General features: G+C 41.8%; 1 protein-coding gene across 1 annotated transcript; it reads left to right on the top strand.

Moving 5' to 3' along the window:
- Positions 1 to 14,384: 14,384 nt before the first annotated feature.
- LOC144934241 (tumor necrosis factor receptor superfamily member 16-like) lies at positions 14,385 to 57,042 on the top strand. The gene is made up of 6 exons (XM_078859880.1): positions 14,385 to 14,692; positions 22,380 to 22,518; positions 28,263 to 28,622; positions 44,081 to 44,444; positions 47,026 to 47,171; positions 51,679 to 57,042. Exons 1-6 carry the CDS (start codon positions 14,657 to 14,659, stop codon positions 52,002 to 52,004), a joined length of 1,371 nt encoding a protein of 456 aa, XP_078716006.1. The 5' UTR covers positions 14,385 to 14,656; the 3' UTR covers positions 52,005 to 57,042.
- The last annotated feature ends 15,047 nt before the right edge of the window (positions 57,043 to 72,089 follow it).

The following is a 72,089-nucleotide window of genomic DNA, read 5'->3' as shown; positions in this document are numbered from 1 at the left end:
TTATTTAAGCATGGTCACCAATTGTTGTTAAATAATTTGATCATCACTTAGGATTTGTTTTGTCTGATTTCCAATGTGATTAACATTCTGAGCATGGCATATTCATCTGCGAGTGTGGATAAAGGCGCTATCGAGGAGGGGACTTCAGAACTAGTTATGGACAATTTTGTTTTGGTTGCTGTTTTTTGACAAAGTTAGGTCGAGTTCACTATGCCAAATATATACAAGTGTATTGTGGATTAAAAAAGAAGGCATTATCCATCATTTCATATTCAATAATCTTAACAAATTGGTCAATCACACTGCCTTAAAACAGAAATATATATTCAAATGCAATAGGTCATTAGAACTGTGATTTAAAAATGTGCATTCAAATGGATGTGCAATAACTGCAACGTGTTGTGAGAAAATGGTACAGATTCAGAAAAAAACTATGTTTTTAAAGTGTTTAACATTACTGTAGATTGGTCATATGCTATTGTATTGAACTCGCACAACTGCAAATCCCTGGCAAATCCCAACACCAAACCCCCATGGCCTCCACTATCCCTGCCTCGAGGTGGACGCTGCACCTCACTTTCGCATTCTGTACTTATCTGCAAAGTGGCACTCCCTAACCATCTTTGGTTTCATCTCTGCATTAATATGACTCACTCTCGCTTGCCTTTGATTTAATATCTTGACATGAAAAATCTTGTAACCATGAAAGTGCTTTAACGAAATATGGTGTGCACCTGCCTGTAGATGATATGCACAAAACTTGGCCACTGCTCGGTTGAATGTGAAATTCTAATTTCGTTCTCCTATGCTAGTTGCCAAAATCGGTAATGGGGGTACTGGCTTTTAAAACTGTAAGCAGCAGACATTTTAAGTGGATTTTGATTCGTGCTTCTCAATCGCAAAGAAAAAATATTTCTGTACTGTTTTTTGATGTACGCCATTCCTCTTGGAGTCACATAATGAAGCTATTTTTGTCAGAATTGGCAGGGGAATTTGGAATTGGCTGGGGAATTGGCTAGACATCCCAAGCGGCATTCTCTTAAAATAGGGTATTGTGAATTAGTTTTAATACATAATCGTGCAGAAAACAAAACACGATAAGCTATTCCATGAAAAGAGTGCTATTTTTTTTAAATCTGGAATCAATCCAAAACAAATTCCAATTATATTTTGCAGTTAACTTCATGTAAATCATCCTACGGGTGTAAGTCTGGCTCTCAAACTCTTAGGTTTTAACACTGAAGCTAAATCATTCTTAGAGGGTCTCATCTGGCAAGCCTACATTGCCTTATATTTTGTTGTGCCATAACATACTAAATTAAGCCCTTTTTGTGGCATCTTACAACATGATACCAACTTCGTAACCAAGTCTGATTTATTTTCTTTGACATCATACATTATCTGCATTTACAGCAATGCCTCATTATTTAAAACATTTATTTCCTGCATTGAATGGCTATGGATATAATTGTGTCAAAAATACCCATTTAAAAGTCAATACTCACCGATGTAAAGTGCTACAAGCATGTATTAAATGCACTCTCTGAAAATTATATATATATTTCACAGCAATAATAAAATTCCCAACATCAAAGATGAACCAATTCCATTTTAATGCACAGGATACCTTAATTTGGTTTAAACTATAGGAATTAACTTATATCACTAATAATGTGAAGGAGGTTTTTGTTGGATCTCTCTTTTTTAACGCGGTGGTTAATTTTATTTGAAATTGTGCACAACATAGAATTATAGGCATTGCCACTGGTAATACAGAAAATGTCAGACAACGGTAAACATTCTTTGCTGCTTTTGTTGGGGATGGAATCGATTTTTCTAAACTAGTGACTGGTGGTTCTAAGTTTCTGGTGATTTCCTTAGGAGTTAATATATACACTGCAGGCGTGTTTATTATATATCTTGGTTTTTACACGAAGGCCAAGAATACACACAGTCCTTCTGGGAAGTGGGATATTGCAAAATACGTGATTAGAGTCGTTTTGGAAAGTTCGTGATGTTTTGTTCCACCAGCCTTCTGGTAACTCAGTTTTAAAACGTGTGCTCATGCTTGGCCCTGTGACATGCTCAAGAGTGAAGGGTGATTTGGGTCAAGTTCGTGTTCAAAATTGATGTTAAGGGCAATGCTGAGGCAGCACTCACATCACGAGGACGTCTTGGCATGGTGTACCCTCTGCTCAACCATCACATTTGCCCTCCAAGTAGTGTTGTCATGTTTAATCAACGTGTGTTTGTTTTCTGGTGTGGGGTTAAGATGGGAGCAGAGGCAGTGGAAGGAGAAATCTTAAGGCAGACATGGCCACTGTCATGGCATTGCCGCAACTGCTTCGTGGTGACATGATATTACAGAGCTGAGATTCCTTAAAGTGATCTCTGACCAAATTTCGATTTAAAGCTTTCGTGACGCTGTCTTTCCGACAGCCCTGTTTTTCACCTGAGGACGGCTGCTTGCGTTGTGGCTGAAACGTCGTGAGAATTGTATATTATTATGTGTAATTTGTATTATTTTTTTATTTCCCTTCTACGTGATTTTACCGAAAGAACCAAGAATATGACCTCTGACCCACAAGGTAAAGGAAACCCACCTGTTAGGCATATGAGAGTAATGTTAATCAAATGACAGTGAACCCAATCATATTTCACAGAGCTGACTTAAGAAAAAACATTTTACGTGATGGATTTTTGTGTGCAGTCTTTGAAGACTGAGCTGAAACTACACCTGAAAACCTATTTTAATCACAGACTGCTACCATGATTTGAACCCAGATTCTCGGCAGTACCTGCTCAACACTCTGATAAATTGTGTAATTATAACCAATACACACATGCTTGGAAGGAAAAGCACACGCAACATTGGCTTGTATTGGGAAATATTGTGGGAAAATAACATTTATAATAGGGTTACAAACATTTTGCTAATCACAATACAAATGGCTAATGAGAGGCAATAAAGGAACGCTAATAAAATTGCTTTCCTTTGCGATCCTTTGAAAAATGCAGTGTTTCTCCATAGAACATTACACGTTCCACTGGGTGAAAATCAATGGCATTAAAGTGCCGAGTCCCTCCATCCTGTCACCTCTTGGGTCATAGTACTCAGCTACAGCTGAAATGACAGTAATACGGGTAGGAACCTCCTGATTACACCAGCCCACAGGGGATTATTGTGTCCGTCCGTCCGTCGTGAATCCAAAAATGGGAGGGGTGGGGCTGGGTGAAAAGGGGAGTGTGGGGAAGGGCTGAGTGGGGAGGGAGGGGCTGGGTGGGGAGGGTGGGGAGGGGCTAGGTGGGGAGGGTGGGGCTGGGTGGGGGGTGGGAGGGGTGGGGCTGGGTGGGGAGGGGCTGGTCACCCCGTGGTGCCCTTATCAAACTTAACGTTTAACCTACTCACGCCAGCTTGTGCCCGCCCTCCACCCGGCAGAACCTCACATTCCCTTTCCTCTAGTTGGTCGGCCTACTTTACAACTACATGCGCACAACTTCAAAGGCCACCTGCCCTAGAACACACATTTGCTTTGGTTTATACCCTGTGCGTTCTTTACAAAACGCTATAGAAAATGGCAGCCTTCACCTAGCCCACTCTGTTAAGCGAGAAAACACGACTGATTTCATCATCAACGTGGCCACTGAACATCAATCCCCTATCTGCCGGTCTCCAGAGCAACAAATCGTAAAAAAAACGTACATATACTGAAGGTACAATTTACAAATTATGCATTGTCTAAACATTTTGGACAGACATTGTCCTATTATAGTACATTTATTCCAACAATAAATTGTATTAATATACAGTGTTTTGCTTTATAAAGCTTTGGTTTCAAATACAGATAAAAACCAATGCTTTCCGTTACATCCATCGCACATTTCATTGTTTTTAATGCTTACATTGATTCACGTAATACTGACGCAGCGTATGTCAAAAAATCACATTAAACCATTAATTTCCCAAATTATTTACAACTAAATATAAAATAGACATTATGTAATGCGTTAAATTGCTTTGTCTCATACATTTTCATTGTGTTCGTGATGAACAATGCCCAACTGTTGCTGCTCTAGTGCTGAACAATTTGTGTCCAGTACTAGGCACAAAGGCTTCATACATTGTCACGAGTAATTCTGACCATGGGCATTTTCCAAAGCTTTTTGTTTGTATATTTGCAGTTGAATAGAGTTGCAGAATCTTTAATCATTGAAAACATAATGCCACTGCTTTATCGCCCTGTTGACCAATGGTCTCAATGTGGATTACTGTCGATGCTGTAATACTCATTGGCACTGAGTGGAGGTTTAATGCCATCCTTGTGTAGTGTAACACAAGTCGGAGAGGAGGTAGTTGCAGGAGGCACCTTCTTTATTGTAACACTCTTTAGTTTCACACAGGCTCGCCTCCTTCCTTCTCATTGCCGTACAGCCCAGCCTAGACACAACCCTAACCGCGTTACTCTGACGGCATCGACCGAGACAGCCAACAACTGTTTGGCCACGTAATTATCGAGTGAAGGTGGCAGTGACGAAGGCGGCGAAGACGACAGCGACGGCGAGACGAGTCCACTCCCAGAACCGGCAGCCCTGAGCTCTCGCTCTCCGCTGCTTTTATTCTACTCAGCGCGGCCTGGCCACTCCTCGCTTCTCGAATCCACTAGCGGGTTCCAGGGGCTTCCCAAAGAGGTCTTCTGTGACCCTTGCCCCAGTTTTTCCGCCCTGCCGACACACCCGTGTATATGCTCGACGGCATGTGCGCTAATTTTCCATCGCAGTTGCCGCTGCTGGACGGGAGTCGGCACTATGTTACTACACTTGTAATAAGCACCTCAATCCAGCTGTTGCTGTTGAGATTCGTTCAATTTTTTTTATCACAAATAATGTGATGTTACTGTATATGAAGAAGGGTCACATTAGGGAATTAACAAATCATCATTACCATCGTCGACATCATCATTATTATCATCAATAGAAAGAGTCTATGTAGGAAGATGTTTTTGTGTGTTATGCTCCAGACAGGACCACTTACTAATACAGTAGAACCTCGGAAATCGAACGAACCAGAACTCGAACAAATCGGTGTTCGAACAATATTTCCGAACATTTTTTGCCCCGGAAACCGAACGAAATTCGGAGGTCGAACGGGCAATTGCGACTTGAAAGAACCTGTACGGCTGAAACGCGTATGGTCAGCGTGCATGACGCAACAACAAACCTCTTTAGATAAGTTTTTAGTCAGAAAGAGCTCAAGTGATTCACAGTTAGTGGCAGAAAAGAGGCACAAAAGAGAAAGAACCCCCGTTATTATGGAAGGGGACTCCCCTTCCAAACAATATCACCACCACCTCCTCCTCACCACCTTCCACTCAATCTGTAATAAAGGACTCTCTCTCAGATGTCGATCTCCGTTGACCTTTATTGGGTTCGTAGAATCTCCGTACCACGGCGTTTCGCTCAGGCCCGCGTCCCGCTCGACGACCTCTCCACAGCCCTCGGCTGCTCCGTTGTGCAGGCTTCCTGCTGTTCCAATATGCAGTCTCACTGCTGCCCCGTCAGACGATCCTTGCAGCCACACCGCTGCCCCGCTATCTAGCGTCACTGCTGCCCCTTTCACAGCTCGCCTCTCACTGCCCCGTTAGCTCTCTTCGCCTGACACCGATGGCCGTCGGTGTCGACGTCTCCCACCGCGTGGCAACCGCGCCACACTCTCCGTCTTGCCCAGCTTGGCCTCCTCGTATTTCACTCCGTCTCAACTCCCCTTTCCCCTTCCGGTTCTCTCCCTAAATCCTCTCCCCCACGTGACCCTAACTCCACCCACTCCCCACGTGACCCAGACTCCACCCCCCCGCAATCCTTGCTCGCATTACAAATCCATTAACTCTCCTTACTACAGGTAAAGTGAAGTTCAATGCTCATTTATAGAATTTATTCCATATATTTATTAATTTATTCCATTAATTTATTTATTGTGTTTCTTGTTTTTTTGTATGATTGTATGCATGTAATTACTGTAAACTACGTGTAAAAATGCTTTATATTGAGATATTTCTTGTGTCTGGAACCAATTAATGTAATTTACATTAATTCTTATGGGGAAAATTAATTCGGTGTTCGAACAAATCGGTGTACGAATGGCCTTCTGGAACGAATTAAGTTCGATCTCGGGGGTATCACTGTATGTCAAGGTTTATATACTTCAAAGAACCAGCAATATAAATACATGTACACATTTTACAACAATAATAGCAAGTGCTGTTGTACTCTGTTTTTCTTTTGGCTGCACTTACTGCGACCACATGAATTTTTTTCTGAACATGACCTTTAGCCAATACTAAATACGTTAAAGCGCTCCATTGGAACCTCAATTGCCAGTAAAAAATATGATAATTGTTTTTTTACCCTTCTATCTGGCAACAAAACTGAAACTTTTTTTTTTTACAAGGAGTCATGTTTACATAGACCACAATACCTGCAGTCATAATGCAAACAAAAAAACATAACTCTGATGATGTGCATTGTCCTTGAAGTTGATTGGTCCACACCCGAGACAGCTTTCCTTAGAGCCTAGTCTCACATGGGTTGGACCAAATGACGCCAAAAGGCGCCGTAAAAAAGGTGTCAGTTTTGTTGCCAGATAGAAGGGTAAAAAACCAATTATCACGTTAAAGCGCTGTTAACCGTTTGTCAATTGCAGCTTAATTTGTAAACCATTATACGTATTTGACTATAATTTCTATATTTGTGCTCTTAGGTATTTTATGCAATGATAAGCCTTTACCAATCACTTCCAGACTATATTTTTAATTGCAGTACTCTCTACACATCGTCAGAAACAATTTCAGTCGGCCGAATTTTTTATTTATTACTTTTGGAAAATACATATTGTTTTGATGTGTAGTTTAATAGTATTCATGACCGAAATAAATATATATTTCAGATTCCAAGAGAGCAACATATTAATTAATAATGCACTTAGTGCATTATATGTGCATGCTGTTTTACTTAGGGAGATTCTCACCAAAACGTTGCCTTTGGCTGCTTAACTCCACTTTCTATGCAGGAAATGGAGTCCATTTGAGAGTTTTTCAAAAGGTTGAGATGAAAAATATTGTTAGGCCAGGGCTTACTCCCTACCAGTGGTGTTAAGGTAATAACTATTGCACTTGTATTATCAATTTTCTAATGTGTATTGAAAATGTGAGTACTGCAGTGAGTGCAAGTGAATATTCAATCTTGATTTGAAGCTTTCGTGACTGCAGGAATCTATACTCTTTGGTTCTTTCGGTAAAGTCACGTAGGTAACTGTGGTTGTCCCACCTGATGACGTTTGCTTGTGTTGCGATCGGAACGTTGTGATCTATTATTTTTCTACCTACAAGTTAACATTATTCAATTCTCAAAAGTTTTTTTTTTTACCTCGTGTGTGGTTTGATTTTATGAACGTGTAAATGAATAGTTATATCATACGTGTATGTTAATTTGAAGTCAGGGTAAATTAGACCATGGAAGCTCCCTGGAACTTGAGATCAAATTCGTTGAGGCGAATGATGACATATTAAACGTTTACAAAACATTATTTTCAGCATTGTTTAGTATAAAATGGTAAAACTGTTTATTCAAGACCCGAGCATTATAAGAAAAAATGCACATTCGCTTCACAAATATTTGGCTTGGTTTTGTGCTGCTAAATCCACCCCAGTTATAAACATGGAAAACACGTGAAGCAATCAAGCCCCCCTACCCCCATTCTCTGCTGAGGACATCCAAAGCGAAAGTGCCTCCAGATGTGCGGACGACCACATCGTGTGTGAGCGGGGCGCTCCTGGCGCGCTCATCGCCATGCCGCCCTCTCACTGCGCGCGGCATTCAACACCGCCGCTGTGTGCCAGCCTGACCGGCCGTGGCCCGGTGGATATTGTTAATGGGCGTAATGACACAGGTGAACGCGTGGTGGGGGGGGGGGTGATACCACCAGGGAAAAGCTTGGAGCACTTGTTGTTTCACTTGATTGGGTTAGTGGGGAGGACACACAGCATGGATGCCGTTGCTGAGAGAGGGTTTGTTCCACCACTTGCCCTGCCCATGAGGCCTCCTTCACCTCTCTTCATGCCTTTTCCACCAGAGGATCGATATGCCTCCCTTTCTCTGGTTTCTGCCGCATATGTTGAACCCAACACAGGTGTGCATGTGTGCACACACGTGCATGTGTGTGCCTATGTGCATGTGTGTGTGGTTAAAATACTAACCTCTCATTATGACCATACCACCACTCTAACGTTCCCATTCATTCATACGCATCAAGCGCACACTTTTCAAGTTGTATATCGTTTCTTGTACAGCAAAAAAAATATTGCCCAGGAAAAATGGAACATGAAACCCCTCATACGTACGTTTGTGGATCCGTGTTCCGTTGCACACTGGCACATGTTTCATGGCACGTAAGACGTCCATGTGCAGAAGCAACGTCACTTTACCGGACAGACACTTGTTTTCTGTTTGCAGGAGGGTGTAAATATTACGATTTTAAATGTAGCATATGTAATAATACATAATTATTATGTAAATAATACTCTCCGTTATTTTTTAGCTGGCTTGTGTTGGAGTCAGAACACTCAACTCACAGTTAGAAGATTTCGTGTTAAATCCCATTGGGAAGGTAACTGAGCCTGTCATCTATATGAGATGGCAAAATAAATGCAGTGCAACTTTGTGGAAAGTCAAAAGTAGTCGTCGTATAAGAGACTGGGCCCTGCTAGTTGAATGTGCGATTTTCACCAATGGCCCAGTACCCTTCAACGGAGATCAGCGGTGCCCCTTGTGCTGAATTTCCGCAACCTCCGATTAGCACGACTGGCTACATAATGGCTAAGGCCATCGACTCACGACACTTTTGAACCTCGTCTAATCACAAGATTTGAGCCCAGGACCTCACGAGTGCCAGCTCAGTGCTCTGACCTCTGAGCCAACCAGCCCCTTCACAGCTCAGTTTAAAATCACATTCAATGGCATCACCACTTTTGGATGCTTGATGTTGTAAATTAAAGCCTGTAGGCAGTCTACAGCCAAGTCAAACTCTAAATCACCATGCTATAAATATAAGCATCAGTGCATGTGTAGTGAGTCCAACTGAGTCGCAGACGTTTTTCTTTAGAGGAAACACATTTATTATAACATCAACACGTTAACACAAAGGGGTAACTGCCCCTTCACCAGATACAGCCTAGGGTGGTGACCACCCAGCTAACTACCCTATACGAAGGGTCTGACCCTCACTCGGGTCCCGGCCACGTGTTGATGCCTCGTAGGACGTAGAGCTTCCAGCTTGTAGAATGCAGCGACCCCGGTCCCTCTCAGGGACCCACCTTATATCCTCCCGGTTCGGTCCGCTCTGCCCTCGTCCCCACCCGCCTTCTCGAGCGTTCTAGCTTCCTCTCGCTCCCCCTCGAGAGCTCTCCCTGGACACGTGATCATCCCCCTAGCCCCCCCACCTAGGGCCTTCTCTGTGGACACTCCAGATCACGTGTATACGGGGTCAACCAGAGTACCATGGCCCGGGGCACCCCTGCTCCTGGGCCGACACTCTCCCGCTTCCCCTTGTGGGAGCCCGCACTACACGCTATGCGTGGTGCCCGCGCTATCCCAGCGCTCACCAAGCCCCACTAGGGCTGGTACTACACCCGCCTACGGGGTGTACGCGATGATGGTGCATCGCACGCCGTGCTGTGCTCGAGCCGGCCTCACACAGCAACCCAGTGCTGTCCACGACGTAGGAACATCGCACTACACATGTACAACACTGGAATTGAGTAAACTTTATGTATGTATATTCCCTATCCCTGTTGGAGATATAGAGCCACCAGGATTTGTGTAACTTTCAGAAAAATATTATTGGTGAAAATTCTGAAATATGACATGTTGGGGAAGTTCTGTGCTTGCCACCGAAATCTGACATGCCCTGCAGACAAAAATGCATATACATTACATCCCCACAAATGCTTATAATAATAATGTATCAACTGCCATCTTTGTGTAATTTAATATGCTTCATTCAATTAAGTGTCCCATATTTAACCTGGTGAAACCCTAACAAGATTATGCATCTATATCGCCATGGAGTGCTCCAACATAAAAACAATCGGGATGCAGTCTCATTTTAAGTAGAAAATAATAAGTCTGGTTGATGCTCATAATTTATCATCAATAATGTTTGATTTAATTATTAAGAGTTTAGAAATGTTTTATCAACTTATGCGTTTTGTTAATATTTGCTTCTCAGTGGCATTTTATTGTAAACGATGCAAGCATGGACTGTAAATTACCAGTTTGAGTATGCAAGAGCAGATCACAGTAATAATTTGGCTAATTATGCTACAATTGCTTGGGCAGTGAGCAACTACAGTAAATATGGTGCATATGCTCATGAGGTACACTTCCATGCACATGTTGTATACACAGCTGCAGCAGTGGAAAATCAAGATGATAGCCTTAACCCTTTCAGCAAGAATACAGGTGTTCAGATGTTCAAACACCAAATATATACCTATCACAAGGATTCAAATTTGTATTAACCACACATGCTTATGATAAAACATGCAAACAAGTATGCTTTGATAACACTGGTCAAAAAGAAAAAAAAAATTCTGGCCTGGACTTTTGCAGCTGGTTTAGACTAATTTCAGGGTGCTGATTCCAAATCTGATCTCAGATTTGCTCTATCACATCTCATTTTATGCTATCGGCATACCCAATTTTCATTGATTTTACCCGAAATTAACTCTGTCACTTATGATTGCAAGTTGTTGCGAGTCAGTGACTGCTTTAGTGTTAAAATATGGTGCTGTATTTTTAGGATAGTGTGTTTATAATATCATTTTATGTAGATATCCACATTTATTTAATATTGTTCTTCTGCAGTTTTTATTGAAAATGCAATATTTGATATCTCAAAAACCTGATGTGATAGACAAAAACTGATGCCAGATTTGGAATCAGCACCCCAAAATTACCTTAAAACCGTTGGAATACCTTATGCCAGAAAAAGTGTGTTGACCAGTGTAATATAATGTATGCATTGTCCTTCAAACTGAGTGGCCTACACCAGACAGAGCTCGACCTGAGCTCTTAATGCTTGATTTTTCCATTGTTTTTGTGCTCTTCACTTTTTGGTATTCTTTGTTCTAACACTTGTGAGACAAGGCCTAAAGGAGGCTCTCTCTGGTATAGGACACTCAGTTTCCAGGACAATGCATACATAATTATTCAAGCATGTTTGATTGCATGTTTTACCACAAACATGTGGTGGTTAATGCAGATTGAATGCCTTGTGATAGGTGTTTAAAGGGTCCCACTGAAAATTAAAGTTCGTGTCAAAGTGTCTATCTGCACAAGCGAGCAATTAGATGGTGTTCATCGCCGTTGATGGCCTTGAGCCAATGGTGAAAATGTCACTCATCTCAAGGTGGGTGCCAATCACCCCGAGGGAAACCCCAAATATTGCAACCTATTTCATCAAACCCAATGGAATAATGGGCTGAGTCATACCCAGTATGGCATTTTAATTCAACGTCTTCCAATTGAACTGAACATCAACCACAATGCAGGCTGAATCTGTATGTAGTCTTAGGCCTTGTGGACGTGTTGCACGTCTGCCCATTGTGTTCTGGCCTCAGTGTTAAAGTGGATGCATTATATCCGTTAAGACTATTTTGTGTGTGTGTTCACGCAATCAATCAGCCTTTAGTGATGAAGCGATAAATGTCACCCACCAGCTCCCCAATGATGGATTTCCCTGTCGATCCTGCTGAGTGGGGCTAGTCAAGACTGCGCCGTCTGTGGACGTCTTCACCTGCAGAGTGCCATGATGGATCAGTGCGATCCTTAGAGCCCCCACTGAAGCAGCCTGCTCAAGGCACCTCCTCCCAGGCCCTGTGTCAGCTCTAGAATCACGTAATGCGTGGACAATACTTGAGTAGCGCGCCCTGTGTGTAAGGCAGAGACGGGTGGGTGGGTCAAGGGGGGCTGGTGGCAGCAGATGCCACCCACCCTCGTAAAACACTGCCCGGGTCAGTACGTGGACAAATAAATCTCACGGGGGGGGAGAGGCAGAGTAGTGCGTTCCTCTCATGTGCAGCGGTGCAATGTCACACTGCATTACGTGGCTTGCCTGTGCCGATGGGTTTCGCCAAGAGATGGACCAAAATGCCGTATAATTAAGCACGACACAAACAAAATGTCTCGGATGTTTTGTTAAGATGCGACATTTTTCGGTTTTCTAAAGTGAAGATGCGTGCCTCTACAAAAGGGAATGGGTGGTGTGGTTGTGTCGTGCATTGTTGTATTGGTTAGCTCACTGCGCTATAAATCCAGCAACCTGCGTGAAATTCCCAGTGACGGCTAAATTGAGTGGTGAGTGGCGTCTGATCTCTGGTGCTGAGCTTCCCCCCTTTGCCATCCCACTCTGACCAGCGTGGTGAAGTTTGTCAAAAAGGCCCTGGTGACTGACATAGCATGCTGAGGCCTTGATCTAATTGGAGATTAACAAAGGGCCGTGAATGATTAAATTAGATGAAAGAGAAAATGTTGTGCTTTTATTTGGTGTGAAAATACTTTGAGGGTAGAAATCACAGATTAATATATTTTTCTTCTGAGAAAATGTGGTTTATGTTTTCAAAAAGTTAACAAGTAAAGCATGCATTATTTCTACCCAAATAACTAATATGCTTGGAAACTATGACTGTTGTTTGGGCAAGTTTATGTTTCATGAGCCATATGGCATCATGACTTAAAACTTTCGTGACTGCAGGAATTAATATTCTTTGGGTCTTTCGGTAAAGACCCAAAGAATATTTGGCTTTACCAAAAGACCCAAAGAATATATATGGCATCATATTTAGATAAAAGCTACAATTTTGCTGTTTTGTTGCCAGAAAAAAGGGGAAAACCTATTCTCATGGAAATATCAGTTTTGCTTAAGATGTGACACTTTTATTGCTTTTTAATCAATGGAAAATATAAGTACTATAACCATTCACTAACAATTATTTGAATGTTGTGGAAATTTTAAAACGCATTAGAAAAACACCGTGCAAAAAAGGGACTTAAAAAAGTGCACCGATTTTCACGAAGTAAGATTTGCATTACACATATCCACTTAACGTACATAAACAAGAAAATTAATATTTATTTTCAATTTAAAACAAAAAAATTTAGAGAGCCCCCAAGACAAGACTAATCTTGTCTGTGTGATGCAACCTACACAGACATAATACGCACACTAAATAAGTGCACTTCATTTCCGAGGGAAATATGAGAGAAATATGTACGGTATTGACCACTGCGTACATTGTTAAACAATTAACCCGTAAAAACAAAGTTTTTCACTATAAATCCTTTATATGCGTGGCATCGGTTTTATTTTATTATTCTTTTCTGTTTTTCTTGAGTAAGAGTTTCATTTTTATCACATTGGTTTTTTAAATTAAATATGAAAACAAAAAATTCCTAAAAAGTGGAAAATTTTGGAATTTTTTTTCACGAAAATAAATTGTCACGCACAACGAGTCTGTGTGCAAAATGTCAGCTCGATTGGATCACGGGAAGTGGGTTAAAAAACGACCGAAATATTTGCACGGTCGTAAGCGCGCAAGCAAGCAAGCAAGTGAACTTAATATAAAGGATTTAAAAATACGAGCTTGGATATTTCTATATGTGATAGGATGTATTATTAAAGCCCAGGATAATACCACGTGTGACACGGATTTATACCATGCATAAGGCGTGTGCAAAGTCCACTTCATTCAACACATGTCCACACACCCATAAAGCCAATGGACATTTATTACAATCTTACACACCTACAAATTGGTTCCATACACACATTACAGGCTGTGGCAAATAACGAATTTAATGAAATGCGCTGAGACAAGAAAAATGCGAAGCCCCCATCTAGCCAAATTTGTAAACATTAAACAACATTCTTGTGTACCGTTTCAAAGAGACTCTTTTTTATGATTTCAATAAATAGTTTTCTGGTTTGTTGAAATAAGTTGATCTCATTTGGCTCGGCTTTCTCCATGCAGAGACGGCTAAAAAACGAAATGATTTACAACTCGCAAAACCCGTGCTGTTTGATGTTGCTGAACTGGGCCGCTGTGAAACACAGGCGAGCCAATGCATGTCCCGCTCTGCACTGCGCCCTGAGTGTTCGGAGTAAAAATCCAGCATCATTGTAAGACGTCTTTTGTCTCTGTGCTCTCGTTTAAAGTAAGAAAAATCAACGCACAAGAGCATCCAATCGCTGCGGGAAACTCGGAATGAACCAATGGGCGCACCGCGAGTTTGATATCAGGGAGGAGAGACGCGGAGGGGAGGGAGCCCAAGTGGGCTTTAATGCCATTACACACATCTGCTCTCACGCATAGCCAGCCACCAGCGGCGGGGCTTGCGCCAGAGGCGGGCTTGACCAAAGTGCATCTCCTCACCACTGCACGGCAGCAGTTGTCACTGCCGCGCAGTCCGCATAGCAGCGTGCATTCCACGGCCCTTGCGCGGTGCATTTGGCCCGAGGAGCTGTCACCCTCCCGCTACCTTCTCCTCCCCGTGCGCTACAGTTTCTTCCTCGTCTCTCTCTCTCCGCCTATCCACCTCTCTCGACATGTGGCCCAGAGTCGGGCTGCTCGTCGCCTCACTGGTGAGTCTCGGGGAGAGGAGTGTGTGTGGGGGGGGTGCTGCTGAGCCGTGTTTGTGCCCTGCAGGAGGGATTGCTCGCTCGGGTTCGCGTCCTGGCCACGCACGCGCTGTGCGGCACGTTGGGTGTCTTTCATGAACGGCCGCGCTCATTTAACGCGCACTTTTGAGACGGAGCGGCAGCCCTGGTTTAGTAGGGCTGAACGATTTTGGGAAAATATCTAATTGTTATTTTTCTGACAGATATTGCGATTGCGATTTGATTTGCGATTTTTTTTTTAAGTCAAGCTTCAGTTCAATATTCGCTGTGTAATAGATTTAAAACAGGTGATAGAGCATTAACACATGATACCATCAAAATCTGAACTGCTCTATATATCTTGGTTTGATGCAAGGATGAGAACTTAAAAGATATGAATTGCTTCCAACATGTAGTTATTAAAATGTTTTAATTGAAATAGAACAATCAAACATAGAACAATTGTTAAGTTAAATAAAAAAAGTAATACTAATAATAAAAAATTAAACAATTCCAATAAGAAAGTACTGTAATCGGACTTTTCAAATCACAAAAATTCGCAGCCTTTGTGATTTGCCAATCGCATTGTTTCAAATTGCGATTTCGATTTGAAATCGATTAATCGTTCAGCCCGAGTTTAGGGTACCTTATACTCTTTATTTAACCAGTGTGAGTACAGAAGATTTGAGTTGTGATCTGCATGTACTTGTAGTATTAGTTAGTGCGTTGCTATAGCACGTGCTTCAATTTACGTATGTTGAACTTTTTTTCGCACCGTACAAAGTCAACCGTGCTAATCGGAGGTGCGGGGAAGGACAACAAACTAAACACAGAGACCAGTGCTCTATTAATGTATACCTGAACTGCAGTTGTAATAATACTAAACTCTGTATTACTTGATGGCACACTTGATGTGTATATATGCACGAACTACGGTCGTTGATATTTTAGATGCAATGTTTTAACCTGCACGTGAAATTTTAAATAAGGGTGACTGGCGGTAGGGGCTGTAGCGTGGATGCTTGTCATCCCCCAAAACATGCCAACGTTGGGTGTGATTGGAGCCAATATTGTGGCAATAATGTGAGCGCTATTTGGGCCCCACGTTCCATATTTACGAGGATTTAGTACGTGAATTGTGACATGTATATGGGCGTGCGCATATCACAATGACTTAGGCGCAAAGTATCGTCAGCAACCTCAAAAGTGAGAGCGCATCTGCGCATGCCATGGCATGTGCGCTGCTGAATTATTTCTAGGCCGAATAATAAGTGCTGTTGGGATGCTTCTAACGCGTATCTAGCATAAATAACTGCTGGTGTAATGACTTCCGACAACATTTCATTCCAGGAGTTCTTAGGAAATGTCTGATTTTAAGGTCCGCCTGGTGTATGTCACACATCTTTCTGATGGCCGATTCATTGATCTGCGATGAATATAGTTGTGCTTGCAGATGTGTTGTTCACAGCAACTCACGACTCTTCGCATGTGTTGCGCTGCCAGGTTTGATTAGGGAATATAATAATCGACGACACATGGAGCAGCCGCCGCAAGGCGGAGAGGTTTTATTGGTCGTTGAACGGTGCTCCGTAGCCTGCTCTGGGAGGCGATTTTATTAACGTTGGGTATCGTCCCGTTTTAGGCGACTCAACGTTTTAAATGCAAGTAAATGTATTGTTTAAAACTTTAAACCACACGAGCCACGACACCGATTACCCCACGCAATTTATAAGTATTATAGTTGTGTACGTGCCGCGATTGTAATGATTACGATATTCATTTTCCATGAAATTCGCGTGAAATTTATTTTACGAATGGAGACTCACATTTCACAAAAGTGGCCTTGGTGAGACGATTTTGTAGTAACGCACTAAGACGGTCACTGAATCGCGCACTTTGAGATGCGCTTCTGCGGCCGTCTGGAACGCTCTTCTTTCAGATATTAGGAAGCCGCTGGAGCACTTTTAAATCTAGATTAGAAACTCATTTCTTTAGAACTGCTTTTTTTGTTTAGTTTGTTGTCCTTCCCCGCGCCTCCGATTAGCACGGTTGGCTACGTACGGTGCAAAATAAGTTCAACATATGCGCACATCGCGTGCACGAGTGCATGACAGCACGACACTGAGCCAAGCGTCGATTTAAATTTTGACATTACAGTCGAAATATTTTTGAAACAAATTTGTATTCTATTTTCGCGAAGAAAAAACACACCTGCGTCGTTTGTGCATACTTCACATTGACTCGTAAAGGCTATACATGCGATAGATTAAGTAGTTGCACGTATCAATTTGACCAAATTCGTGAGAATGTTTACAATGGACGAAATACATTGAGTGCAAGAACAGAGACCCGACTGACACGTGTGAGCAGGAATTGCAAACAATAATACAAAAGTAACACACACACAAGATCATAAAGGCAAGAAAAAATAACCGCACTGGCACCTACTCTTTTTTTTTGCCTCGAATTCTCTTGTTTTGTTTTCGTTGCGATGTGAGCGCTGATAGGAGGTGATTACACGTGGCCACATGGGCACAATGAGGCTACGGCGTGACCAATTATGCCGGTCACGGCCTCATTGCGCTGCTGTTGTTGCTCCACCGTTGCTCGGCACGCTGTTTTGATAAGCTCTCTGTGAGCCTCTTAAACGCTCTCGAGTGAGACAGACTGAGGGATGTATAAAATGCCTTATTGTCCAGCACATAAAAGGGTGGTGAGCTTCGGAAAGGGACACAGATAAGCGTGGCTTTTCCGTGCCAATGCACCCCGCCTGGGTGCTGCCCTCCCCTAACGGTTGTGCCCAAGACGATGGGCTGCGAAGGGCATTTTGCAGCACGGATTCTGAGCTAACTACCACCTTGACTGGCGTTCCTCTGCTCGTAGCTTTGTTTAGTTCGACATTTTAATTGTCTTTCAATAATGTACTGACCTCTCATTTTCACGATGGATACTGAACTTGTTTTTTGCTTCGGTGCACCTGTTAGCTTTATTTGTTGTGCGTCGTATAAATATATGTGAATGTGTATTTTTTTATTGAAGAAAAATGTAGGCATCAATATAATTATCCATTGCTACTACTACTTAGGCCTCGAGACCACGTCTTCCAGCTCTCCTTTCGGTTGTAATTTATTGGGCTCAATTTTGATGCCATTCAAGCACGATATATAGACTCGTGTTCATCAGGTGCAGTTTCATCATAACTTCCTGAATATTTTATTTATTTTTGTCTTTAGTTTATTGTCCTTTTACCGCACCTCCGATTAGCATGGTTGGCAACGTACGGTGCGAAACAAGAACAATGATTTGATTGCATTGGCGAGTGATGACAAAGAACAGGCCTTGATGTGTACACATTGGATACGTGGTTTTCAGTTGGTCCTCTTTCTTGTCAATATTTAACTGAAAAATTTCGAGTGACCCTCTCACTTGACCCTTTCCCCACAGCAGCCCCCACCCCCAGCCGCTTTTCTAATTCCCACACAACCCCTTTCTTTCCTCTATCCCCTTTTACTAGCTTGACATTATAAGGTCGCACCCATTACACACAAAGTGCTTGCCACAAATGAACCACAATACCTTGCTGCTCTCGTCAAGGAGCATAAACTATCGTGCATACTCCAATCATCCTCTCAGCGGCTTTTGGCTAGCCATCGAACAAAGAAGGTCACTGCAACACACACTTTCTTCGACCTCCTGGAACGCGCTTACTTCCGATATTAGGAAGCCACTGGAGCTGTGCCAATTTTAAATCTAGACTGAAAACTAATTTGTTTAGAACTGATTTTGTTATGTTTAGTTTGTTGTCCTTCACCCGCAGTTCCGGTTAACTGTTGGCTACGTACGGTGCAAAAGAAGTTCAGCATACATACCTTCACACCCCCTTTCACTGGCTGTCCATCTCCTCCTCACTCGCTCGGCTCCTCACTGACTCTTCCCTAATCTCCAGCAGTCTACCTATTATCTAACCTTCCCCAATAGCTCCCCCATAGAAGGCAGGAAAAGTTATACTGGTAGAAACCACCTGGTTCCACCAGCCCACGGGATTATTGTGTCCGTCCGTCGTGCATCCAAAAATGGGAGGGGTGGGGCTGGGTGTAGAGGGGAGGGTGGGGAGGGGATGGGTGGGGAGGGTGGGGCTGCGTGGGGGGTGGGAGGGGTGGGGCTGGGTGGGGAGGGGCTGGTCACCCCGTGGTGCCCTTATAAAACTCAACGTTTAACCTAGTCACGCCGGCTTGTGCCCGCCCTCACAGTCGGCCATATTTGCGGAATACACCACGCCGCCGTTGACCCTGGCCATTGACCGAGCAACCCAACGTTCCTACCAGCTCCCTCCGCAAAAATGTGTTTGTGCAGTGCATTTTTATGCAGACATTGTCTTCCAGATTATATAAAAAAAACTTTGTGGAATGTTAATATAAAGTTTGAGGAGTCTATTATATATACATATGTGTACACAATTGTAATAAAGACTTTGTAAAAACAGCTAATAATAAGCCAAATGGCAATGGTTTTTTTGCAGATTTGTCTTGATGTAATATTTTTCAAGGTACCAGGCACGAAGGGGTCTTTTAACAAAAAAATATGCCTCTTTGGAGGGATGAGGGGAGACACACACTCATAGCACATTGCAGCAGATGAATTGTATAGCTTTGTGCAACTCTACGCGTGCCACGCAGTCCCGCAAAGAGACTTTGGCAAGAAAAAAACCCAGCAGCCCAGCTCTGTGCGTGTTTCTTTTTCACTGGTGCGGGCGAGACACGGGGCGCGGTGAACAGAGACACAGGCGAAGAAGGGGAATCGTACAACGTGGAGGCACGCTGCAGTGTTTTGTTGTAAGTGCCCTGCACGTCGCTTGGCGATGTGTGTGGGACAACAGAACGCCGGCTAATGCCCCGACACGTTGTTATTTGGGCTCGAGGCGACTGCGGTAGCATTGGCGGGTCAAGTGCAATGTGTTCATTTTCACTTGTTTAGCAAAGAAGTGTTGATTTTGTTCAACTGAAACCAACAAATGTTGTACAGTACCGTAAGGTCAACTGCATGAACAGTTGTTGTAGTTTATGCTTTTGCTCTGTAATTGAAGAAACCTTTGAGACTATTTTTTTAAAACCTTGTTTTCTGTTCAAGCAACTGCGGTGGCATTGGCGGTGGTCACACGAGGGCCTGACTCACAACTCGCTATTTGTTTCACAACCCACGTTATTGTACGAGGGCTATTTTAAAATACATTGCTATTTTATGTTAACAAGCATCTTTTTGTCAAATATTATAGGGTGTTCTAAAATATTCATATATGCATTACTAAAAGGCTGCTCTACTTGTATGAACTGCTAGTGAATGATTAAACATTTTGATGAGGTGCAGTACTAAAACGTACATTCAGCTCTTAATACTTATTCTGATGTATCACCTTGTAGTAAAAAACATCCCGATCAATTTAACACGTTGGCTTTCGCCACTAATATTATTCATTATAAAGGTGTTTTGGGTTAGATCGCTTAAATATAAATGTGTTAAATCTTGACTTAAAGTACTCTTTGGGTCTTTCGGTAAAAGTCACGTAGATAGAATAATAATAACAATCACGGCGTTTCGATCGCAACAACTGCAATCGTCATCAGGTGAAAAATACAGCGAGAGACCTGCTGAGAATATAGGAGAATATATATGAGAATATATTCTCAGCAGCTCTCCCGCTATATTTTTCACCTGATGACGATTGCTTGTGTTTTGATCGAAATGCCGTGATATTGTTATTATATTTATTATTTGTTCTATCTACTTTTTTTTCCTGAAAGACCCAAAGAATATGTCGTTAACCCACCTCCCAACACAGCCAATTAGTTACTACTGCAGCACACCAGTGTGTTGGAGAGAAAACCCACAACATTTACAATGTACATGTATTCGATCTAACCCAAAACAAACCTTGATTATGAATCAGAACCCTGATGTGAAGACCTAAAGCTGTCTGCAAGAACATGCACACCTAGCGTATGATTGTATCCCATTTGTATTGGAGAATATGGCGCCCCTAGTGGATTAAACTAAACTGGAGGTGAGCACAAAAAACAAGGAGCCGCAAACTCCCGAGGCAAAAATACCACGCAGTGCAGTGGAAGCGTGATATAGCAAACTTTAAGTAAGCACATGCCATTGAATGATTTTTGTATTATGTATTTTTGTATATAATTCTGTATCGAACTAGGACCCACATTCTAGATTTGAAGCTTTCGTGACTGCAAGGATTCATACTCTTAGGTTTTTTCGGTAAAGTCACGTAGGTAAAAATAAAAAATAAAATAATAATAATAATAAAATAATAGAAATAATAATAGAAATAAAATAATAAATCACGGCGTTTCGGAGGCAACACAAGTCTCCGTCATCAGGTGGGACCGTCACAGCTAAATTTACTGTCATTAAGCTGTGACGGTCCCACCTGATGACGGAGACTTGTGTTGCCTCCGAAACGTCGTGATTTATTATTTTAATTCTATTATTATTTCTATTTATTTAAATTTTCATTTTACCTATGTGACTTTACCGAAAAAACCTAAGAGTAGGACCCATATCTTAAAGAGAGGTTCCGCACCTATAACATCTGGCCTTTCATCAGCATTTATTCCAGCAAGCCTGACTGCCGATATGACACCGTATATTGAAACTGATAAGAGTTTGCTCGTATTGAATCAATGCTGCTGAAATTACACGCTCTCACAAGGCACAGGGGCCGATTGGTTGCGTAAAGAAACACTTACTTTCACGTGGAAAGATCAAAGTATGAAAGATACCTTCTCTGCTTACTATTTGAGTTAAATCGGCAACAGCTCAGTGATAAGCAACACTTTGGTGGGGGGAGGCAAAGGGCAACTTCTGATAGAAGCACACGCGGCCTTCCAAGGGCTAAGCTTATATCCAGCTTTTCCTGTCAAAACATTTGAGCAATTCTTGTACATTCAATCGTGTTCAAACTAGCAGCGATGTATTCATGCGCCCCTTTGTGAGCGGAATTGTCGTGCGCATTTGCCCAAAGCCAATGTGAAGTAAACAACGTTTGGTATTGACTACATTACTCACATGATTGATTGCTGTCCGCTCAAATTCTGGAGGGTATATGCCTGCAGATAATACACACAGGGCACTCTATACGCGATGTTATTGTAGCTCGCAAAGCCCAGAGGACTGTTCTCCTAATCAAATTACAGCCTGCTTTACCGTTGTTTACACGTTGCTCCAGTTTGCCTTCCATGGTCTTCGTATTTATCCACGTTGCCTGCACTTACCATAATGAAGGTCTGACCAACTTGTATGGGTATTAAACTGTGTTTCTCTAGTAAGAAAGAAGGTGCTGTTTTTTTCCCCACAGCTCATCTAGAAAGGGACTGTGAATAACATCGCTGATAATGTTTCTACTCAATAAGTCACTTTGTCCGAGCACAACATATTAGCATAACGTGATTGCTGCAGTTTAATGGTGGAGCTGTTCTGGCGAGCAGCAAGAGTTGGCATTGTGTTTACAAATATTTAATTGCTGAAAATTTGTCGTGACGCGCACTGAAGTTGAACATTGGTTGATTTGGGTACAAGTCAAATCCTTAACCCGACACACCCTAAATGTCTCAAGGAGAGACACGACTAACGGTTTTCTGCGCTGCACCATGTTTTACAGGCATGTGGGGCATTCAGTTCATGTCCCAGCAAGACCTTCACAGATGATGGCACATGCTGCTTGGAGTGTCCGCCCGGCATGGGAGTGGCGGAGCCGTGTCAGGGACACAACAACACACAGTGCCAGCCCTGCCTTGACAGTAAAGCCAAACAGCGGAAGCACACACAACACACTCTCTCCACCGATGTGGCAAGCGTGCACATTTTTTCCCCTTGGTTTTGTTTGACTGCAGGCTTTATCAGAATGCTGTGGAGTACTTATGACACACCTATTTTATTAGCACATTAACTATGGTATTCACAAGCCCAATTTCACCTATTTGTTGCTACATGCAGTATTTGAATTTGACTGCTAGAAAAAGGAACACATGGATCGCGGAACAAACACGAATCAGAAACATATTGAAAATTTAGAGAGTCCAATCGGACTGGGCAGAAAACATGACAAGACAGGATGATGGCACATGGATAAGAATGGTGATTGCGTGCCAGCCAACGAAAGGAATTCGTCACGAGGGAGTTGACCATCATAGAGATGGAGCGGATGAGATCAGTTTATGTGCAGCAGATGGAACGTGGCAGCACTGAACCTTGAGAGATGGCGACGGCATGGGTAGACCTTTATCCAGCAGTAGATAGACAATTTATAATTATGATTAGTGGATGTAATTTGTTTTTAGCATTATAACAATATAACATATAAAATAACGGGAGACAGTGGATTGTTCTCTCCAGGTGAGGAGGGAACAGCTGCCCTTAGTGGAGGAGATGAAGTACCTCGGGGTCTCTTTCACGAGTGATGGTATAAGTAGGAGTGGGAAATCGGCCGGCGGATCGGTGCAGCGTCCACAGTCTTGCGGGCGATGTACCGTTCCGTGGTAGTGAGACAGGAGCTGAGTTCTCAAACAAAGCTCTCAATTTACAGGTCGATCTACGTTCCCACCCTCACCTATGGTCATGAGCTTTGGGTAATGACCGAAAGGATGAGATGGCGGGTACAAGGGGCCGAAATGAGGTTTCTCTGCAGGGTTGCCGGGCTCGCTCTCTGTGATCGGGTGAGGAGCTCGGTAATCCGTAAGATCCTCAGAGTCGAGCCGCTGCTCCTCCGGATCGAGAGGAGACAGTTGAGGTGGTTCGGGCACCTGGTGAGGATGACCCCCCAGTAGAATCCTCCTGGAACTCTACCGGGCAGCAGCAGCACGTCCCACAGGGCGAACACACCGAGGCCAGCCCAGGACATGCTGGCGGGACTATGTCGGCCTGAGAACACCTGGGAATTCCTCAAGAAGAGCAAGAGTCTGTGTATAGTAGTGTATAGTGTATACTAATGTAAAGCTTGAGTCTGTGTATAGTAGTGTATAGTGTATAGTAGTGTATAGAATCTGTGTATAGTAGTATATAGTGTATACTAATGGGGGGCTAGAGTCTGTGTATAGTAGTGTATAGTGTATAGCAATGTAGTGCTGGAGTCCGTCGCCAGGGAAAGGGAGGTTTGGACCACCCTCTTCAACATGCTGCCGACGCGACTTTCGCCAGGGCAAGCGGACTGAGGAACGAACGAATGGGAGTTGTGTACAGTATATATAATTTAAATAAATAACATTATTTGTTAGTATGATCTTCTTGGTTCTTTCGGTAAAGTCACGTAGAAGGGAAATAATAAAATAATAAAAATAAAACATAATATAACGTTTTATTTTTATTATTTTATTATTAAAATAAAACGTAATATTACGTTTTATTTTTATTATTTTATTATTAAAATAAAACGTAACATTACGTTTAATTTTTATTATTTTATTATTTCCCTTCTACGTGACTTTAGCGAAAGAACCAAGAAGACGAATCCCTGCAGTCACGAAAGCTTTAAATGTTAGTATGATGTTTATATCTTATACCGTTGCTGTGTCTGTATGTCTGTTTGCATGCAAATCGGCTTTGGAACGTTATACCCGTAACCTTTTACTGTTCTCAAAAATGGGGTCAGCTTTCTGATATTCAATAGCTCCCTTGGTATTTGTGCTAATACATTTGGCGTTGTCTTTTTGTCACATCTGTTAGGGTGTTATTCTTTTGCATATACAACACATATGACGTAGAATTGGCAAGGGGACACGTGTATTATATGTGTCCACATGAATGCAATCTTAAGAAAACTAAAAATGTTGCTATTATTCTATGCAACTTTTATTCATCTGCAGTCTATTGCTTGGATGTTTCGCTGAATTTGTTAATTTCATGGCTTCACCCATTCCGATTAAGCCAGGGCCCTGTTGCTAAGAGAGAGCCTTAAATTGACTGTAGCCAGAATAGTGATTTGGCCCCTCTATGACCTCACCAGAACCAAATTCCCTCAAGTGGCTGGTGTGTCAGCCCAAGGAATTAATCTTTTGAATGTGTTACATTTACGTCATTTTGTAAGGATTGTGTACGTTCATCAGACATGCGTTGACATTGCATACATATTCATAAACTACTGTACATCGAATTAATTCTCACACTGGATAGTGCACATGCTCTGTCTGGGTTATTAAGCCTTTGTTTAATTACTTACACCCACAATCTGTAAATGTATGCGTGTAGTGTGGCATAAGATTAAATAAATGAGCAAGTCAGACGAATACCCATTTAGGAACAAAGACGAATTGAAGCAATAGTACACCTCACAATAAAAATGCCGCTCAGCTGAAATGATTTTTTTCCATCACAAAGAGTCTGAAGTGTGCATTTTGATAAGCGGATATGCTGTAATTATAAGTTTAGGATGAACAAAAAGTGACTGATTTGACAGATGTGCACAATTGAATTATTGGACTGGTAGTAACAAGACAAAAATAGTACAATGGGTCATGATCAAATTATCCACATGTCCTGCCATGGCCTGACACGACTGCCGAGCAAAGGCAGTAGCTCGCAAAGATGGAATGATTCACATCCCGCTCACACCCACCCCCCCCCCCCCAATTGGTTGTGACGATTCAGAGAACAGTATTGTAGCTACTCGATGATTCAATGTCTTAACGTAATATTTTTTACATCTTTTTGAGTCTCATTGTAATCGTTTTGGTTTCATTAATTAGCCTAAATATTGCATAACATGAATATATTATTTGCACATCAATTTTATAGTCAAAATAACCCATTCCCATACGAATGATTCAGTGCATGTATATCGAATGTGAGAATGTATGTTACATACACATAGTAGCCGCTTATAGAGGACTTATGAGGGAAATGGTTTGCTTTAGAAATGCACGCTCAAAGTTTACACATCACAACACTCTCCGGACGGTCAGAGTTTTACCCGCTATTTTACAATAATTGCAATCTTGCTTCATAGCGTAGCTACCATTTACTGTACGTACAAACATGATTGAATTCCCTTTGGATTACATAGAAAATGCAATACCCTCATCAGAATCTAAAGTTAAAATAATATTATAATCTATTGGAATTAACACGTATGTGTTTTCTTTAAATGGTTGCTAATCGTGCATGCTGTTATTTAAAGTGCAGATGTCCCTTCGTCTGGTCGGGCAGCATCAGGAAACTGACAGTGAAATGATTTGAAATCTCTATTTGGTCACGCTATTTTAGGAAGATTTAAATAATCTGACCAAAAAAAATCACAATGCAAAATGAAGTATGCGTACACTTACGTATACCATACATATTAAGTTATAATCACATGTGTGAGCTTAATGGTCCTGATATTATTAGACCCAATGAGAACGGAGGAAATTTTCTAAATGAGCGAGGGGCCATAGTGTTGACCTTTGCGCGTACCATATTAGAGGGTAATGGAGTATTGATTGAGTTGTAGTTTTCCTCGGAGCTGCTGTTTACAGTCAATGCCCTGATCAGTGTCATTCGAACATTCCGTAGGCATAACTCCATTTGAGTATATCAATATATAATGCCCTACAGAAAGGATTTGACATTAACACTGATTTATTGCGTGTAATGTTACGTGAGAGTGGTAAAGGGGTACTAAACCTGCGTTGTTAGGATATTCCCACATGGGTAAGAGTATCTCATTGCCATCATACTTTTCAGTAATTTCTTTAAACAGTCTCACAAGTGTCGTGAAAAAAATACTCTTATGAATGCCATTGATTGCATTTTGATGTCCAGTGCTACACTTTGCGACGCAACAATTTACCTCAGAATTTAGATTTTTCTATCAGCAAGGTAAATGGGTTTGCATCATTTCCCCTAGCAGTGGCAATTGGTAAATCATATTTTTTTCTGACTGTTTTAACTTCATTCAAAGCAATCCCGTTTGACGATGACATATTTTAGCGTTGTAAGCCGTGACACGGAGATTGTTTCACTCGGCACCCAATGGAATGCATTTCCTTTGTGATTGGAATCCTCTTAGATTTAAATATATATATCGCTGAACACAGATGGGCTGAAAGTACTTGCAAGTAATATAATGCACAATGCGGATGAGAAAAATAGACACTGAGATAAAAAAAATCCGACCATTACATAACAGCTGTGACATATTCTTGGTTCTTTCGGTAAAGTCATGTAGAAGGGAAATAATAAAATAATACAAATAAAACATAATAAAATTCTCACGACGTTTTGGCCACAACGCAAGCAGTCGTACTCAGGAGAAGAACAGAGCTGTCGGAAAGACAGCGTCCTCATGAACACTGCTAAGCTTGGCAGCGTATTTTAAGCTGGGTGGGAGGAGCAGAGCGCCTTGACAAAGGAGTTTACATATCAACAGGGGAATTGTTTTTCTGACTGTTTTAAGCTGTGACATTACCACAGCACTTCTGTCAGGTGAGGTGCACTTTGAGGCTACTTTGGCTTGCTTGCTTGCAGGGCAGAGGACAGAATCAGATATTCGGGGTGAACTCACTCGGGTGATTGACCTGCACTCCCCACTGTGCTAGCTTGTGTTTAAGCCGCCTAATGCTCTGCTCACCAACTCATCGTTGCAAGCGCATGCACTTGCAATGGTCCTTGCCAACTCCACACACACGCATCACTCACTGCCAGTTTTATGCAGCCTATTCAATCCATAAACCACGAAAGTTAAACTGTGCCTCTGCTCAAGTTTAATGAGCAACGTGCACTTAAAACACAGTGCCGCTTTGCAAAAGCGCCCGTGTAATGAGGAATCTTCATTGCAACCGCGTCTTTGTTTACAAGGGAAGGGGGGGCATGGAAAAAGCCAGAGTGAGGGGCATGACACCATCTTACACAACACTTTTAACACAATTTAAACGTGACACAGAATGAGTAACAATGCGATCTGCTTTTCTACATCATGCATTTTGCTCTCGCCTTCAACTGTGTATATGAGGAGGGGGCTACAGCTCCCATAATTTTCATTTTCCATTTCATCCAGCCCCTTCAAGCATTAAAAAAAAAAATTGTCGACTTAAATAACAATTTTGCAGGAGTGTTGAGTCCTCAAGCCCTCGACCCGTCAACACAACAGGACTGCTTAATCTTATGTATATATTTCCAAACTTCCTTCGCACCGTACGTAGCTAACTTTGCAAAATGGAGATGCAGGGGAAGGACAACAAACTAAATACAGAAATCAGTTTTAAAGAAATTAGTTTTCGATTTAGATTTAAAAGTGTATAACTGGAGTGGCTTCCCAATATCGGAAGGAAGAGCGTTCCAGACGACCGCAGAAGTGCTTCTGGAAGCGCGCGATGCTTTGACCATCTTTGTTCGATGGCTAGCCAACAGCCACTGCTGCAAAGAGAACCGTTGTTCACTTGATGGCTTTACGCTCCTTGACGAGATCAGCAAGGTATTGTGGTTCATTTGTGGCTCGCACTTTGTGTGTAATGAATGCGACCATTTCAGTGCCTCCCCCCCCGTTCTGCCATCTATTCCCACGCCCGTGCAGGTGTGACGTTCTCTGCCACAGAGAGCCACGTGGAGGAGTGCGTGCCCTGTTCGCTGTGTCCCGCACGGATGCGCGTGCATGCGCCCTGCACCAGCACGGAGGACACGGTGTGCGAGTGCAGCAGCGGGCTGTTCGCGAACCCGCAGGATGGGGCGTGCATCGAGTGCCACGTGTGCCCGCCGGGCTTCGGCGTCGTCGTGCAGTGCTCCCCCGACGAGGACTCATCGTGTGCGCCCTGCATGTCCGGCTTCTACTCGGAGGAGAGCAGCGATGTGGAGCCCTGCATGCCGTGTTCATCCTGCTCTGAGGACCAGGAGGTGCAGCAGGAGTGCACGAGCAGCGCAGACACCGTCTGCATAGGTGAGGCCAGGGTGCACTAAGCGCTAATTGAATTCCTACTCAATGCAAAAAGTTTTTGATTCAAATAATATATTTCTTTTCCATTGTAATTCCTCTACTGGCTTCGTTGTTTCATATGCACATATGTACGTTGAACTTCTTTTGCACCGTACATAGCCAACCGTGCTAATTGGAGGTGCAGAGTTGTGAGATAACGAAGCTACATAGCTTGTCCAGCACATCACGTTTGCAGTCACGTGGCACACCTAAACATGATCTCTGTCACCCCAAATGGGCTTTGTTCCCCACTGGGGGAGACCCAGGCTTGTGTGTTCTCTGTCCTCTGCACGTTAATGTCTCACTTAGAGGGAGAAGCACATGCCACACGTACAGCATACAATTTAATAAATGGAGGATAATCTATAATTTCACGCGCAATATACTTTTCATACAAAACAAGGCATTTTACATGTGTGGTTAATTTTCAATGTTGACGGGCTATGTTTTTTCTTGCTCACATGATCAACAGAGTGCTTATTTCCACTGGTCATCTTGAGCCGATGGTGACATTTCCACATTTCTGTAACAGGATCCATTCTTTCTACAGGACAATACAGTGCAGTAATCTTTTCACTATGGGTCCTTTATTTATCAATTACCAATCGCTGAGTCAAGCGACATTTGAACCTACAACCTTCCATTGGTGACTTGGGCACTCGAACCACAGCAACCACCCAGCCATAATGAAATTAAAGGAAAATGGAGTTAGCCTTAGCTGATTCAATGTTGCCTTGCTTATGTATGGTAAGACAACAAAAACATTTAAATAATGAAAAATGATTTTCATATTTTTGTTAATACTGTGTTCATCTCTATCAATGCCTCTTTTCAATAACTGTATGTGATTAACGCGTGAAAAAAGGCGTTAAAGTTAATCTAAACTAAATGGAAATGTTACATTTCAGATGTTTGCCCTCAGCACTTTCTATAGCTCATCAGAGGCATGTATTGTATATGCATGTGGTCACACATTGCATCATCGTGCCAGAAACACGGTATTTCTATCTTGACTAAACACAAGTCTGTCTATGTGCAATACTGGGGGAGAAGGAACAGCTGTATTTTTTAGGTCACTTTCAGGCATGACCTTCAACATAAAACAGCTCATCTGTAATAAATTTAATACAGCTTCCAAACAGCGGTGTTGATGGCAAAATGTAGAATGCATTTGTCATTCACTGCAAATAAACTAAAGTGGCATTTCCATTAATGTTAAGATGTGAAACAGGCACGGACAGTGGAATCTCAGGCAGTTTTCACGCACTGGCTCTTATTTAAAAGTGGGCAGCTTGGACAGGGTGGATTTTTTCCCCCTTTGCCATGTTTGGCAATTCCAGGACACCAACGTATATGTCATTGATCATCATTAGATAGCTCACATCATCGCACAGCACATGTGGTCAGCTCGGAATGCACGCGTGGTTCGTGGATCTATTGCTAATGCATTGCATCTGTTTTTATCAACCTTTCTGCGACTTATAGTAGCATGCAAAAGAATAACACGATTAAAGAGAAGCGATTTCTTCAAATAGAAATCATCATATTTTCAGAGGTCAATTGCACCTGTGTGTGTGATGCTTCTTGCCTGAGCAATGGCCACCGTTCGTGGAAGAGAAGCGTGCTGAAGCTTAAGTGATGTATGGGAAATTGTGACATGCCTCCCAGGTCTTCTGTATTCTCTGTGGCAGATGTAGAAAATAGGTTCCTGCAGTTAAGCCATAAATCATTGCATTCAATTTCAATTCGTTGACTGAACACGTTGGTAAACCTGATGATATCACCGTGCCTGCTTAAAACGCAATCTTGTCTCAAAAGTAGAATGACATATTACAAAGAACATTGCGCTCGTAATTAACATTTGCTTCAGAGAGAGTGATAGGGAAGTGTAGTATGATGGGTGGGATGGGGCTTTCACACAGAAAAGAGGGGGCTACCCAAAGAAAATATGCTAGCTTCCTTCGATATTGCTCAATATTGCTTAATTGTGGCTGGCTGGCTCATTTTAATAAGTGGATCCTCAAAGGAATGAGCTGCAGGATTGAACCCTCTCTCACATACAACACAGATAAAAAAAAATCATTTTTGGTCACAGTCCAATGAAAACAACTGATGTCTCTGTTATAGATTTATATTTATGTGATGGTGTGAAACTGTAGAAAATACACACACAATTGTTGACTAATATTGGTTAATAAATAGACCCAGAAGTTATCAGTGACGACATAACATGAAATCACATCAGAGTGTAACAAACATTAATATGCATTTGTAGCTTCATGCCAGATTCATTTGTCTGCAGAACATGGGAGCATGGGAGCATATGACAAGCCGTTTTTGATCATTACTTACAAGACAATTTTCCAAATTATAAGCCTTGTGTGTTATTAAATAGTGATTTTAGCAGTTCCACTTCCCATGCGGTTACTGAAAATGCAGTACAGTATATGTACAAATTCATTCCACATTCAATCACACAAGTTGATAAAAACACAACTATTGCAGTCAACGATCTGCATATACATTCCGCTGCTGAATGAAGCCTCTGAACAACCTTTATTCATAGTTGCTGTGTTACTGCAAACATATTTTATGAATGAACAGTTAAAGGCTGCGAATAATACCCAGTGTGTGGCCAGTAGTTCAAAAAACGATTCATGATGATTTATTTCACATTTGAGGAAACTCTTTCAGTAACGTACCGTATCAAGGTTCCTTTTTACAGACTCAAACCAAACGTTAACCACAGTAACAAGCAAGAGACAAATGTGGTCGTTTTTTTTAATGAAAGAGCGTATTTAAAGTGTCCATACGTTTGACGTTTTTTATTTAAATGAAACTATTTTTTTTTGTTTAGACCAATATAAATCACAAAGTTGATTACACTGATAATTGAAATGATTTTATCAGTCAATCTCCATCGCTCATCTCAGTGTTTCCACACCCACAAGTGTGTATTTACAAGTGCGGAATTTGTCTTGGCTTTACAGAAAACATAACCATCGTAAATGCATGATATATATAACAAAGCACAGACTCGTGACACAAGGAAGCCTCCATCGTGTCTATGTCGACCAGCGCAGATGGACACCAGGACAGATGCTGTCCGTTACGTTCCATCACCTCTGTGCATGCTGCCCTGACTCCCCGACCCGAGCTGGAGTGAGGTCGATGGTTGTGCGTCGTTGCCTTCTGTTAGTATTGCTTATCAGATTACGTACAACGCTGCTTTTGATCAGGCTAATGAGCGACTAACAGCGTTGCCGTTAAATGCATACAGACAGGACCTTGAAGCCTGATTCTCTGTGCTTGCAGGGATGAGACTTCAAGCCCATTCATTGTTTGGAGTGACGTGCCCCCTGGGCAATGGTCTCTGACTCACAGATGTGCCCTTATAACTTGAGCCTCCTTGCTTGGATTGACCAGAGCTGACTGAAGAAGAGAAAGCCCTTTCACAGGATTTGCTTATAGGAGCTATCTTAAAATGATCTGAGAAACTCAATGCTGAGCCAGTCCTTTGAAAAATAGGCTTTCCATTGCCTAATAATATGCACATTTAGTATTTTGTCGTATGGGAAAAAACAGGCCACTTTTATATGCCCAGAAAATAGATTTTTAAATGGAATTTAAATAGGTTTGTTCATTCAAGAGTTCATATAGTGAACGCATGCCTTAAGAAAATCACGTAATACGAGCTGTTTTTTTATTGTCTTACCCCAAATGTTTTTCCCAATAGCTAAGACCACTCAGCTATTAAGTTTTATTTAAACATGGTCAGTTCCATCCCTCACTGTAGCCAATGAGCCCAGACCGGATAACTGGCTTGCCAGTCACACCTGAGGTGTCAAAACTATCGTGGTTCCAATTTCTTTATCTGGTCAATAACGCCGGGATTACGTCATAACTATTTGAAATGAGTGTGTTAAAAATAAGTCACTCTTATTAGCCATACAAATAAATCGGTAATATTAAAGTATTACAACCTTGCTCATTACCAACTTCTACTCTGGCCCATTGGGCTGTATTAAAATTCCATTGCAACTGGCCATATTTACCACAAAATGTAGACAATCACCAGAGGCACTGTGTTGGAATGGATGATGGAAAGTGTTTAATTTTAATCTGGGAGAAGGAAGAAGGGAGGAGGTAGAGATTGAGATCTTTATTTGACAGGTATGGGTGGAACACTGAGAAAACAAGTTTTTTTCATTCGGGTATTTGATTTTTGTGGGGCGCCTCAGGGTTTGAGTTGATGACCTCACCGAGACGTCCAGCCAGCCCTGTAAGAGGTTTTATTTCATATTACAGTAATTAAGAAATTATATCTGGCTAATGTGCTAGTTCTGATGCTCTGTCAAATCAGTTCGACACAGCGCGAGTCTAAAATTACGGACGGCAGCTCTAAGACTTCGGATGCGTTCACATCGCACCAAGATGGAAATTGAACGTCATAAATCAATACTCTTCTGAGTATTGAATTCACATTCCGATTGTTTCCATCAAATTAATACATACACCAAACGCCGATTGCCATTAAGTGACGGTGGCATCACTACAGTGCTTGTGCCAGGCTAAGTGCATCTTCAAGCCACGTGACGAGCATCTACTTGTGTATCTGGTTAGACTTTGGATAGTGACTGGCAGAGGTGGGACAAAGTCATTGTTATGCAAGTCCAAGTCGAGTCGCAAGTCATAAAATTCATGACTCGAGTCTGACTCGAGTCCAAGTCACATGACTCGAGTCCACATCTCATAGGTGGGACAAAGTCATTGTTATGCAAGTCCAAGTCGAGTCGCAAGTCATCAAATTCATGACTCGAGTCTGACTCGAGTCCAAGTCACATGACTCGAGTCCACACCTCTGGTGACTGGATATAAATACTAGTATGATACGTGAGGTGCTAGGAGGGCCCGCACCATGCCATGCTACATTTCTCTCACCAGGGTTGATGGAGACAGACAGCATCACGCACTCATTCTGCCCTGAGCCAACCTAGATTAGGTCTGGGCCAGTTTCAGACGAGACTTGCCACTTACATCTATGGCCAAATATCAAACAAAGACAAAGATCCCTCGTATAGCCTTAACAGACTTTTGGGGCAAGTGCACATGAGGGTGTGGGTGGCCAGCATTATGCCCGGCCGCCTTTGTTTCTCTAGTGGTGATGTTTACACACCGCACTAGATACTAATTTGAGGCTGAGTCGACATAGAGGAGGCCCAGGACCGGTTCAGATAATTGTCACTAGTGTTGGCCATGAGTGGAAGTCGAACTCGGGTATCCGCGTTCGCAGCACAACACGCTTGCCGCTGCTCCACCGCTCCCCACAAATTTACATATTTAAACTTTACACAAATAAACATACACATTAAAAAACGTATTTAATATCGAGATGTACTGTTTTTAATGGATTATCCTCTTATGCCAATAGTGGCTTTGATCCTAGGAATGTAGGATTTATTTGAAAATATACACAATGGTATAATTTACTGCCCATTTATACCACAACCCTCACAATTGTACACGGGTAACCGTCCACAAAATGTCGGTTATATTTTAAAACTTTTAAGTGTTAAATGTCCGGCATTAGTTTAAATAAAAATGTTGTTGTCATACACTTCACACTTATAGATAAATAAGACTATTTAGGGTAAAAGAGAGATAACATGGGACCTTTTTTTGCCAGTGTCAAAGTATGAAAAAACAATAATTTGTTTTACCCTTTCTGGAAATAAAACAACCAAATGGATACCTTTGGCAAGGAATCATGTCTGCATATTTGGTGTTTGAACATCTTAACACCTGTTTTATTGCCAGAAAGGCTAAAACCTATTCTTATTTTTTCCTACTTTGATACTGGAAAAAAGGTTCCATTTTGTAGTTGCTCACCCCGAGATATAAATTCCCTGGTAGTTTATTGTCTTTGTGCTGTTCGCCTTTTGTCGTTCTCTGGTCTGACACTGGTGAGACTAGGCCCTAAAGAAAGCTGTCTCTGGTGTAGACCAATCAGATTCAAGGACAATGCATAGATTATCAGAGCATGTTTTGTTTGCATGTTCACCACAATTATTGTGTGGTTAATGCAGACATGATTCCTTGCAAAAGGTTTCTATTTGGTGTTTGAACATATTTTAAACACCTGTTTAATTGCCAGAAAGGGTAAAACCTATTCTTATTTTTTCATTCAAGGAGAGATAGTTGTTAAGTGGGCCACAGCAGCTGAAGAATCCTGTGCAGTGATTCACAGCATGGGTTCAGGGTTGGGAGGGTGGCATTAGCGCTACCTCAGTGAAATAAAGCTGATATGATACTCCCACAGGACTTTTGTCATTGTATTTAGGTGCTGTATCCGGCAATGACAGCACATGTTCCACAATGCCCTCTTCTTCTGCTTCCCCCCCCCACCAACCCCGCATCTAGGCCCCTACAGAGACGCTTATATGGCTTTGGATAAGCGATGTACATTCCTGATGTGATTTCTTGTCAAAAGACCCGCCTCCTTCCATTGGCAGATGTTTTGCAAATCTTCCAAAGTGGATGTGACAGCTTGATACAGGGTGGTGTGTGGTGCACAAGTAGAATCCAACACACAGCCAAGGGTTAGGCGTGTGTGGAAAATAAACTGCACTCCAATTATCTCTCAAAGGGGGTCCTGGTCTAAGGAGTTAATCGACACTGTCGCAGACGTGCCATTTGCTATTTTGTATCAGGATAGAGTGGGCTTTAGGGCAGCATGCCTGTATCTAAGTCTTGGCACTCGATGAGATTTGATCTGCCAACACGTGTGCCCACTCGGTCACCTGCCAGATTGAATGTGAATACTGTGATATACTAGCCCCATAAGAGTTGTGTGCCTTTAGCTCCAATAGTGCACGTGCGTTTATGTTCGCATTAGTGGAAACAAGAGTTGATTAACAGTGGTAAGTTTTGGAATGATTTATATTGGTAAGAGTTAAGATTGATTTATACTAAACGAATTGAAATTGTGGTTCTTCACAAATGTATATTTTTGTGTAAGGTCTTACACTACAAGCCTTTAACATTATCTTACATAATTATTAGACTTAACATATTGAACCTCGAAATACATATCAAATTGGCGAGTTAATTTTTATGAACAAATGTCAACATTGACTGATTTTCATTTGCCAATATGCACTTATATTGTGGGAAATATCCTTAAGGAATGTTTAATATCGCAATTTTCTCTTGCATTTGCATGTGTCTAAAGTGTCAGGTAATTAACAGGATATATCACAAGCCTTAAGTTCAATTCCTGGTCAGGGTCAGCACAGCACACCTTACATCTGGACTTGGTAAACAGATAATGAACACCAGTTGTTAGAATGCCAACAGCAGTTTTCCTATGGAAGCATTGGTCTCTGCCATAAGAAAATGGAATCACTGGCTCTGGACAACTCGTGGATATGTTCCCTCCGTTATCAGCAGTGTACAGCACTGCTTGACTCTGTACGATCGTGTGAATATGGACGAATGCACTGCCTTGTATGTAGGTGCCATGTCCATACAGGAAATTAGCCATGGCACGAGCCGTACTACTGCCAAACTCCCTGATGCAAGCCGGCTCACTAAAGCACGCAGTTCTTCTCAATGCTGTGCTCCCACATGTCAGGCTGTGTGCCCCCTCCTGCATCCTCCCGTAACCTTCAATGCATGAGCTGACATGTGATCAGGTAGTCGCTAATAAATGCAGGTGGACAAGTTGTCATTCTAGTTTCCTAAAGCTTCGCAGAGATTTTTCTGAGACTAAAGTGGGTCCCTAAAGGGTTCCAACACGAGCGTCTTTTTTTCCATTTTAAAAGCAAATGCGCATCGATTTGTGTTGCTGTTGGTAATATAGGTTTAGATTGTGTTGGTGATCAATTGTCCTACAAGACCACAATATGAGAACAATCATCGAAAACGGCTGTTCTTTAAGCAAACTTTTATTGAGGCTCCTCATAAATATGTATAAGATCAACGATGTTTATAGATAAGAGTTTGGTCCTCAAAAGTTATATGATGTGCTAGGAAAAAAGTGGAAAATATTAAAATGCAGAACACATGGTGAGAATTTTTCGAAAATATGCATTGTGTATTTTCAGAAAACGCACAATATAAGTGTTTATTCCATTCACTCCAGACGAAATGGAATTTAAACATACGATCTTAATTATCCTATTTGCAAATGTAATAGATTCTTACCGTAACAATGGCAGCATTCTTCATTATTGCTGATTGAAGTATGGTACAAAATGTGCATATATTTCATAACCTGGATTTATTATCCAATAAATAATGGCCATAAGTAAACGTTTAAATTAAAAACTAAATATGGCACGCCTACTCACAGTAGTTATTTTCATTATTTTATTGCTGCAATATGAAGAATGCGCCAATTTGTATAAATCTTACAAAAACAATTTCACCCTGAATTTATAACATAAAGTTCATGGCATAACAACATTGTATTGAACAGTTAAGCTTTGCTGGCCCATTTTCACTCACTGCTGGACGTTAATCAATGCGATATTTTCATGACTTCTTGATATGATTTTTAAGGTTCAGGAATTTGATTGTGTTGTATCACTCATACAGCTCATCTATACAATGGTACAATTACAGCGTGATCATCTTTGTGAAGCCCTGGCGGTTAATTTGATGGCCAGACTGTGGATAACTGCAGGAATTAAAATTACTGGGCTCACAAGTCTCAACAAAACTGTGGATGTGTTTTGGCATATGGTGACAATGAGACGAAAAATATGGGTCCTTGCGGTGGAGCATTTGAGCGGTCTCCTTTGCCCGCAAAGTATAAAAAACACCAGTTTAATAACTGTACAGCATGCCATTACAAACAGTTCTGACATTATTATTATTAAAACTTTAAAATAAATTACAACATTTTTTGTAATTTACCAGGTAAGGCCCACTGAGCTCTGTAGCTCTTTTTTTTAGAAGCCACCTGGCTATCACAAATCATAGCCCAACAAAGTGGCTTGTCACGTGGAAATTTATAAGCAGCCAAATACTTTATGAACGCATGTTGATTCTAAACGTGGAGGGAGAAAGTGGTTTACCCAGAGAAAAACCCACGCGACCACGGGAAGAACATGCAATCTCAAAATATACAGGCGTCAGGGTCGGGATCGAACCAATGACCTCTTGTTAACCCGGTGAAGGTGTTAACATACCATCACGACGGCGTGGTGTAAGGGTGTGTTCGTGTAAATGCATTTGCTTGCGTATGTGCAGCTGTGTATTTACGTGGTAGATCGTAGTAGAGTCCAAGTAAGTTAAACTGTTGTATCATCACAGCTAACCTGGTTCAACCCCATACCCTGCAAAATGACTGGAAATTGTAATCGAAATCTGATGTAAATACCTAGTTAGGTGCATCAGACATCAACACCAGGAAGAACAGGTGGGAGAGTGTGGTGGTTCGCGGTCACATGTTATCATCGTGTGACATTCCAACCACAATAGGTGCCTTTTAAAAACACTATCAAGCGGTGATTTGTGTACATAGGTCTTCGTGTAAATATAGAAAGTGCTCAAAGTAGAGATGGAACTGTGTCATATACTCTATTTTGTTTTACATTGAAAACTAATTTCTTTAGAACTGCTCTTTGTGTTTAGTTTGTTGTCCTTCCCACTGATTAGCACAATTAGCTACATACAGTGCGAAAGAAGTTCAACATACAAACAGACAATCCTACACTGTGTGAACGTCATATTAAAAATAAAACGTATTAATGTAGTGATATAGTGCCAGGTCATGCCTTTATTTTTTATGATTCTAACATGAAGAGATGAGCGATTTCAATTTAACTAAACTATGAACTTAACACCACATCTTGTATAATACAGTAATGTGTTACTTCGAAGCAATCCAGTCACAATGTAGATTGTCACAATAAAGGCAGTGCCAGACATTTCCAAGTGTTCAATACATTCAACGTGTGGCACCCTATTACAAAGTCAAATAATACTGCATCCACATTTCTCATATCTGGATCTCATTGTACTCTTGAAGCTAAAAATGTCCCAGGAAAGACCAAATATAATTGTTGACAGTTTATACAGCTATATTGTGAAAGATAATAACAATAATACTGAAAACAGGTTACATTAGTCATTTAGAGATATGTATTAGAGTTATATTCTTAGGTTTTTTCGGTAAAGTCACGTAGGTAAAAAATTAAAATTAAAATTAATAAAAGTAAAATAAAAAAAATAAAAAAAATCACGACGTTTCGGAGGCAACACAAGCTTCCGTCTTCAGGTGGAACCGTCACAGCACGCTTGCTGTATCAAGTAAATGAGAGATTCCAAGAGATACTACCCCGTATATATACTGGTTGAGGGGGGGGGATGGGCCAGGACAGGCCCCCTTTTATTATAATGGTAATATTATATTATTCTTTATTTTATTTTTATTTTATTTTACTTTTATTAATTTTAATTTAAATTTTTTACCTACGTGACTTTACCGAAAAAACCTAAGAATATGAATCCTTGCAGTCACGAAAGCTTCAAATCTAGAAGTATTAGAGGTAATTTAATTGCATTAATGTCCATTAGTAAAGACATGATAGTTTTGCAAATAGTAGCGCTGAAAAATAAAGATAATCGCAGGCAGTTAAATATAGTGCCATGAGCCTAATCTCCATCTTGTATTAACAAGCTTTTGGCACTGCTAGTGGCACTTGCAAAAATTGAGTGTGGTGCCATTTACATTTTTGGCTATAATTCACTGACAGACTCAACAACAAAAAAACCCATGTAAGCCAAGCCCCCCTTGTTAGTCTGCTCTGTGGCAATGTCGTAAAAGTACTTCCAGACTCTGAAGGTAAAGTGTATATTATCTGTGTAAGGGGCCAATGCTGTTACAGCGTAAGTGCGTATCATGTTTATAAGACACGATGTTTGACCTACAATAGCAGCTTGTTTTGGAGGAGCATTTGTTAGATGTGAGCTTAGATTGTTGGCCCCTCTTGTGGACCGCTTGCCCAGTGGTGCCCCTTTCATCCCAGCCTTCGAATGCTTTGGTTCCCAGTGTCACATTTCGCCACGCGAGGGTTGGCACAGCCTCACCCTGGGGCACAGACGGGACGAGAGTGGCCCATTGTGGGTGGTGCATCAGCCCAACAAGTGTCCCTGGAATGGCACATACATCTTCAGTGTGGGTGTCTGTCTGGCATGCAAATAGCGCAAGGCATTGCGACGTTGGCGGGAACAGACTAAGGGGAGGGCAGCGTGACAGATGCAAGTGCATGCCTCTTAGGATAGCTGACCAGTGGCAAAGGGTTTTTGTTGCAAACGGAAACTAGTGGTGTATGTATGTTGAACCTCTTTCGCACTGTATGTAGCCAACCATGCTAATTGGAGGGACGGGGGAAGGACAACAAACTAAACACAAAAAACAGGTCGAACGAAATGAGTTTTCAATCTAGATTTAAAAGTGCATAGCTCCAGTGGCTTTCTAATATTGGAAGGAAGAGCGTTCCAGACGGCCGCAGAAGTGCACCTGAAAGCACTCGATGTAGTGACCGTCCTTGTTCGATGGCTAGCCAAAAACCGCTGTGTGGATGACCGGAGTTTGCGTGATGGTTTATGCTCCTTGACAAGGTATTGTGGTTCATTTGTGGCAAATATTTGGTGTGGAATGAGTGCGATCTTATAATAGCTTGTTTTGGAGGATTATTTGATGGGTGTGCTTGTTGAGGGTATGTACCTTTTAACCTGTAGACCTCGCTGCTGGATTTGTGTTTGGTGGTCAAATATTTTCCGTTTGATTCGAATATGATAAACAATTTACCAGAATTTCAGTCTATTAGTAAGCGCTACATGTCTGCTGTGTGCATTGTAAGCAGATGTTTCTCGGATATCACCATCACAATGACATCACACAATGCTACCAAATCTTAAATCCATTAATTCCATTCGCAGCACTTGACATTTATTTTACAACCTGATTTTCTTGGATGAGACATTTGCCTGCCAATGTATTTGGCATTTTATATTTTTATATTTATGAGGTCATTCACTGTACATTGTTGTACAAATGCTTCATGGTCTATCTTTTTATGGACATTCCTGATGTAAAACGTAGCATTACAACATTCATCCTAAGCATATTTTACAGACTATGTTAAGATTATTAAATACCTATCTACTACATTATAATAAAATTGTATCATACACATGTACAGTAAATGTTATACCAGACCATCTCAGAATCAGAATGTTTATTTATCCTGGAGAAATCCGATGAGCTCTGCAGATTTTTTTACAGATGTCCAGTAGATGCATTTTTACAGATGCATGATGATCTGTATTATGCAAATTATATTGACTGTCTTGCAAATGTTTAATTTTATATCTGTCCCATATTTCCCTTCGTCGTTACACTTTTGACAATATTTTAATCAGCGGATCTCCACCTCTTGTTACCTTGTATTTTATAGCTTTATTTTGGTGATTTCGAAAACATATGGTTAAGCCATGTTTCTTGCGGAAGTGAGAAGTTTGCCTGATGGCTTGAATCTAAGTTGTCTTATGGTTGTTGTTGTTGTTTGACTTGCATCACACTGGGATTTTTGCACACAACGTTGTAATACGGTGTTTTTTTCTGGAAGATTTGCTTTAAGATGTTCTCTGTTCATATTTTGTTTGTTGCGGTTGCACCCGGGCTCAAGAGCCGCATGGTTCAAAGGGCTATACCAAATAAATGAAACTTGAAACTTATCCAATACTTTGCTTTTCATAAGATTATTTACACATTTCACTTTAACTTTACGTCTAGTAAACAGGGTGACTAGGATACATGACATTTCATAGGGATGTGCCCAACCCCAAGGGAACACATTCATTCATTTCCAAATCAGCCAATGCAGTTGATTTTTAAATATCAGACGTAATATCAGTCACACAATGACCTTACACTTCCAATGGCATCATTGTGCCTTTGACAGTGTTCCTTAATATTGTCAGCCAGCATGATTGAGCGGAGATTGAAGCCAATTCGACGAATGCTTGCAATTTGCCTCCTCAGTAGAAAGTGCATCACAACTGCCCAACAGGGTTAAGTTAAATTTTGCCGCTGGCGCCAGGCCATGAATCATGAGTTGTGGAGTCCTGAAGAGACAAGGTTAGAGGTGAGTGTTTAATTTAGGCTCAAGTTGAAGTTCTTCCTGCCAAGATGGAGAGTCTGCTTTACAGTGGGGCCTTTGCACACTCTTTGACATCGAACTCCCCGTGGATGACCTTCGCACACAAACGACGAACACAGAACATGTGTGTTCGTTCTATTGTGAATCTGGTCCAGTGTAAAGATGAATTAAAGTTATATGTGTGGCCATGCTGCAGTCAAGTTCCAAGCGAGTATAAGCGTACGGTGATGGCAATTTCATTATTTTCGCGATATTCTTTGGGTCTTTTGGTAAAGCCACGTAGATAAAAAAAATCACGACATTTCGATCGCAACACAAGCAATCGTCTCTTTTTCACCTGAAGACGATTGCTTGTGTTGCGATCGAAACGTCGTTATTTAGATTTTATTATTTTTGATATCTACGTGGCTTTACCGAAAGACCCAAAGAATATGCATTTCTGAGGTCACGAAAGCTTTAAGTCAAGATTTTCGTGAGGTTTATATTATGGCAAAAACGTTTCTCTTGAGCAAGTATGTTACATGTTTATATTGTGAATGCATCAGTCCGTGGGTGATTGTGAATTTGCCTTGTATTTTCTACAGATTTTAAATTACATGCGTTAAATAATTAATACGAGTGTAAGGCAATTCATTTTTAAGAAACTGTACCAATGTGGTTTTATAAGTCATGATGTAACATCAGTATTTGTTCCAATTTAACATTTTGATCCAAGAAGTAATCTATACTTTGCCAAATTATCCTCCTATACATTATTTGAATGCGAAAACTAATAACGTGAAACCATATTTTAATACAGCACTGAGAATGTTGAAAATTACTAAACTGAAATAAAAAAAAGCACAATATAATATAATTATTCAAGTCATATTAACTAAATCTCCCATCAGTATGTATTTCATGATGTGTGACCAATAATATTACAAAAGATACTAAGATATATGGAATGATGCTGTGGGGGTAATGGTTAGCACACTGGACTTGCCATCCAGAGGTCACCAGTTCGATCTGCTGGCGAAGTAGTAGAAACAATGGGGGAAACTTTCTAAAATCTCTTGGCCACCCAGCAGTATAAATGGGCACGCCACAGTTTGTCGAGCGGTAGGTCGCACGTGGTTGGGGTAAAGTGTGGCTACTCGCAACGCTTCCAAGATGCCTGGCCAGTGTGGTCGAGTTGGAAAAACACCCTCCTAGAGGGGCTATACAGCTCCGTCTCGTGGAGGCCGTTCTGCCAGCCTTGGTGCATGTATGTAGAACTTCTTTCGCACCGTACATAGCCAACAGTGCCCGTCGGAGGTGCGGTGAGCAAGCAGTTGCAAGACTGCACCTTTGCCTTTTTACTTATATCTACAGAGTATATATATATTTTTTATAAAATAATGAGCATATCCTGTGAGGCAAATCTGCTCATTTTACAATGTAAATCTTCTCCAGCAATGCTTTACCATGGTAACATTGAAATAGCGCGTAAGCCATCGCGGCAGGTTGCAGCATTCTTGTGACAGCACGAAGTCTTGCGTGAATGCAATCTGACAGCTTGTTATTTACAGCGGTGGGTTTTGCCATGAGCTGTGAAAACGGGAAGCTACAGCCGAGTGAGCTGTCACTCTGGAGCTGCGCACGATTTATTGCCGCGTGCTCTGTCACCGAGCCCTCGGCTGATCCCAGAGCCCATCAGCGGAGGAATTCCAGAGAGCTACACAGACTCCTCTCAGTGTCGTCCCGTTGTCGCACGCAACGGTTCAACCGCAGACTTCCTGCGGTGCAAAACGTGCCAGTCTGTTTTCTTTTGCTTATTGACTGCCGAGTGTTGTTGTTTTTCTTTATTTACGTGGAACCGAAGTCAAATGTGTTCCTTCCCATGATCAATTTCATTATCTTGGGTACTTTGATCTGTTTGTACCAAAAGTGAAAACTTGTTTTCTCCATGCAAGTGGTTTGGACCTACAATTTGCACAATTGCGATTATATTTTTAAATAACTTAAATGTAGAAATGTTACAATTTACATTGCATTACCTATAGGCATGTTTACGGCAATGTTACCTCAATAGTTAGCATCAGACAACTTTTCTCGAGGTAACATATCCTGAATGGAAAAACCAAGGTCTGCCTTAAGAGCTTATGCTATTTATCTGTTTATATGAATTTTCAAACAAAGCTGAATTAACAAGCAAGCTTACACTTATACGCATGTAATTTTATAATACAAAAATAACCCCCCACACCCGTGCTGTGTATTCTTCAGACAAAGATCCAGAGCAAGGTGATTCACTGCCGAGCAACCAAGATATTTTTCCAAGTGACCACGACTACATCCCGCAAGATCCCTTCCCACAAGACCCCTTTCCTGAAGACCCCATTTCAGAAAATCCATTCCCAGATGAGAGCCCTCCTGACAAAACCAATGATGACGAGGAGGACGACGACGAGGAGGAGAAGGAAGAGGAGGAAGGCTCAGAGGAGAGTGGTCACGCAGTCAATGGGACAAACGGAACGCCGTCAAACAGCCAAGAGCCGCTGGGTGACCATTCCCGCGACATCATCCCCGTCTACTGCTCCATCATGGCGGCTGTTGTGGTGGGACTGGTGGCGTACGTCGTCTTTAAGCGGTGAGGTTCGGGCCTTCTTCTCCGTGCCTCGGGCCTTCTCCTCGGTGGAAGACACTGACAATGGTGACGGGCGTGATGGCTCACGCCCACAGCCCAGTGAAATGGAGGCAGGATTAGTGGATCGTGTGCTGAGGTCATGAACACGATACACCCACACTTGCATGTACAGTGAAGTGGTAGCTGTGGAATAAGTTATCTGTGAGCGTGGGGTATCCTCTGGTTACTACAGAGTCGTACAGACACATGTTAATATTTATATTGTGCACGGTGCTTGCACGCATGTGTACATACATATGTGCATGCAGTTAGATAATTGCGTGAGATCACTCGCACGCAATTTGATTTAATGTTTTCATAAGTGTGCATTTGGCAATGGCCAGCAGTTTATTGCAAATGTGTTGCACTTGAGCAACTATTGCTGTGGGTGGCATCATGTGTTTGTGCTTTACGCACTGCCTATTATTATTGTTTACAAAAAGAAATCATTCATGAAATATCTTTTGTTGAATTTTCATGCCAGCCATTCTGCCAAAGCAAACATAATGCAGATGTTCTAAGAAAATAGAATTGCAGCATGCTGAAGTGCATTCTGCAATTCCTCTTTGGTTAGCGGACACTGGATTTTAATGAGAACAGAAAGACATAACTTGGGTGCAGTCATGTCCTTCGTGTTCCACAGTAGTAGCACTTTCTATGTTTCACCTTTCTGAGCCGAGTCACTTTGTTCCATACATCTCACAACATATAAAGCACACAGCAATTGTCAAAAGCCAAGCATATACAGGAACACACGAATCCTAGGGTGACATGATTTTGCTGTTTTTTCCTGGATTTTTCTGTTTACGCATAGTCACTTTAAGATGTTTTCTTGTTCATGTTTTTGTTTTTTGTTTGTTGCGGTTGCACGCGATTCAAGAGCCGAATGGCTCACAGGGCTATACCTAATAAATAAAACTGAAACATTACGGGTGGGGCAATTTTCAGTATAATGGTGTTTTTAGTTCACCGCCACATTAATTAAGCACCCATTTTTAGGGGCACTTTTGTAAGATTTTGCATAGATTTAATGTGATAACTTTACATTTTAAAGTTGATCAAAGACATTATCAATCACCCAGCCTAGTGATTTCCCATATCTTATCATCTGTCTACTGGACGAAAGCCTCCCCACGCTGTCGCATGCCTGCAATGCCACAATCTATCTCGCTCCTACACATTAACTGATCTCATTGTTCACGTGCAAAAGGTGCTGTGACCCGAGTGTGAATGAGAGGTGATTTGAAACATTTTCAGAGGTAGCTCAGCGATGTCCACTTCCATAGACCAGTCTCTAATCGTCATCCTCTAAGGTGTCCTCTCACCCTCATCTGCCATTCCATCACTGGGTTTGTTTATTGTCCATTGCCAATCATCCCTTCTAGCAATCTTTCCTGCCCAAGCCCACTTTCCTTTCTTGACAATTTCCAATCGAGGTTGAAAGTGTTAATGCATTAGCTTTGTTCGTCCGTCTGCCTCTAATGACATCTACCACTGAGCCACATTGTCCCCTGGCCAATATAAATCTCTTATAACGCAATTGCAATAACGTTGCATTGATGAGTTTGTTCCTTTAGTGACGTAGCTATTCAAATCATTAACCAGTGTTCACATCTGAGGTGCAATGTCAGTGACACATAATGTTGTGCTGGCTGATAATTAAATGACGGTTCATTTTAACAACATGAATTACATTTTCATTGTCTTTCCTTTAGAAATATCACAGAATAGAAAATGTATGAATAAATACAAAACCTCGTAATGTCCATGGGACCTTTGTAAATCAAATATGAAACTAAGTTTGATTGTCAACTATTTTGCTTTGGATAAAGAGAGAAAAACAAAACACACAACCCAGAAACACATGAGAAAACATCACGTGCGTTTGTTTCCTTATTGATGCACTCGCACACACTTGGTATCCGTACAGAGAAAACAATATTGTATGTCAGGAAAAAAAACAAATTGGAGTGGGTTTGCTGATCCTAAATTCCCACATGCTTTAAAAGGGCCCAATATAAATGCAGTTCACCTGGCTCAGTTGGGGTGCAAGGCTGGTACCAATCTGCAAACTCTAATGTCTGCCAGCTGTGCGGTCGCCCGTGGCAGGAATTTTGGATAGGGAAGGGTCGAGGGAGTAAGGATGAAGGGCTCTTTGAAGGAGCCAATGCAATGTAGTTCTTTTCCCGATATAGGCTTCCATTAGGAGGGGCTATGGGAGGACCACTGAGCAGATATATGAGTGGCTTAGGACCTGCCTGTGGTATAAACATGCCCTTCCCCGAGCTCCTGGTGGCATTCTCCAGTGGCGTTCAGCTTCCCTCCATTTAGACTGGATGATGCAGATCTAGTCAGGGATATCACTGCAGCATTCTCAGACCAATTTTAATTCCCTCTATATCAACTGTATTTCGGACAAACGTTCACAAACATTGAGTTGAGATTAGAAAAAAAATCACTGGGTAACTTCGGCACACCATTAGGGCACACGTTTGTCCCCTGGAACTGGCCCGGCGTTTTTATTTGACCGGTGTTTGTTTGGCAGGTGGCACAGCTGCAAGAACGTCCAGGGCAGCAAGGCGCGCGGCGAGTACAGCCAGGCGGCCGACGGGGAGAAGCAGCACCAAGACAGCGGTGTGTTTGTGGACGTGCAAAACGCACAGGAGCAACAGCAGCCTCAATCTGCAGCAGGTGAAGAAGGAGTTCATCCGATTGCTAGACGCACTTTATCCCATCCACATTCAGTGCACGTATCCATCGGATATGAGCTGTTGTGATAAAGGACAGGTGTGTTTATTGTGCCTTAAAACATATATTGATGTGTCAATTGTGTGCTATGTGTATTTAGCAGACATAAAAAAACACAGCACTCCTTGAGTGTAACGTTACATGAACTCACTATCATGTTGTGGAGCATTAGGGGCAAATTAGTAACTAAATGAATGGATCTCCGTTTTGTATCTCCAGATGTATTGATGTTTTGTTGACCAGGGTCCAGTGGCTCAGACTGAGTGATTTTGCTCATACCATTTGGCAACCCTGCCAGCATTTGTTTCCAAAGCCTGCTTCTTCTGATGAAACCCAAAAGTTTGAAACCGGCCAAGAATGCTTTAATTCAAACGGATGCTGCTTGATAATAATGCACTGTAAAGTCTATGCAACCAATAGAAAATAGACACACGTTATATTTATGTGCAGGTATGGAATAGCGGTTTATTGATATATGGGATTAGAGTAGTTTTCTCCATTGATCTGCTGAAATAGGGTGATGCAATTATCCCATTTTAATACTGCATGTGAATAATGCATTCAGATCACCGAATTTAACACTGCACCACATTTCATGTTGCTCGGGCAGTGTGTGACACCACGTCTTCACACTTTGTGTGCGTTGCCTTCGGCATGTTCCACAGGATTGTGCTGGACAAACAGACCGATGCCTTGCCTTCATGCAGTTTATCAATGTAATCAGTTCAGGCGACATTTCCATCTGTTGTGATACTACATCAATGCTATGCTTGTTATCGCACAACGTTACGCGAAGGGTATTTGTGTTGTTTCCCCGTGGCTATTTGGCATCTAATGTGTGGCATACGCTCTGCATGAGAGCTTGCTTAAGCGAGTGTGAATTGTTTAATCACGTGTCCGCGGTGCACTCGAAGCGATAGGACATCAGGATGCAATCAGTTGCACCTGGAAATGATTGAGTCAACAGGAAACTGCGTGGAGTAAGCGTTTGTCAAAGCAGACACTGCCGACAACAAACGTTAGTCGAAGATACGCACCTCATTAAAACATTACGCTAATTGGACTTTACGCGTTGGCTAAAGGGGGTTTTTGTTTGCAGGGTCACCGACCAAAGAGGCATTCGTTGGTGTTTAGCAAGCATTTGTTAGCACTTACTAAACATATGCTTGTACTTAATAAGCATTTCCCATGTGCTACTAACGATTCAGTGTTGCTCTTTTGAACATTAGGGATGTTACTGTGGTGTGACGGTTCGCACACTGGACTTGCAATTTCAATGTCGTCGATTCAATATCCCGCCACAGCAATTGAAACAATGTCCACCTATCTCACATCCCCCTTCCTCTGCCCACCCAGCAGTATAAATGGGTAGACCGCAGTTAGTCGATCCCCACTTCACATGCCATTGGGTACAGTGTGGGTACTACCAAGATGTATGTTGAACTTCGTTCGCACCATACGTAGCCTACCGTGCTAATCAGAGGTGCAGGAGGATGGACAACGAACTAAACACAAAAAGCAGTTCTCAAGAAATTCTTTGCAATCCAGATTTAAAAGTGCATAGCTCCAGTGGCTTCCCAATATCGGAAGAGCGTTCCAGATGGCCGCAGAAATACACACGAAAGCACGCGATGCGGTGACCATCGTTGTTTAATGGCTAGCCAAAAGCCACCGCTGCAAGGATGAGCGGATTTCGCGTGATGGTTTATGCTCCTTGACGAGATGAGCGAGGTATTGTGGTTCATTTGTGGCAAGCACTTTGTGTGTAACGAGTGCGACCTTAGAATGTATTCCCTATGATGTAATGGTCTGGTAAGTGTGCAAGAGTAGGCCAACACACCCTATAGTGGGGCTCTCTAAAGCTCCCTTTGGTGGAAGTACTTCTGTCAGCAGCGACGTGATGAAGCTATCACAAGGCGGCACCTTCACCATTTTTAGGGGCCGTCTATAAATGACGTCACGCACCTGGGGGGGGGGGGGGGTCAGACATTTGTGACGATGTGTGATGAGGGGGGGGGTGTTGGAGAAATGTGACGTCACATCAAAATGCGCAACTTTAAATAAATATAGGCAACACATTCTACTTCTTGGTTCTTTCGGTAAAGTCACGTAGAAGGGAAGTAATAAAATAATAAAAATAAAACATAATAAAATAATTCTCACGACGTTTCGGCCACAACGCGAGCAGCCGTCTTCAGGTGGAGAACAGGTCTGTCAAGTAGACAGAGTCTGAATGGCACGCTCCAGGCTTGGAGCGACTATTTATGCTGGGATGGAGGCGAAGAGCGTCTTGACAAAATTATTTGCATATCAAGAGGAATTTAGCATATTTATGGGAAATGTAGATATGCGATTAGTACTACTTGTGAAATGCATAGGAGGTTTGGCGAGGGGTTTAAAGTAATTATGCCCATGCATTATGCAGGATTAGCAGTATCAAAGGGAGGGAGTAAGGTTATAATTAATAAAGGGGAGGAATGTTAATAATATGGCGCTGCAGCAACTAATATGCTTATTGACTATACCTTGTCATATTACACTATGTTTTATTCTACCCACTCAATTGTATAGCACACTGCTATATATTCACTATAAAATTACGATATTACCTTATACATTGTATTAAACATTACAATTTAATACTATTTATTATTATATTATATGCTATACACTATACCATAAACCGTGGCGTGAAAGGTACTAAGAGGAAGCAACGAAATATGTCAATGGGAGAGTGGTGATCGGAAGCTTTCAGCAGAGCAAAGAATCCATTCCCTGCGGAGTGCATATCAAGAGGAATTTAGCATATTTATGGGAAATGCAGATATGCGATTAGTACTACTTGTGAGATACGTAGGAGGATTGGCGAGGGGTTTAAAGTCATTATGCCCATGCATTATGCAGGATTAGCAGTATCAAAAGGGAGGGAGTAAGGTTAGAATTAATAAAGGGAAAGAATGTTAATAATATGGCGCCGCAGCAACTAATATGTTTTTAGACTATACATTGTAATATTACAATATGTATTATTCTACCCACCCAACTGTATACCACACTGCTGTATATTCACTATACAATTATGATACTATATATTACCTTATACATTGTATTAAACATTACACTTTAATACTATTTATTATTATACAATATGCTATACACTATACCATTGACCGTCGCGTGAAAGGTACTAAGAAGAAGCAATGAAATATGTCAATGGGAGAGTGGTGGTAGGAAGCTTGCAGCGGAGCAAAGAATCCATTCCCTGCGGAGAATACAAGATATATAGTCAATGTCAGTGAGTGGAACGCGGTCTGAAAGTCACCGTAAACGTGGACACAATCAGTTAAGATCCGAAATGGTTTATTACGTCCTTCCAATGATTGCTAAGCCGGAATCCATCTTCTCGGTTGAAATTGTCTCTGTGTTTGTATATGTGGATCGCCTCATGAACGAATCTCTCATGGTAGCCAGATGGCTTACAGAGAACCTCTGTCTTGGAGAAGTCAATATCATGTGAACCCACTGAATTGTAACAGTGATCTGCCACGGCTGAGGTGTTTGTCCTACCGTGTTTCAAGTCTGCTTCATGTTCACGGATGCGGTCCGAGACATGTCGTTTGGTTTCTCCAATGTAACTGCTACCACAGAGGCAACTTAGTTTGTAGACGCCAGGGTACTGTATGTCTGGAACCACATCTTTTACAGACGGGACCAGATCACGGATTTTATGTACTGTGTTGAATCGGACCTGGATCTTATGTTTAATCAGGATTTTGGAGATCTTTTTTGTGACCCCAGCAATGTAGGGTAAGGTGATGGTCTTGAGAGGCTCCTCAACAGGATCCTTCTTGATGGTTGGAGTGATGGCTTTTCGGATTGTGTAGTCGGAGTAACCATTAGCCTTAAGAGCTTGGCGTACGTGTTTGAGTTCACTGGCAACGTGTTCCTGGTCGGAAATGCATTGGGCTCTATGGTATAGAGTCTTGATGAGGGAATTCTTCTGGGATGGATGGTGGTGGGAATCCGGTTTTAGGTAAGCATCCGTATGGGTGGCTTTCCTGTAGACAGAGTGGCTCATTGAACCATCAGGTCTCCTTTTAATTGCCCACCCAGCAGTATAAATGGGTAGCAACACATTCTACTTAATTAAATAGACTTTTTAATAAATGCTTTCTCCTACAACATCAGAGTGCAGCGCCACATTAAATACGCACTACAATGACAATAGTTTAAAGCGATTTGAAGCATGTTTTATTTTGGGGGGGCAGAGCTTTGTGACGTCATATTTGAGGGGGGGGGGTCTGACTTTTTGTGACGCCGTGTGACGACGGGGGGGGGGGGGGGTCAAAAATCGTCCAAAATCGCGTGACGTCATTTATGGACGGCCCCTTACACAGTGGCGCGCGGGGACTTGCTGACCTCTACCATGTCTCCCATTCGGCTCTGCCAGGCAACGCGGCGGCAGGCACGAAGTGGCTGTACAACGCGCTGCCGCCCCACAAGCAGGAGGAGGTGGAGAGGCTGCTCCTGGGAGCGTCCAGCACCGGCGCCGACGATGCCACCGACTGGAAGGGCCTTGCGGCCGCGCTGGGCTACGCCGAGGCCGAGATTGCGGAGCTGTCCGAGGGCGAGCGACCAGCGCACGCGCTCCTCGCCGGGTGGTCGTCCCGCGAGGGAGCCAGCGAGGAGCTGCTGCTGGATGCGCTGGGGCGCCTGCAGCGCAGCGATGTCGTGGCCACGCTCCGCGCAGAGACCAGCGCCGTGTCCGTCGTGTGAGGATGGGGTTTGGGAGGCCATTCATTGCGGTCACGACGCCCACCTCCCCAAGGAGGGAGGTGGGGGGAGGCTGAGCGACGCCGTACGGCTTCTGGGGGAAATCATCAGCAAGATATGTCGACCCAAGACGAGAGCCCTCTGGGGCGTGGTGTGGCCACGGCTGGTCTCATGTCCCCCAATTTGGTGGTTGCTCCCCTACACAGGCCCGCAGTGATCACGTCAAGCTTTGGCCCACCCCCCTCCCTGCCGCCACCAGGCGAACCACCAGAGATGCGTGCATTTAATGTCGCGTCTTTGATTGAAGGAAACTTTTGTCTTCTGAGCGCGGTTGAAACCGATTTAGTTTGTTACATTCTCGAATCTCGGCCTCTGTTTCAAAGAAAGAAAAAATAGTGAAAGAAAAAAAGTTCCTAATACTTCACTGTTTTATCATCTACTGTAACCTTTCTCTTCTGCATTAAGATTATATCTTGTTCCGTTTTTTTTTGTTTCATGCTGCCAAATGTATGTATGTTGAACTTCTTTCGCACCCTATGTAGCCAACCGTGCTAATCGGAGGTGCGAAATGAAACCCTTTAGATAAATAATGGCCAAAGTAGCTTCACGCAAATATTCGTTGTAAATCTGCGAGGATGATTATGAGATAAATGAGGTGAAATGCAAGTGTTCCCTTAAGCTCCACACACACTATATCTCATTAAGTAGTGTTAATTAATATACATTGCATAGAATGAATAACAGTGCTATGCATTGTAAATAAAATTCCCACAAATTTAGGGAATACAAACTTTCAATTTTAGTAAGTTGCCAGGTATGGGGTTAAAGTCTTAACTCAACGGCACGTGTCACTGTCAAATAATTATAAAATAAACAAACAAATGTGACCCCCATCCTAACCCTCACCTGTTATTAACCCAGTAATTGCTTCTTAATTACTCAGAACTAGCAAAGTTGCCCTTGATCTCCGAATGTTAATTGTTAACCAGAAAACGCCACACACATCTGTGTAAATGTCTGCTCACTCTTAATGCAGCCAAATCCATCTGCCTCCTATTAAGTCAACTATTTTTTTCTCTGTTTTTGTAGTTAGAATAATAATAAAAAAATACAAAATTATCGTTTTGTATATTCACCCTTCTTAAACAATGCATGGAAAATGGGATACGTTTCTTGCGATGTCAGTTTAAAGCTCTAAATAGAACTAAAAACTAAGTGATCAGGCAATCTTTTTTTTACGCTAACAATTACATGACCAATCAATGAAAACTGCAGAAATTGTGCCGTTTGAGTGGTTCTCTGTGCATGTTAATGGGAAAGGTATACGCATGATGAGAGTTGAACATTTATCGGGTGGCCACGACCTGCGAGATCACTTGGAGGCTCTAGAGCCCATGCATTACCGACATCCGCATCGCACGCTCGACACGCCGTCTTGTCCGCATTGGGCTGCAATCTGACCCAACGATGTTGCCTTAAATGTCGACGAACAAATGTCAATCGCTGCATTAATTTGCAATTTTTTTTATTCTTCTGGAAAACGCAAAAAAAGAGCATACATTTGTTGGACGTTGTATCCGTGCTTTCGCATATGCGCGTTGTGTGTACATTTGTATGCAAAAAACGTACATTATCAACATTTTTAAAGACATGTCAATTCAAAAATGCTGTATACATTCAGCTATTTTTTTCAGAAATTAAATAGTTCCAAATGGTGTGTTTGTATGAAGGTTCAAAGTGAATGTTGTGTGAATAAGCTCTGGGTTTTCTCCCTATTTCATGGCTGATGAGGATGATATGACAATTGAATGATGCATTATATATGGGGAAGCAGAATCATCAATAGGCGTTTATTTGTCACGATTCATGGATTTCAGAAAACAAATATGCTTCGCGTATTCTCCCGCTTAATTCCATAGGTGCAATTAAGGTGAAAACACATGAATTGTACACGGAGTAATTGTCTGTAGTATCGATGCAAACATTTATTAGATCGTACATTCAGGTGTAATTGGAGATAGTACAGTAATAGGGAAAACATACTGTACTGTCGTTGCAATGTTAACATGTACAACATACAGCACACGTGCTTCAGTAAACATGTATTTCAACCAGCCAACAATTACCAAACTCTCCTTTTATGCTATGGAAGGTAAACAGAATTGTTCCAGATTTTTTTTTAACGTTAGTACAACCCACTGTGTTTTGCGAACCACACTTTGACAATTGTTCGACTATTTGTATATGCTTTAGCAGTCAGTTTTCAAACTCAGGATTCACCATTTACTTATACCGTTTCACGACCATAGGCACTGCTTGCGAGCTTTGGGCCATTGCATTTAACGATTTTGTATCAGTACCCAAAACCAACCATACTACAGGGATGCAACCACACTCCTTATCGCTGTAATCACAGATTTAAAGGGGATCAAATTATAATGCTGCTTGTGTTATTTACTTCAGTGGCATGGCAAGGGAAGCATACACATGTCCATCACTGGGTTAGGATATTGGATATGAAAAATTGAACATCATGCATTATCACTGCATCCGGCTATGTCTCATTATAAGCCAGATGTTTCAGTGTAGCATGTATATCATTACATATTTCTTGATTGCAGTATATATCTTTTATGACTTGCGAAATGGGACGAAGGGCCATGGTCATCAGATATTCTGTATTTTGGATAATCTTCACACAGTCAACCTTAATATTGTATCTAAATGTGTTTATACACCTTAGCCAGCTTCACGCTATTAATACTCTCATGTATTTACGGCCGTATCTTCATTACAAGTAAAACAGTATAAGACATGATACCACCAAATTTCTTCAACTTCAAAATGCACGATTCTAATTAAGCAGCGTCCACACGAAAGAAGTTAACCATTCCAGACAATGGATTATCAAATGTGGCATCTGTGCTGCAGAACGTGGGACACGTTTTTTTGCCCATTGTACTTGAATGTTGACATTAGATATTGAGCTGAACCTTCACTAACATCCATCAGTGGTGGGAGCATGCATCCAGCTCAGGCCCCTACTCACATGGCTCCCATCTGGTCACCCAATAATAATTCCCCCGGCAGGAAAGTAACCGGAGAATGATCCAATTATAGATGCCCATCAAAACGATAGGAAGGCATTATAGATAATTTTTATTTTATTTCAAAGTCACTTAGTTTCACATAAAAATGTTAATAATCTCCTCTGTAATACATTGAGCCCTCTCTTTCAAAATATCCAGTCACCTGCTGGGAATACAAATGGTAATGAGAAATCAGTGGGGTATCTATAAATGTACTATAACTATATTTAGTCAAGGTAGTCTGTCGACATTGGAGGCTTACATTCTGCAGCACAATACCAACCTTTTGCCTCCCACTCTCGCCTCACGCCGCTACTAGGCAATCTCACGTCATGCACAGATACAACGCTGCCAAGGCAGCATCGATTAATTCTACCCATTGCTCTCACTGATTTGTCTTTTTCCACTGCTGGCCACATCGTCACTAAGGGAACACCACCTGTACGTGCAGACGGCATACGCCATAATGTAACTCGGAGACTCTCGGAATACAAGATGTATGTAACCATGACTTTATTGAGAATTGAAAAGAGGCGTGAGAAGAAAGCAAGTCGAGCTGGAAAGCCAATCTGCCAAGCATACGTTGTATTCTCTTCGTGGGCATGATTTGCAGTGTGTGACAATGTGCGATGGCACATTGTCGTTGATCACAACGGCTGTTTGGGTGTCGAATGTTACATTCAATAGCCCAGTTACGCCGTTCGTGGGAGATGGGGAGATGGCACAAGGCAACAAAGAAAGTCAGGTGATCAGAGAGACTGGAACTGCGATTCCCATTGCAGGTTATGCATTCATCTAAAAGTGAAACAATAAAACTTCAAGTTTTAATTTGTGATGGCAATTGCTTGCTATGTTTCATGCGAATTATTGCTGTGTTAATGTCAAGCACATTTATTTTATAGCAATGCATGCTGGAGGAGAGCTTGGGTACTTCTGAAAAAGACAGAATAGTTGTAATAAAGTTGTGGGTACCCATTTGGGCTGTGTGAAGTCTACATGCAGGAACCAAAATCAACAACAGCTGTTACAATGAACTTGTCCTTACCCGCTTGTTTATACATAACATGTATATAATAGAATGCAACTTTGGTTACGTTTGTGTGCATTGAGATGCCTTTGATATATCATATTTTTGTTTTGCCAAAGGCGGTTGTATAATTGCTGTATTAATGGCAGATTTGGCACGGTGGTTAAAATAATTTTTTTGAAAGGATGTTATGATCAATTCAACGAGATTATAATTGCGGGCTTATGTAGAAATAGCAAGACATGCGTGGCTGCATTGAATTCTTTTTATAACGTTCGAGACCTTCATTGCACGTGTGAGAGGATCAAGATCAGTGGCCGAAGTGCAGCACGGCAAATATTTAACTCGGTTCATGTTGAAATGTAATTTGAGAGCAAATTAATTAATCTAATGATGATAATTAGGCACTTAAGGAATGCGGCTCCGGGTTCCATATGACAGTGTGATGACGCCGTTGAACTCCTTGGAAATCTGATAGTAAAGTGATTAGCCAACAGCGTAACATTTCTATAAAATGTTTGGGAACATTGCACTCTGCGACACTTGTGGATATTGTTGAATCGATCCTTTGTAAAAAAAAAGTGCGACATACGTGTGCATGATCATATACGGTACTCGAAACGTTCTGCTTTCCTTGGCCTATGTTTGTGTCTATATTCGTAAAACGTTGGTCTGAATTTTATGTAATTCCCCAAACTATTGGAAATGTCTGAATTGATGGCATAGTAGTGATAAAGTGTTTGCCTCTTGGCATAGTCATGTGTTGTTTCCAAGATATTCCGGTGTCGAAATCGGTGTTTTCCTAAATCATCCATCATGCACAACGCTGCTGGTAAATGGCAACGGTGTTGTAATGTATTGCTCCAAACAGCTCACAGCTGTTTAATTTCACTGTCTTTATCATAATAAAAATTGTATTCAAGCACACGCTTGAAAAATGTTTATTCACTTTTTTTACCTATAGCTGTCTTTCAACTCACATTGCTCCAGAAACTTGAAACTCTCCCACAGGACAGAGACAGACGATTATATGAAGGTTGTCAATTCCAGGAATTATAGTTCAGAGAAAAGTAAGGCAAGGTTAAAAATAATCCTAAGTCTCTCATTTGAAAAAATATATATACTTTGCATACTTTGCATGTTGCTGGTAGACATGTTGCACAATGATTTATTTTCATTGAATATATACTTATAATTTAAAAAAATTGGCTGATACATAATAATTTACGAAGCACAACTTGTCTTGTTTGCGATGTCTGGTCAATATTTTAGTACTTTTGTATCAGTAAAGTCATATCTGAGTGTATGAGAGCCACTGCAGCTATGCACTTTTGAATCTAAATTGAAACTAATTTCTTCAGAACTGCCTTTTGTGTTTAGTTTGTTATTCTTTTCCCACACCTCCTAGCACGGTTGGCTACATACAGTGCAAAGAAGTTCAACATACATACATGTATGAGTGTTCTCATATATCAATTATCCTTATGCAGTTTATTCTCTTTGTTGGGGAATTTAATTTAAATTCTGATTTTAAAATGTTTATCCCAATTTTTATGTTGAACATTGTCAAGAAATTACATCCCACGATTCAACACATTTAAAAAACTGAAATTCTTTACGCATGTGCAATCCACGTGCAATTATCAACACCATTTCTAAAGACCTTCTGATGTGGGAATTCTCATTGGCAGATATTCAAGGTGGCCTTGGAGGCTGCTAGCAAATTACACTAAGCACTCCAAATGAGATTTCTATAGGGAGTTGTGTTTCTGTGGCTTCACAACCCTTCCGTTACACACGCACACACACATGCTGTCACCGCAGTCTAGCTATAGGTGTCACATAAATATTATGTCCACGAGACCAAGGGCCCTGCACGTTTCTGCAGGTGGGCAACACATGTTCTGGGATAGTGAGGTAATTTGCGTGTAAGGCACCCACGTGTCTCTCATTCATGGCTGTTGGCTCCAATGGCCAATGTGAAAAAGAGAGAGAGAGAGAAAACAACTCAAATAAAAGCAGCTGGGCCCCAAGCGGAGAACAAAGGCTGCTATGGAAGCGCGGTTCAGCAGTGATCAGACAAGCGAAACGCCTCACAAGGCAGCGTGTCTCCGACGCAAGGCATGGCATTAATCATCCCTTGCGCGCCTCTTAACAAACGCCAACCCCAATTGTAGTGAATAGCCGGTGGAGCCGGAGTCAAGCAATCGCGCTTGATCAGGCCTGTAAGTCTCACAGTTCGCCATGCAGCGGTTTAATGGCTGTACGAAATAATAAAACGACGTTGTGCAATTAGCATTTGGAGGGGTAATGAAAAAATGTATTTACACCTCGAGTTGTTTAATGTATCGATCGATTTCGTGAGGGGAATAATAGTGCAGTGGTTTATCTCAAGTTACATCCTACAGGCCTTTTGGAGTAACTACTTAATAATGCAGTGCAGGTGGAGCGTTGGCACAGTGGTTAGCGCACCCCACGTTGAACCCGGTGACCTGGGTTTACTTCCTGGCCACAGTTCGCATCACTGGGGAGTGATATTTGAACTCGTCCTGGCATCCCACCCATCCACAAATCTGCACTGACCAGTGGGATGAGGTATGGTCAAAGAACCCCCCCCCCCCCATGGCCAGCACAGCATATGGAAGTCTTCATCCAGCATTTGATTGACAAACGGAAATACATTAAATCCGTCATTGTGATATTTAAGGCAGGTGAATATTTAGTGATGAAATTAACATTATGGAAACACTTTCTACATAGATAGCATCAACAACACATTTCAGAAAGTTATGTACTTTGCCTTACAACAGCGGCATTTATGATCTTAACTCAAAAAGTACAAACATTTTGCAAAAAAGTGATCATCATCTACTGGACATCTGTGAAAAACTCCTGGACATCTGTGAAAAAAAGTTTTGTAGTTCATCGGATTCCTCCAGTATATATAAATATTCTGATTCTGCTTACAAGACATGGGAATGTGCCAAAATCGGCTTGCCTTCCCTCCCTTTTTTTTGCAACCAACATGCCACCCACTGTGAAGCAATTCACCGAAGGGAAAGTTCCCTTCCCATGGTGTCACATTCGGCGACTCCCCCGCTCGCTCGCGGACATCACCCAGCGAACTTAATGAAGCGTGGAGGAAGCGTGAGTGGTCTTCCTGAGGGCCTCCCTCTCTCAACGCGCGGCCCTGGCCGCAGGTTTGTAAGTCACTGGTCACTTCCGACTGATTTCCCTAGGCTGTCATTTGTCTCCGCGAACTTCTGGATAATAATGCCCATGGCCTAATCTCTTTAGGAAAGACCATGTCACGTCTGTGGGCTCGTGCAATTGACATTATCTAGAGTGGACGTGCAGCCACTTATTTTTCCTGTTAATTTGCGGTGTTGTTTAAAGGTTTAATTGATTGAACACATTGCCTTGAAATGCGAAAAGGCCACTGTTCTCAAACGTACTGTGATTGTGTGTGATATAATGCATTCGCTGCGCTTCGTTATATGTGTATATCACAGTATTTCTCACTAAATCGATGAAGCACAAACCAGCGTATGTAAATCAAATGCTTAAGCCAAGCATCCGAGCATTGCTTCTGAAGATGTTCATGAGGCTGTTTAAGGATCCACAAATTATTGGGTTTGATAGCTGATGCATTTATTTTAGGTCAGCTTGTGTTATGATAACGAAAATTGTGCCAAGGAGCCAGCGCATCTGCGCATGTACTTGTTGCATGAGCCTTTTTAATAACTGCCATGAATTAAAAAAAAGTAAAAACTGTTCCATATACATATGTGTTGCCTGTTCAGCATTACTTTAAAATATTTTGACATGAAATAGAATCTTGATTTGAAGCTTTCGTGACTGCAGGAATCCATACTCTTTGGTTCTTTCCGTAAAGTCACGTAGATAGAAAAATAATCGATCACGAGGTTTCGATCGCAATACAAGCGACCGTCTTCAAGTGAGTAGACCGTCTTCCTCACTTGAAGACGGTCGCTTGTGTTGCGATCGAAACGTCGTGATCTATTAATTTTCTATCTACGAGACTTTACCGAAAGAACCAAAGAGTATGAAATAGAATGTTGCGGAGGAACAGTGGAGCGGTCTTTAGCACACCAACCACTGCTCCACAGCACCACTGCCACCTTTTACCAACCTACATTTGCCATCGTGGCGACGCATGGTCAAACAACCGACGGTTAACATCTGCGGTGAGTGATGTCTGAAGCTGTTCTGGGTCCCACTCATCCACCAATGCACAAGTATGCTAAAGTGTGGTCAAGCAATCTCCACGAATGTCACCAGTGGACTGACAAAGGAATGTTTACTTGTATTAAGTTTGTATAACAGGCTTGCTCATTGAGGATTTGTCTTTGTCAAAATATGCATCGTGAATAGTCTAAAGACTATGAATGCACTCTGTTAATGTCGTTGTACCCAATGTCACAGCAGACAATAGACCGCTCACATAAAGTGTCAAGGGATCTTTAACATCTGCTAGCAAATGCGATCACTTTTTTTTATCACTTCTCTAATGATGGTTTCAAGATGCCTGTGCCTACGACACAGCACTGAGGCTAGGATTGAGTTTTCAAGCCATTGACCTATATAGGGCGAGGAAGTGAATGTCCCCATATATGAGTCCAGCAGCCAGAACCCTTGTGATTATCATAATCAGAATATTGCTTTGTCCTTGAGGAATCCGATTAGCTATAAAGCTCGTTTTCGCAGATGCCCAGTAGGGGCGAGTTTAGAATGTTACAACAACAAACAGTACAAAATCACGATCGTAGTGCAAAGTACAATAAAGGTAAACAAATCATCCAAAAACATACAATTAAAACTAAACCATCCCCATCCTACCAGGCAAGGCCTACTGAAGTATTCGCCACAAGGGGCATGTGGGAGTCTGTTAAGGCAGTGGTGGCAGAAAAAGGTGAGATCGGGTGAACGATTGCATGATTTCTCCAGCCACTAATTTTCCTCCAGTATAAAACACATAGTTCGGTGGGGGAGGGGCACCGTGATTAGCGTATTTCACGATGAATCCAACGACGATCTGAGATCGATCCCGCCGAAGGCTAGCATCGGTGGCGAGCAATATCTGCACACATCGTGGGTGCTCCCTTCACCAAGCTGCACTGACCACAGTGGTGACGCATGGTCAAACAAACCCACTGACCAACAAGGCATGGGGGGAGGCCTTCATCCACCAGTGGCATGAGCAAATAATTGCAGGGGAACACTTGAACTATTTTAGATTTACACAGGCTTCCCATCACACTGCTTTCGTAGAGCTATGATTTGCTAAAGCAGCTGTGAAAACAAGCCTACTTGTGCACACACTCGGATGTAGAAAATATATAATTGCTGCCATATTGTAGCAAACTGTCCATTATAAGTCTCTTAATTATCCTAGTCTAGAAAGCTCCAAATATTAATTTAAAGTTGACTATTTTTACCTGCACCATTGTTTTGTGAGATTTACCAATTTTTTTATATGCTACGATAACATTAATACGAGTAAACACACTGTTAAAGGTGAACAGTGAACGGCAGACTGACAATGAAACGTCTTTGTTGCTTAAAATGCCCGATACATTAACAAAGGTAAATGCATTTTGGGCTGTCAATGGTCGCACCTTGATTATATTGGCATGCAGGCTACAAATGGGGTAAAGCCCAGACAAGCCAATCCATCTGTGCGTCTACTCCGCCATGGCTCCCGATCCTGTCCGTGATGTAGCCTCTCTCTGGCTCACGGTCGATGGCCTTCATCAATATTTCATGCATCGTTTTAGTGAATATTTTTTTTCTCTTACAAACATTTTTTCTCCTCAATATCCCAAGAGAGACGTGATGAGGCCCATTATAAATCAGTTTTGTACAGTTGAAGAGTGCCTTACGTAGAGAGAATACTGCTCGCATTAGAAGTTTAATTAACTGTGGCGGCTTTGCACAACAAAGAGAGTATTGTGCCCTAAGTATGAGGGGTCCCTTTTAAGTAAAGCAAATGGAACTGCAAGAACAATAACAACATCTGGGGGGGGGGGAAGGGGGAATAATAAATAAGTACGTAAATATATACATTTTTAAACTCGAGTGGCCTTGAAGGCTAATCTCCACCTAGTCCCAGGAGCTCCCCTTATGACTCTAGTTAGAGTCCCTATTTTACAGAGGTTCAGAACTGGTCACTCTATGTCAATTGTCAGAGGAGATAGACGCACAAAGCTCTTGCTGACTTTGTGAAGGTTGGCCCCACTGTGCCGTGACTAATTAGGACGGGACCTCAGTGCCCTCATGGTTACGGCTATGGCCATGTCTCTTTGACCTCTGCCTGGCCATTTGCCTCATGCTCGCAAGGCAGCTTCTCTTGCTGGAGCCACACAAATGCTCTCCTGTGCTTGTCCCATTGCCCTGGCTGGCTCCTCCCATGCTCTGCCTGACGATAGTGCCTGCTGTTTCCTGATTGAATGCACTCTAATTGCCCGAATGCATTAAACGCTGCAGACAGCAAAAGCCCCTGGGTACAGACATAACGTGTAATGGACTTACTTTATTGATACGACTTTTGATACAACTCAGAAACCCCAGATGTAATTTTTCTTTGCTGAATTTGATTAGAAAGATATGTGGCCATGAAATATTGATATTCTGTAGGACTCCTTTAAAGGGTTTGGTTGAAAAATAATAACTTTGTATGAAATTCATTTTCAAGAAATTCTAATATGTTAAAATTATTTTCTCGAAAATGTGACAAGTTGGTTCCATTGATCAGTTTATGTTGCTGTTGATTTGCTCATGTAAATTAGTTTTCACTTCTCATATCAAACATACACAAACACACGCTTGTTCACCAAAACAAATACGAAACGACCTCTCCATAGGGAATGAACGCCTGTAATAGGTTGGTACACGTGGATTGAAAATGAGTGCAGGAAAGGCTGTGACCAGATTTCCAAATCCAACCATAATGTGGAATGTGTGACTTGGTGTTATGAGTTGCACAAACAGCAGTAGTCACCCTCAGCAAAGACTCAATCAGTACGTTCATGTGCGAGGTAAAGGAGGAGCCCTGCAATTGCTTTGACAGGCCGCTGCTTGGGGAAGGGCCTCCACTCAGACCTCGTACGTCTTATTCACGTCTATGGATTTGACAAAAGCAACGCGTAATTTTCTGATGCACCACCATCACAGATTCCTTATTGTCATTATATGGTTAAAAAACACAACAAAGGACGTTATATATTCATTGTATTTATTGGAAATGTACTTCATAGATACAGCCCTGGTTATTATCTTCCACAAAACATGGTCAAAAGGTATTGAGAGAATGATAGAAAATAACAAATTGACTCATTTGTATTACATTTTAATAAAATGTTTTATTCACCGAACATTGAATGACGGATTGCAGAAGTGTTACATTATTTGTGCACAACAGAAATGGATATTGAGCACCATTGTTAATACAACTTTACAGCCCTGAATGAAAGCTTTCCCCTTTCCTTTCGTTCAAGGGGGTTGTTTATCCATACTTCACCAAGTTGGTCGGCGTGGGTTAGTGAAGGCTTGGGGGTGGGGGGTTCGAGTCTCAAGACCGGTTGTGAACTGTTTTTTTTGTGATTCACCCTAACAAAAAAATTTGACTGCCAACCGGAACCAAAGCATTACAAAAATAATCAGAACCATTACGTTTTCTACACACTGTTTATAAGGCCAATTAAAATAATCTTTATCCACACATCCCATCGCACCATTTGGCATTCCCAGTTTGAAAGCTTTTCGGAAATGAGCTTAATTATGTGCATTCACTGTCAGGAGCCAATGAGCCGGACAAAACATCTGTGTGGCTGACAGGTGGTGCCTGTAGCCTGTAACCCGAGGCCATGTGGAGGCTGACCTAAAGGCTGCTAGGGTCAGCATTAAAACACACGAGGGCTCGAAGGACATGCACAGAGTTGTTCCAGTAGCACATGTGCGTGGGAAGCTACCTAGAAAATTATTGACTGAGCTACACAATCGTATGTATGTTGAACTTCTTTCGCACCATACATAGCCAACTGTGCAAATCAGAGATGCGGGGGAAGGACAACCAACTAAACACAACACACTGTGGTTTCCTAATTTCGGAAGAAAGAGCATTTCACACTACTGCCGAAGGGCATCTGAAAGTGTGCGGTGCGGTGACCGTCTTTGTACGATGGCTAGCCAAAAAACACTGCAAGGATGACCGGAATTTGTATGATGGTTTATGTAGGTATAAAGGGATGCTGCCATGGTATAATGGTTATCACACTTGACTTGCAATCCCAAGGTTCGCCGGTTCAATGCGATCTCCAGGCATGGCAGTTGAAGCAATGGGCCTGTCTCTTAAATTATCCTGCTGATTCTGATACTCCTGCTGTTATGGAGTGACTCATGCAGCCAGCTATGGCTACAGGGTTTGGTGGTACATGTTGTTTATGTCGTTTATTGTTTAGTTCGGTCACAGTTCCTATGATCACTGTTACATTGCTTTTATGACTTTATTTTGGTGATTTCGAAAAGTTTTTTGGTTTGGCCATGTTTGTTTGTTGTAGTATGGAGTTAGACTGATGGCTTTAATCTAAGTTGTCTTGTGGTTGTTGTTTGACTTGCATCCCACTGGGATTTTTGCACACAGTGTTGGTGTATGGTGCTTTTTCAGGAAGATTTTGCTGTTTTTTCCTGGATTTTTTCTGTTTGCGCATAGTCACACAGTCACTTTAAGATGTTTTCATGTTCATGTTTTTGTTTTTGGTTTGTTGCGGTTGCACCCGATTCAAGAGCCGAATGGCTCACAGGGCTATACCAAATGAATGAAACTGAAACTGTGTCAATGTGTACACCACAGTTATTCGATCAGCAGGTCCCATGTGGTGGGGTAAAGTGTGGGTACTCCCACCACTTTCAAGATGTCTGGCCAGCATGGAAGAGTAGGCCAAATACCCTCTAGAGGGGCTATCGAAAGCTCTCCTTAGTGGAAGCCCTTCTGCCAGCAGTGGCATGAACAGGACATTACAGGGATGTGCCTTTACCTTGTACATTTATGTGGTAATTTTACAAAGTTTTTCATCAGTTGTGAACGAAAAAAAAGTAGACAGATTTTGAAATAATTGTTTTTATTATGATCTCTGGAACTACATGAACATGATCGTCACTTTGAATTTCTGAAATGCTGTAATCACTCTTTCTTTTTTTCTGCTTGTAACTGACATAACAGGTTTGTGGAATTACCCTCGAAGCAGAGGTTGAAAATTCCACGTGTTACCATGACATTTTTGTCCACGGACATTTTGAGCAACGGCCCTTCTTTAATAACACTACGGGACTTCGACTTCAAATAGGTAGCATTGTGAAATTCGTTCGCGTATATATATGTTCATGTCTCAGGCGGGATTTGCCATTGATATTTTTGAGAGCTTGAGCTTTCCCATGATGACTGACAATTTAGTCGGTAGAATCTTGAACAAAAATTCTGAATACTGTACGCGTATGTGCGATAATATAATAGACATATAAGCACGAATATTGTTTACACAAATGCTTGTGCATTGTACCGTGTATCTATATAATATTACAAGCTCACAGTTTATTATCACATATTTCTTTTGTCGTTGATTTGTTTTGACTGGCAAAAAACTCACAGAGAAGGATATTCTGAGACGGTAATGATGATGTTGTTGTAAGCACAACAAAAATGTGAAACAGATGCTGCAGTCACGAGGCAAAAATAGTAATATACACGGACATCTTAAACCCCACGTATTCATGGAGTAACAACAAAACATGTAAATGTCACATTGGTTCAAATGTTTTTTTGAATTCCAACCAGTAAACTTGTATCCAGTTTCATAAAGCGCTGTTCAAAGAGGCCATAGCACTTTGAAGTCAACGTACGGAAACAAAAAGCCACGGTGAGTGAGGGCATAATTCTGCGAGCTCCGTTAACCTCCAGGCCAAAGTTTCACGTGTGGCAAGAAACGGTCACTTAGACAAGGAGACCCTGGCGCCAGTTCTAGCTCTACCCCCCCCCCCCAACCAACCATCGTGTTTCAGCCGTCAATCTCAGGAACCACAAGTGTACGTACCGTACGTTGAACTTATTTCACACCGTACGTAACCAACCGTGCTAATTGGAGGTGCGGGAGGAGGACAAATGCTGTGGGCAAACCACCGCACTGCCTGCCTAGGAGCGGTTTCCTACTGCTACGACGATGACACAAGTCTCAAGTCACACCTTAAAGATTAACAACAAATGTTGTACTTCTCCGACACGATGTCCGATGTTTTACTTCGCATGCTGGGCGCTTCTGCAGTTTTTTTTTCCAGAATTGTATTCCTTGCTGGGAGTTTCTTCATAATTCACGCTCTGAAGAAGATCATCATGTGCATGGAGTGAAACACGCGGCATGACGCGAACATTGACATAGTTTAAATGTTTTAAATGTGCAAAACATGAGCATAAACGTTCTGCAATGTTTGTTGTTAGGTTTGGTGTGTGGGCTGTATTCAGACAAGGTTGTTTTGTGTCAGCGTTCGTTAAATAATTTATGTGCAGTAACCACAACTACATGTTTTGCATTTATATTTGGTCAACAATTATTACTTAATTAATAGTCGGCCTTTTAACACGTAGGCTTTCGCGACCAATATCATCCATAATAGAGTTTTTTGTTTGGTTAGATCGCGTAAATATATCAGTGTGTCGTTAATACCCGCCACCACCCGACACAGCCAACTAGTAAGGGTTGTCACGTAAACAGAACGTGCCAATTCGTTATTAGTACAGCACACCGGTGTGTTGGAGAGCCAAGCCACCACATTTACAATCTGAGTACGACGTTTCGCCAGTAATTACAACTAGCTTCATCAGGCGACAGCCAGATTTGTGGAGAAGTCCACCTGTTTCGTTCCTTATATAGAGGCGTAGATGTGGTGACCACACTTCTGCACTCTTGCACCACGTGGGGGGGGGGGCGGGATTACCGAGGCAACGCACATTCTGCATGTGCATTATGCGAGCCCTTTGGACTTGTCCTTCCTGTCTATTGTGGGTATTAAAATAGCCCTACAAACGGTAATCACTATTGAAGTATGCTGCCTTTTGTAGGCATGCATTTATAATGAATTATTTGATGATTCGCTTCCACGCAGCACTAAGGCGGCAGCTATCGGAATGGTTAAAGTAATTTTATTTATTTCAATTTCGATAGATTCTCGAATTAGTTATTCATATACTGTAGGCGCTTTGTTGGAAAAGTTCGTGCAGAAAAGCATGAACAAAACAGTGATGAATAATTACAAATGATTGTTCTCTTCCCATATGCCATAACTCTGCAGGACATCATACAGCTACCGCATCCACAAATTTATGATTCGAGCTTCCACCACATTCTTCTTCCATGCCTTCACATTCTGTATTTGACCACTGCAACTCTCTCCCCTATGACTCCCGGGACTCAACCAGGGATCCTGCCATGGGAGTTTCGTACCCCGGAATGGGAGTTTCGTGCCACAGAATGACAGTCTCTTCTGATTCTGTTGCAAATATAGCTGAACTACGCTTCGGCTATACTTAGCCTAAGCATTACTGATTCCAGGCATCCGGAATGGAATTTCAGGTCAATTCCAGGCAGCCAGAATATACTGTATTGCAATGCAGAGGTAATGCTTAGTGTAGATAATTGGCCCTATGCCACCTTGATTCTGGCATGGCAACCAGACAAGATATGAAGGGCCATGGGGTTTGCCAGTCCGAGTGGAATTGCCATTTAAAGGGATGGCCAAAGCATATGTAATATATTTCAATTGCGATACTTGATATCGAGGTCATCCACCGAGACTACCACTGAAACCTGTGTGACTGCAACTCGGATTACCAGGACTATCAGTGAGACCACTTGGAAAAGTATGTCTAGTATTAGTCCCACCAGAGCCAACCTCCCTGGAATCACGATGCCAAATTTACAAACGATCTTGTGTCTACTCAGTTTATTATTGTCTCTTGTTGAAAAGTTGGTTACATTTTGTTTAATACATGTGATTGTTGCAGCATATGTTAGAGTGTTCAAACACCAAATAGACACCTATCAAGTCTGCATTAACCACACATGCTTGTGGTAAAACTTGCAAACAAAGATGCTTTTATAATGTGTGCGTAGTCCTTGAAACTGATTGGCCTACTCCAGAGACAGCCTCCTTAATGGCCGTGTCTCACCAGTGTTAAACTAAAAAACCCCAAAAGGCGAACAAGGCAAAAACAATGCAAATGTCAAAGTATGGATGGCTCGGGTCGAGCCTATTTATTGCAATCATCTTGATGCTGACAAATAGGGTCCAATAGATTGTTGCAGCATATATCTGAACTATCTAGAACATGTAGTGGTTTCAGAGCTTTAATATTGAAGCGGGACTTCATTAATCTGGAGCTCTCCATCCTGACCTCCAGAAAATATTCCCTACGCCCCCGCTCCCCTCCTACAGCAGATAGGGGGGTTTGTGAGAAAAAAGAACTATTCCATTAAAAATTTGCCCTGATCTGACGTTCTCTTTAATACTAAAACACTATACTTTATTCCTGGAAAGACTAACAATCCCACCCTCCATAATCAGCCAGCTCAATCGGCTTGCAAAAGTTTCCACTATTTCAGTCTGCATTATTCTCTACTCTTATCCAGGGTTCATTCACCAGACAGAGTAATACGTAGCAAATGTTTAGAAGACATCCTGTTCCTTCCCAGAATGCACATAGGGAAAAGTAGTACACACCCGTACTTGAAACAAGTATATATCGGAGATGTTCAATTAAACACTGTGTGCAACAATGTGCTTCAAAACGTACGTTCCTGCAAGGAAGTTTTTTTTGAAGCAGCAGACTCCAACATTAAGTTCCTATTTAGGCCTCATGTGCCATATTGGTGCAAACGGGCGTTTGTAATTGTGAAATATTTATGGTCTCTGAGTGTTGAAACTGCCTGACACTGGCAAGATGAATTAAGAATCGAGATTAAATGGTTCTGCTGGTACTCTTTCCATAATGATAGCCTGCCGGTAGACAAATTAAATTTACTGCAAGTTAGAGCAAGTTTTTTTTTCATCTAGGTGGCACTTTCATTTCCTTGCAATGGCATCATATCCCTAATTGCATGGGATGATGTGAGTAATGCACGGAGCGTTAAATGACCCGACAAATCACAGTGGTGGAACAACACAAGCGGGGCCGCATTGGCATTTGTGGCACGCCACACTTGCACGCGCAAGTGTGGCGTGCCCTGCTATAGAAGCCACGCTCCGGGCTAGGCATCATCCACAGGCAGAGTGTGCAAAGGCGCATGCACACTAGGAGTGCTAAGGCAGTTGTTTAGTGCTCAAATGTGCATATCGGATACTTTACCGTTGCCGTTAAAGAATATTATCAGACTGCTTGTTGCAGCTGGACATTTGCGAAGAGTATAGCGTTTGGGAACACAATCTGTATTTATCTGCTTCTTTACCAATCCAAGCAATGAAACGTGAGACCTTAGTTGCAACGTACATCACGTTACTTAAACACATTTGTTCACTTTTCCAAGCAGTGTAATAAATAAGGCCAATACGTTTAATTTCAGTTTCATTTATTTGGTATAGCCCCGTGAGCCATTCGGCTCTTGAATCGGGTGCAACCGCAACAAACAAAAAACAAAAACATGAACAAGAAAACATCTTTAAGTGACTATGTGACTATGCGCAAACATAAAAATCCAGGAAAAAACTGCAAAGTGTTCCAGAAAAAAAAGCACCGTACACCAACGTTGTGTGCAAAAATCCCCAAAATCCCGTAATCATCAATAAGCGTCCCACACCGTGAAACCAAACTTACATGACACGTACATTCTGCTTTTAAATATTGTTGTTTCTAGATTAAGTGTAAAACTAACCATAACACATAAAACTATAGTTGTGGTGAAAGTGCCTTTTGTAAAAGTGCTTCGCGTGCCTTCCTTACCTGCTATGTGCATAATTTACTCGAAGCACGGTGCCACGCAGTCGTTTTAAATGGCGACGCACCTATTTGCTTTACAACTTGACATTTATATTTCCTCACATTTGTTTCCCACAAGCAGGTCGCTACGTGTTTTCTGCCCAGATGGGGCCATCTGTACAACTGCAGCTCCACAGCCACGGCAAAGGGCAAACAGATCAGGTTCGCAGCGATTCCCCGGGGTTTGTGTTGCACTTTTACAGGTTCAGAAGACACACAAGGCCCCTATCTCATCATTTTCCATTCTCCCTTGCCCACCTGCATCACATATTAATGACCTTATTTTGCATGCACATTTCAGACATGTGTTGAGATGCAGCACTGAGATAATGTATGGGGCCGTAATCATCACCGTCATCATCAGCTATGGTCTATCCACTGCCTCCCCATGCTGTCGTCATCCATCACGGTCGTGCAATTCAACGACTTATACAGTTTCTGCACATTGTATCGCTCCATCTCAATGGCAGGCTCTCTCGAGGGCACGCTCTCTCTTTTGGCTGCAATTCCGACATCAGTCTTGACCATTGGTCATCATCCCTTCGACTGACGTGTCCTGCCAAAGCAATCTTTTCTAAATCATCAAATATGTCTTTAAAGTGCGTGTTCCCAAACGCATGCATTCCTCTTCTCTCTCTCGCTCCCTCTCTCCATAATACGACGCATGCCACCTCTCGATATTTCTTTGCAAATTTTTCACATTTTCCATTTTCTGGGTCACTGTCCATGTTTCTGATCCATCCGTCATGCCAGGTAATAAGCACTGATCAACGAGTTTTTTTTCTTTACGCACATTGGAACGTTGATTTTCGTTTTAAGTCCAGTTTCCCAAAAGCACTCCAAGCTGCTCGTATCTGCTTGTTCAGTACTTTTATTGATATGTTTTCCAGCTGTCTACCCATCTTCAATTGAGTGAACTTGTTATACGCCACTTATGTTTTGAGTTGTAATAACAGTTGGCCTCAAGATGTTGATGAATACAAATACAATGACAATTTTGCTTTGTTTTAAAACGGGGCACTGTACAATAAACTTTTTTTGCGAGTGAACTTGTTCTAGTGACTTGTTTTGAGTTGTGATAATAGTTTACCTCAATATTTTTGGTGAATACGACACCAATTTTACTTTGTTTTGATTTAGAAACGGGGCACTATACAATGGGGTATGGAGACCGAACGGATTTATTTATTTTAATTCATTTTCTCTGTGATGATACATTTCTTGTTATGTGTATTTTCTCTTGTTATTTATCTTAATTTTTAATTTTACTAAGTAGTGGGGTTTTGTTTTTATATTATCTGTGTGAGGGACTGGAGAATTGATGTGCAGCGTGGTGGGATGCAATTGCATGAATGACGCTATAGAACATTATTATTAGGGCAAAGCTGTTCATGAGATGACTGTCTCGTGTGTTTAAACAACTATTGAGTCAATTTCTAATGGCTGACTTTGTTTTCACCTCCCAACATAAAACTTGCTGGCTTCTTTGCTTTGTAAATTAACACAGTCTAAAAACATTAGGTCGTTTTAATATTTAAATTACATTGTTATATTATAGGTGCCATAACGCATACTAGAGTATTTGTTAAATAACAAAATCAGGAAAATAATTCACATTAGTGGAAGGCGCTATGCAAATACATGTAAATTATTACATTAATTAAAATAACTTTCTGAAAGTAAATTCAACATGACAATGCTCTTTATTAAGCCATAAAAACCTGTACAGACTTTCATTCGTCCTTTTGGTCAATTCCTTCATGATTATTGCAACTCTATACTTATCTGTCATTCCAATAAAGTATATTTTTTTATGCACGTCGTTTGCACGAGAATTCAAAAACAAGAAATAGGGTACAAGCGATGATCATAATCATAATATGTATTCATACTGCAGGAGGAAACGGATGTGCTATAAAGCTCTTTTTCAC

This window comes from Lampetra fluviatilis, chromosome 1, assembly GCF_964198595.1.
Source record: "Lampetra fluviatilis chromosome 1, kcLamFluv1.1, whole genome shotgun sequence".
NCBI lineage: Eukaryota > Metazoa > Chordata > Hyperoartia > Petromyzontiformes > Petromyzontidae > Lampetra > Lampetra fluviatilis.
This window is presented reverse-complemented; position numbering and strand designations above follow the sequence as displayed.

Coding starts and splice junctions, on each gene's coding strand:
- LOC144934241 (XM_078859880.1), top strand. CDS start 14,657: ATGTGGCCCAGAGTCGGGCTGCTCGTCGCCTCACTG. Junction 28,623..44,080: donor CGCAGACACCGTCTGCATAG/GTGAGGCCAGGG, acceptor TGTATTCTTCAG/ACAAAGATCCAGAGCAAGGT. Junction 47,172..51,678: donor GCAGCCTCAATCTGCAGCAG/GTGAAGAAGGAG, acceptor CGGCTCTGCCAG/GCAACGCGGCGGCAGGCACG.